At 35.4% G+C, this 72,089-nt stretch overlaps 3 protein-coding genes across 3 annotated transcripts in view; 2 read left to right on the top strand and 1 right to left on the bottom strand.

Moving 5' to 3' along the window:
- LOC123554035 (insoluble matrix shell protein 5-like) overlaps nt 1-7,918 on the top strand; it is a 9,234-nt gene extending 1,316 nt beyond the window's left edge. Inside the window, exons 2-5 of the mRNA XM_045343886.2 lie at nt 614-683; nt 2,867-3,012; nt 5,030-5,197; nt 7,481-7,918. Of these exons, the coding sequence (XP_045199821.1) occupies nt 628-683; nt 2,867-3,012; nt 5,030-5,197; nt 7,481-7,539 (429 nt within the window). The 5' untranslated portion in view covers nt 614-627 and the 3' untranslated portion in view covers nt 7,540-7,918. The remainder of the gene's footprint in view (nt 1-613; nt 684-2,866; nt 3,013-5,029; nt 5,198-7,480) is intronic.
- A 3,453-nt stretch (nt 7,919-11,371) lies between these two features.
- Nucleotides 11,372-17,311, top strand: LOC128548779 (gastrula zinc finger protein XlCGF7.1-like). The gene is made up of 3 exons (XM_053524232.1): nt 11,372-11,404; nt 16,301-16,493; nt 17,157-17,311. The coding sequence occupies exons 1-3, from the start codon at nt 11,372-11,374 to the stop codon at nt 17,309-17,311; spliced, it is 381 nt and encodes a 126-aa protein (XP_053380207.1).
- A 3,336-nt stretch (nt 17,312-20,647) lies between these two features.
- On the bottom strand, nt 20,648-52,441 carry LOC128549077 (uncharacterized). Its single transcript, XM_053525237.1, has 8 exons — nt 51,904-52,441; nt 51,614-51,745; nt 51,386-51,452; nt 42,587-42,640; nt 39,983-40,018; nt 38,448-38,498; nt 37,507-37,605; nt 20,648-23,450 (listed from the first exon to the last, which is right to left on the bottom strand). The coding sequence occupies exons 1-8, from the start codon at nt 51,982-51,984 to the stop codon at nt 21,211-21,213; spliced, it is 2,760 nt and encodes a 919-aa protein (XP_053381212.1). The 5' UTR covers nt 51,985-52,441; the 3' UTR covers nt 20,648-21,210.
- Between the last annotated feature and the right edge of the window lie 19,648 nt (nt 52,442-72,089).

Raw genomic sequence — 72,089 nt, 5'->3', positions numbered from 1 at the left:
TGAATATAAAGCAACATACCATAATGTATTCTCAAATTTGTTTTTGATGGATATGTTCGACAATGAACGAAATGTTGTTGAAATTGATGATCAAAATTGTGACAGCGACAAGTAAGCCATGTTCCGGGTATATTTTTGTTGCCTTTAGATAATTACACCACCCGATCGCACTGCTGTTTTATTATTTTCTTGTTTTCATGCGGTGGGTAGTGAGTGCGTTGCATTCCTGGTGTGTTTTTATATAGAGGGGTGGGGGTAAGTAAACTTTTGTTGGTTTATGGATAGAATTTAAGATTCCTGTGATTAAAATAATAGATCGGAAAAGCTAATGGCTGACTTGTCGTATATATCATAGAGGTTATAGCTTCCGTTTTCATTTATACTGACAAAGCAGAGTAAACTAATTATTTATTTGGTTTTCTTGTGCAGTATTTTTTTCGTAAAAAGATTGAATAATATGAACTTCTTGGTTTAGTTCTAATCATCCGTAAAAAGAAATGAGTCTTCCATGTGGCGGAAAAAGGCGACAGATTGCCGGACGGGTTGAAAACCCAAAGCTTAATCTATTCTGGCCTCACTGAATAACTGTCTTGTTTTGTTCCAATATATTCAGGCGACTGCATTGAAATGATGTGGAACACAATCTGCACTGTTACACTTTGCTTCGTAGGAGTTTGGCTGGGGTATGTCCAATTCTTTTTTTGTTACATAACTAACCCGCGGCGAATGTTCTTTTCCAATACTTACCTTTCCAGTTATTTTAATTATTTTCGTTAAATCATAACTACATGTTGAACTGTTTTTCTTAATTGTTTCCGGCCATATAAGAAATATATATCTATCATTTACACCGACATCAATATGCGTATATGCACACATTATTCAATTACAGAAGTTTTATAAAGTTTACAGGCCTTTGTGCATTTCATCATGATCTTCGTGAAATTAAAGCGGCATGGCTCCAGATCGTTCGACAACAAAAATATAATATTTTTTTTAGATATCTTGAAATAAATGCTATATTTCTTAAGACGGCTTTAAAACTTAATTACTGACAAACTTTATGTTACGGAAACACATGAGAATTTGCTGTTTTTACTACTTTTTACGATGAAAATCGAAAAGCGTTTGTCACGCTTGTACTCCAGGTAAACTGTCTTGATTATAAATATCTATATTTTAAAGTCATTATTCACTACATCAGCTGTATTGGTTACGACGACGGTAAAATGTCTTTATTGCCGCGGCGGTTCGGGGTTCGATTCCCGACGCGGTCATCTTTTTTCTTGATTTGGAACTTTTAAAATATTTTAGAAACAAAAATTCATATTCTAATGTTCATAATATGACCAAACTTCAATTTGAAAGAAAGATTATTTATAGCCAAATCTGGAGGCATGCTGCTTTAATTCACATACAGACAACTGATCCTCTGTTTACGTAATTAAAGACCTGCTCCAGTCCTTCCTTTTAACCTTAAATTGTCACTGAAAAAGCATGAAAATCCTGACTATGAACAGTGACGCCTGTGAAAATAGAGTCTATTTTATATAAAATTCTTATAAAATACCTGTGGCTTTGCGTGCTAAAGTGTGGCCGTTAAAGACCCAATACGACCTAGGGACTTCCTTTTTTCACCCACAAAAACTTCATGAAAATCATTCTTAAAATACAGGAAATATACAGCTATACTACAAGTTTTCAGGTGGATAATTTAGGCCTTTCCTGAATAAATGTGTTTTGACAACTTCATCTGTAAGTTAATTTAGTCAATCTCTTTTCAGTATAGAGTAAAAAATATAGATGAATAACTATCTTACACTGTAGAAAGAAAATGTGATTGAAATTTAACTAAATACACTGATTTCTGTACATATTGCTACAGTAATTCAATAAAATGTTATAACATTACACACATTGTCATGGCCTAATACGTCACTGTCAATTTGTAACTAGATACTTGATTTTTTGTCATTTTCTTCATGCAAAACATGTATAATTACCATCATGGAAATACAAAAAAATACAGTTATTTTGTGGTGCCTCTTTAACTGTTACCTATTGCAATCATGGGTTGCATACACAGTAGAATTTGAATAGCCGCGAAGCAGGGCTTTAAATCCAGTCAGCTAATCATAATGACTTTCTTCTAGATACTGACAAAAAATTAAAAATTGCGTCTTTTGTGTCGCGTTTGTTTTTAGTGCGCACATTGAGGTGAATGTCAATAAAGAAACAAGATAGGCATACTTCTTTCACCTACTTCCTCAGCCATCCCTCCTGATATCTTTGATTGATCATATATATATTTTGTATAATAAATTGTTTGTGAACTATTAAGAGTGGACGCAGTGGTCTGTGGTAACACTGGTTGACTACGAAACCAGTGGTCGTGAGTTCGAGTCCCCGCTCCTCCAACTAAAATTACTAACATTGGGATAAGAGTCCTTTATGTTCTTTACAGAGAAGCTTCTGGAATTGGAGCGTCTTTTGAATCTTGCACTATCCTTCCACTAAGATTACTAACAGTCTTCTGGATGAGTCGCTCATATGAGTTACCGGTGGCGACTATAATTATCCAAAACACTTGTACCGGGCTAAAACGATGCACTAAAGTATACAATAGAGCCCGCTAATTAAGGGAGCAAGGGACAGTTGTCGGATACTAATAAGTGCACACACATATACGCACAAATTCATCAGAAAAATGCAAGCTAATAATTATCGTAACTTCTGGTGTTTTGGCACTTTTCTCTAAAATTTTTCTAACTATTGGTAACTCATGCGGGTTCAGAAATTACAACATTTTTACTATTTCTTAAATTTCATAATAATATCATAACAACATATCTATTATACTATACAGAGCTCAGTGTCACCCGGGACGGCCAACCATACCTGATGACCCTATAGCAAGAGCGATTTTCATGGTTGCAGAAGGCAATAGAACTCCTGATGGATTCCTGACCGCAGATGAAATGTCGGACATCTTCCTGAAGTTTGACATAAATGGTGTGTTTATACAGTCCTTTTACATAAAAACTGTATCAATTTAGAACTGATTCTATGTTTTAGTGCTTTACTGGATTACGGAAGGTCGGTGGTTCTACCCAGGTGCCCGCTCGTGATGACATAATGAGGGGGCGCCTGGGGTCTTCCTCCACCATTAAAAAAGCTGGAAAGTCGCCATATGACCTATCATGTGTCGGTGCGACGTTAAATCCAACCAAAAAAAATTACTGAAACATAATGATAAATTATATTTCCCTGTTTCAAAAAGTGTCATAATAATTTTTCATCTGTACAGTATTTCATTTTAACGAGTAAAATTTATCAAAATATGAAATAGTTGAAAGGACCGATGCGAGTGCATAATCGCAAATATCATGCGGCGTTGTGAGCAATCAAGGGCGTTGACTGAGATTAAATATCTTTGTAGGAAAACCCGAGATTTCACCCAACGCCATGATATTTGCGGTAATGCACGAGTGCCTGTCCTTTAACTGTTTTATTGCATGGAAAATTACCTTTTTTATCGAAGATTATAAAGATTTTTCATAAACAAGAGTTCCCCACTGGTAGCTACCAAAAACAGTGCCGATACTTTTCCTGTTTACAGCTCAATGGGAAAAACATATATCATCATAGTTATTTCTATATTTTTATCATATAAATACAGTTTTTTGGCTTGAAGCTACGGCTCCATATTAATTTCCGTTATTTTGCCCTCCCCACGACTCCCACGTGTAGTCGTACTGGAAGCAGAAGATATCCAAGGAGTCAACGGATTGGTCACACCTACATGCTTCTGTCCAACGGGCGTTTGCGTTTTATAACAGTCTACTATTTCACGAACAATAATATGACAAGTTAAAGCTTAGCATAGTTCATTCTAGGGCACATCTATATGATATATATAATGATCATCTTGTAAAACTTTGGTTGCAATGTCTGTTTTAAACATTGGTCATCAGTGTGTGGAATCCTAGGATTGGACGCAAGGATAAGAACAAATTTGATACCGATTGGTTGGGGCACAAAAAGTAAAGTCCAGGATATACAGGATACAAAGTATGAAGACATATTAATGACTGCAATAGATATGTTTGTAAGGCAAAATAAGTTTTGCTCTGATTTCAAGATACTGTAGATAACAAGAGGGCCATGTGAGGTAGAGGTATAATACGGCACTCCTACTCACTTGCCTATTAGCTACTTTTATGGCGACATGGGATAGAGTGTCCCCTTACAGAACTCAAGGTCCAGGGTTCAAACCAGGTCGGGTCAAGGAAATGTTTATAATTTGTTTCTAACCATGCAAAAAAGAGTAGGCCTACAAATGGTCCAATTCCATTGCTGTATCTGCAAATACAGAAAATAGGTCAGGTCATGGTAAAGGCCAGACTCACTTGAAGAACCTTCCTATTAAGTTTGAGAGACCTAGACCCAAGCTGTGCAGTGTTATAATATTTTTGGTACTAAAGGCCACGATGACATTGACCTTTACAAGAGCAAACAAAGAAATAAAAAACACTATTTCACGATGAATAAAAAAACAACAAAAAAAAAATCCCCAAACATTTTCGATGTGATGACATGAGTCTCTCTGTCTGTCTGCAACTTTTGCGAGATGTTAAACGTTTATATAATTTATACAAGAGCACACGAGTCTGATTTTTTAGCCCCTATTCCATGAGCTAAATCTGATATACCGCCTCGCAAAACAGATCTGTGATGTGTGATTTTATGACTCGTATATTCATGACGTTGTTTATTTCATATTATATATGTTGGCTTCCTGTTGAAGACAAAATAAATTGTCGAAACGTCGAATAAAAATGGAGTTAGCTTTGTAATTCTCATGCTCTTTAAACATTGTAGAAATTCAAGTAGACCTAACCCCCACTTCTACGTTCTTACTTTGCAAAGTATGACGTAAGGTTATCATATTGTTTGTCTGTTAAAAGAAAATATATACATTATTTCAAGCATAAAGAATCCCCTCTACGAATAATTCTTGCATTTGTAGGTGACGGTGCCATTGATGAAACAGAGTTCATAGCTCACTGGTCAATTTTGAGGCTCGGAGATCTCGACCACGCAATCAAACTGTTTCACCATGCAGACACAAATAGGGATGGCCGTATATCACGTGATCCGGATTACACCAGACTATTTTATTACTTTGATCGTGATTGTAAGTACACGTATCATCAATGGCATTATTCCCGCTATGTGAGCGTATTTTATTATCTTGATCGCGACTGTAAGTACACGCATCAAGGAAAGTAACTCCAGTAGCGTCCATACACGCTATGAAGGCTTATTGTATTATTTTGATCGCGGCGTAAGCAGATCTACACGTAGTACCCGCTATAGAGGCGTATTTTATCATGGAGTCCATTCAATAGATGTGTAATAGTGTTTCACTTAAGCCGATGCTAGGGAGCGTGAGAGGTGTTGCACATTTCATTGCCTCTAATGAACAGACTCAATCAAACCGAGTCTGCAATTATTCTGCTTGGTTGAATTTTTTGCTTCCAAAGGATCTTTTTGTAGATTTTATTATTTATCGCGATTGCAAGTACAAGTACTGTCGAGGAAAGACTCCCGCTATAGAGGCGTACTTTATTATTTTGATCGCGACTGTAAGTACACGTACTATCCAGGGAAGACTTTAATAGAGTCATTCCGGCTATAGATGTTTGATCGCGACTGTAAGTACAAGCACTATCAAGGGAAGACTCGAGTAGCGTCATGCCGGCTATAGAGGCGTATTTTATTATTTTGATCGCGACTGTTAGTACACACACTATCAAGGAAGACTCCAATAGCGTCATGCCGGCTATGAAGGCGTATTTTATTATTTTGATTGCGACTTAAAGTACACGCACTATCAAGGAAAGACTCGAGTAGCATCATGCTCGCTATAGAGGCGTATTTTATTATTTTGACCGCGACTGTAAGTACACGTACTATCATGGGAAGACTACAGTAGCGTCATTCCCGCTATAGAGGCGTACTTTATTATTTTGATCGCGATTGTAAGTGCACGCACTATCAAGTAAAGACTGCAGTAGCCTCTTGCCGGCTATAGAGGCGTATTTTATTATTTTGATCGCGGCTGTAAGTACACGCGCTATCAAGGGAAGACTCGGAGTAGCGTCATGCCCGTTATAGAGAAGTACACGCACTATCAAGAGAAGACTTGAGTAGTCTCATTCCCGCTATAGAGGTGTATTTTATTATTTTGATCGTGATTGTAAATACATGTACTATCAAGGGAAGATTCGAGTAGCGTCATGCTCGCTATAGAGGTATATTTTATTATTTTGATCGCGACTATAAGTACACGTACTATCATGGGAAGACTACAGTAGCGTCATTCCCTCTAAAGAGGTGTATTTTATTATTTTGATCGTGATTGTAAATACATGTACTATCAAGGGAAGACTCGAGTAGCGTCATTTCCGCTATAGAGGCGTATTTTATTAGTTGATATTGACTGTAAGTACACGAACTATCCAGGGGAGACTCGAGTAACATCATGCCAGCTTTAGAGGCGTATTTTATTATTTTGAACGCGACTGTAAGTACACACACTATCGAGGGAAGACTCCAGTAGCGTCATGCCGGCTATGAAGGCGTATTTTATTATTTTGATCGCGACTTTAAGTACACGTACTATCAAGGAAATACTCCAGTAGCATCATGACGGTATAGGGGCGATTTTATTATTTTGATCGCGACTAAGTAAGTACACGCATTATTAAGGGAAGAATCGTGTAGCGTCATGCTCGTTATGAGTAGTGGACCGTAATTGAAAGTGCACGTACCATGTTTAGGGAAGTCCTTGTTATCGCTTATCCCGCTATGGGGCGTATTTTATTTCTTAGGTATTTCTTTTTATGCCCCCGAAGGGAGGCATATTAGTTTTCAACTGTCCGTCCGTTCGTTAGTTCGTTACAACGTTAACTTTTTGCATGAAGGCACTTTACTCGCGAACCACGATCCCTATTGACTTTGGGGTCACCAGGTCAAAGGTCAGGGCGCTGCGGGGGCATTTGTCACCATTAGTGACAGCCTTTGTTTGTGTGTTGTGCTATGGTCATTACTCAGCTACGATTAATACGTCGTTATTTGTGTCAGATGCTGATGCGACATTTCTGTGTATATTAAGCTATTTGTAATCGTCATCGGCATACAAAGGTCATTTCTTCTAGAAGACTAAAATAGTAATTTCAGCTTAAAGATGTTTCAAAATAAAGAGGACGCTCCAAATATGGAAGCTTCTCTCCCTGGTTCTTTCGCATGTCAAGTGTAAACAACACTCTTATCCGAATGTTAGAAAATTTAATTGGAGAAGAAAGGACTCAATCTCACATGCCCTGGTTTCGATGTCAGACCATGCTACCATTGGATCCATGCGTCCACTCTTGATTATATTTATTTCCTATTAAACAGATGTTTATTTTTCCAGTTGATGGGAAGATTTCTGAGGCAGAGTTCGTCAGTGTTTGGTTCAGCCTGTCGACGTGATTTACCATTAGAAATGTTGCTACTGTTCCTGTTCGACAAAATTGATATTAAAAGTTTTTCTTTAGATTAGTAAAAGAGAATAATAGAGACATGCTCATAATCATGTTGTTTTGATTCAATGCAACACATTTTTATGCAAAGGAATTATAAAAAAAAACACGTTGGGTAATGAGTTCACGACATTTTGAACGCTTGGCAAATGTTATGCTCTCAGCGTCATTGCGAAATAAATCAACTTAGTATGTTATGCGAGTTTGACCCTGTTGATGAAAATGAAGAAAGAAGTCAAGTTATCAGTCTAATCTTTGCATTTATGTCTTTTTAATAAGTAATTTACCGCGAAAACATATAAGAAGTTGTCCAATAAAACTTACCACTTTCTTGTCTTAGTTAATCGACAGTAAATATGCATATGTACAGAGGGTCATCATTACACTAGATAACTCATCTGCGTTTCACAAGTGAGAGTCATGCAAAAGAGTATTTCATCCAAATTACTTGAAACTTGCTTGCAGATTTAGAAGAATTCAATAAAACCAGCGAAAAAACTAACCCCGCTCAAAGCCACAATGTCAATTTAAAATTGCCTTAACAATATCAGAAGGCGGACATCAAGGGAACATTTCTGTGCAATTAGTTAGCTGAATCGGTGTTGACATTTCAATTTCAAGAATTCACGATTTCTGAGTATGAATTCGTGAAGTAGAAATCATGAAGTATTTAAATGAAATCGAGAATTGGTATTTGTGAAATCATGAAGTCGTGAATAATTGAATTCTTAAATTTTTGACATGAAATACGGAAATCGTGAATTCATGAAGTTGTGAAATATTGAATAATTGAAATCTTGAATTAGTGAAATGCTGAAATATTAAAATCTTGAATAATTGAAATCGAGATTTTTTTGAAATTGTGAATTACTGAAATCTTGAATTATTGAATAATAGAAATATTGAATTTTCGACATGGAATATGGAAATCGTGAATTCATGAAGTTGTGAAATATTGAATAATTGAAATTTTGAACTTGTGAAATTCTGAATTATTGAAATCTTGAATAATTGAAATCAAGAACTTTTTGAAATTGTGAATTACTGAATATTGAATTAATGAATAAGTGAAATTGAATTTTTGACATGAAATATGGAAATTGTGAATTTATGAAGTTGTGAATTTTTGAATAATTGAAATATTGAATTATTGAATAATTGAAATGTTGAATTTGTGAAATTCTGAATTATTAATATCTTGAATAATGGAAATCGAGAATTCTTGAAATTCTGAATTGTGAATTATTGAAGTATTGAATTATTGTAAAATTGAAATATTGAACTTGGAAATCGCGAATTTCGAACTTCAGGAATTCAAGAAGTCGCGAATTCATGAAATCAAGAATTCACGACTTCTGCATGAAACTTGGAAAAACGTGAATTATTGAATTCCAAGAATTCATGATTTCTGAGCGAAATTTAGAAATCGTGAATTTGTGAATTATTGAACTTCAAGAATTCTTGAATTCACTTTTTCAAGAATTCACGATTTTTTCGTGAAATTTGAGAATCGTGAATTTGGGAAATCGTAAATTATTGAACTTGTGAAAAGTCCTGATTTCAATTATTCAAGATTTCAATAATTCAGAATTTCACAAATTCAACATTTCATTTATTCAATAATTCAATATTTCAATTATTCAATCATTCAATATTCAGTAATTCACAATTTCAAAAAGTTCTTGATTTCAATTATTCAAGATTTCAATAATTCAGAATTTCACAAGTTCAAGATTTCAATTATTCAATATTTCACAACTTCATGAATTCACGAATTCCATATTTCATGTCGAAAATTCAATATTTCAATTATTCAATAATTCAAGATTTAAGTAATTCACAATTTAAAAAAATTCTCGATTTCAGTTATTCAAGATTTCAATATTTCAGAATTTTACTAATTTAAGATTTCAATTATTCAATATTTCAAAACTTCATGAATTCACGATTTCCGTATTTCATGCCAAAAATTCAAAAATTCAATTATTCACGATTTCATGATTTCACAAATACTACTTCAAGAATTCTCGATTTCATTTAAATACTTTATGATTTCTACTTCACGAATTCATACTCAGAAATCGTGAATTCTTGAAATTGAAATGTCACCACCGGTCTTTCGTACTGAACAGAATGTGGTGTTTGAATATGTATTGTATTTTTTAGCATTTTATGAATCAGAATAAAATTTTAACACTCTTTTTGCACAAGTCGCACAAGCAATTCCTGACACGAAGATGTTTGAATATAAATGTATTGAGAAGGGACCATTGCCTCTCTTGCCAAGGTCAAATGAACAATTTCAGAGGATATCATTTCGCAAGTGAATGAGCAGTTATGGATATAATGGTGCTCTGGGGGCAATATCTATTACTAAAAGAAATAATCTTAGGAATCAAAACTTAATAAAAAGTCCTAAAAGAAACATTTATGTAAAATAATTTTAAATTCGGGCCAGTAGTTTCTGACTAGAGGAGTTGTTAAAGGAAAAAGGCAATGTTGTTCTTATGTTAATTCCATCTGCTAGGATTTCATAAATCATTTAAAGAAGTGAAAGAATTTTTAAAATTGGCTTAAAAATGAGTAAGTTGTGAGCATTTAAATATTTGATAAAGATAGCGGCCATTTTGTTTCCATGGCAACAAAAAAACAAAATGACGGATTTATTAAATTTCCAGCTACATATTTAGACTGAATTTACTTATTTATGTCAAATATTTTTTCTACTTTTCCATCTATAATGAAAGAAATTACCATGTTTTACATCTTACACTCTGCCTCCATGACCAGCCACTTTCTTAAATTTCAAACTAACATATCTTTTTAGATAGTGGTCCGATTTTAAAAATTCTTTCAGCGTTGTGAAAGGCTTGAGGATGGCTTCCATATGAAATTAACTTATTTCAGGCATTCCTTGCCCTTTAATGTTTTTCACTATGCAGTAAAACTTGTGCCAAGGACAATCTCCGACCAAAGGCCTTCTTTTAAAAACTACTATTCTCTCTTCCTAGTTATTCACTTGATACAGTGCAAATTTACTTGTGGAGATAGACCATCTATAATCAAAGACCACTTTTCCATTTCTTAAGGATAGCCTATGTCTGACGTATGCATGTAAGTTGATCACAGGTTTTGGCGTCCATATTTTTGGGTAATCGGCATAATTTCAGCAATCTTGGTAGTGAAAAATAATAACATGTTGGAAAATGACATTATCCTATAGCGGCCACGAAGTTTTGACAGATTGGAATAACTTGAGCAGTCTTGTAGAGGGTCGACTAAAATCATTTCTGTGAAATTATTTTGAAATACGGACAATGGTTAATGACAAGATTTTCATTTCCGTTGCCACTACCAGCGTTCAACACGGAATGAATTTCTTTGAACAACTTGAAAAGAGGACCAACCAAAGAACATTTGTTCAAATTGACTGAGTAGTTTATATATATATATATATATATATATGTTTTGGGTTTATCGCCGTTTTTCAACAGTATTTCAGTCATATAACGACGGGCAGCTAACCTAACCAGTGTTCCTGGATTCTGTACCAGTACAAAACTGTTCTCCGCAAGTAACTGCCAACTTCCCCACATGAATAAGAGGTGAAGGACTAATGATTTCAGACACAATGTCGTTTATCAAAAAGTCACGGAGAACATACGCCCCGCCCGAGGGTCGAACTCACAACCCCCGCGATCCGTAGACCAACGCTCTACCTACTGAGTTAAGCGGGCGGTACGACTGAGTAGTTTAGGAAACAAGCGGCAGATAACGGCGAAATGAAATGCTCAGCTTCAGCATTTTGTGGTAAGGTAAGCTAAAAACAAAGAAAATAGTATGTGTATTATCAAGCACAATTTAAAAATTAAAAAAGCAAGAAATTAATAAACGCAAATAATACTTATTTTACATGTTCAAAGTATGTCCAAAGTACGCCTATCAATAAGATTTTACCTTGTTAGGGTTTAATTGCACCAACACATATTAGAGCCTGGATCTGTCCAATATGGCCTCTCCCTTGTAACAAAAGACAAAAAACATCGCGTGTTTTGCTGATTTTTACCATTCAGCATAATATTTTTACATGTGAACCTTTCATTCTAAGCTCCAAACTATGGGTTATAAAATGATCAATTTGAAGCATTCTGGTTTACATCTTTTAAGTGATAAAACGTGCAGATTATGGCAGTCAAGAAAAGAAAAACGAAACTTTCAAATGATGTTATAAAAATTCTTGCAATTATATCATCAGTAAAAATGGTTAAGAAGAAACAAGAAGCATTTCTGCTTATGTACTTATTGGTCTCTCAACTGAAAATTTAGTATTTTTGCGACGAAGTACAACCTGAATTTAACCACAAGCATCAAGTGTGTAACGGTCTGGATACCAGTCAACGGTTTGAAGTTAGTGTATGTAACGGTTTGGATAGCATCTAAATTCACATGATCGGAATCAAGGTTAATAAAACCAGATACAACTACAGTTATCTCCATCACTAATTCCTGGAATATCAAAGTGGCCTTGTATCTGGCTGGTATAAAATTTAGTGACTTTAATTTTATGGCGGATCGAAAACGTCAAATGTCATCAAGAATAACATCTTGGAAAAGAAGGAAACTGAAGGTTATATAACCAAATATTTATATAACCAAATATCTAAGCTAAAATGAAATCCTTTGTGTATGAGTTTTTATTACATACTCATTTCTATTCTCCGTTGAGTTACTATGGTAACCGGAAACGTCAATATTTTTCCATACACTGACGACTGACTTTCATATCGGGTGCGTGACGTAATTTTTTCATATCTGGTGCGTGACGTAATTTTATGTGTCGTTGCATTAATTCTTTTATTTAGTTCAGTATTGTCAATCTTATTCAGGCTATTGAACAAATTTACAATAGTTACATTACATTTATACGTGTACATGCGTATTTGATTAAAAGGTTAATATTATATTTGCATCGGTAAATATGCACTCGTTCTTAAGCGGACGAATATTCGCGCAATATTTCCGCTGCAGAAATCGTGCATATTTCTTGATACAAAGTGGATAACCTATAATTATCATGATATGAACTTGCGAACCTCCTATTTTTCGTCTGGCTCCGCCCCCTATTTCCAGAGTTATGGCCCCTGAAATAGTCAAAATGCACATTTTCGCCTTGTGAAGTGTCAAGCTAAAAAGTATTTGACATAAAGTGATGAATGCTTGCATGAGTCTTAATCATGATAAGAACTTTCGCACATCTTATTTTTCGCCTGGCTCCGCACCCTATTTCAAGAATTATGACCCCTGAAATAGTCAAAAATGCACATTTTCACCTTTCGACGCGCCTAGCTCAAAGAGTACTTCTTATAAATTGATGAAATCTTGCATGAGTTTTATCATGATATGAACTTACGCACCTTCTATGTTTTGTCTGACCCCGCCGCCTATTTACAGAGTTATGGCAACTGAAATAGTCAAAAATGCACATTTTCACAGCTCAAAAAGTATTTTATATCAATTGATGAAAACTTGATGAGTCTTAATCATGATATAAACTTGCGCATTCCAATTTTTCGTCTGGCTTCATCCCCTATTTCTAAAGTTATGGTCCATGAAATAGTCAAAAAAGCACATTTCACTTAAAGACTTACCTAGCTCAAATATTATTTGATGTAAAGTTATGAAACCTTGCATGAGTCTTTATCATGATGTAATTTTGCATTCTTCGTGAGATTTTAGCACTTCAGAGTTACGACCCTTGAAAAAACCAAAATAGTGGATTTTTAGTTTGTGATGCTCATGGCTCAACACTTATGGCCTAGAATAATGAATCCCTTATATGAAATTTTTGTTGATCTGCAAACATTTGAATTATTGCCCCTTCTTTTTGACAAATGTAAAGTGGGGGCACACCCTGTGTCCTACAGACACATTCTAGTTACTAAGTAGTGTTTGGGAAATAGAGTTTCGTTTTGCGTGCTTTGCTGGCAAATCAAACAGGGTTTTGAGTTCAGATGCATAGTCATGTAATCACGAAAACCGTAGGCCTGAGTGATTTATTACGAGGCATCTGAACGGAAAAAAGTGTTTTATTTGCCAACAAAGCACGCAAAACTAAAATCTATTTCCATTCTAACATGTGTATTACACTAGGAAGGAATAAAATAAAGTTTTAAATACAAGGGAGCAAACCTAAATAGCCAAAAATAGGTCATATTTTGCGAAATGTGTTCTTAATCGACAAGACAATACACAGTAAAATCTTTTTTTGTTTATATACAAGAAAATCTTAAAAGTGTTAGAATTTATGTAACTTGTGTAATTTTAAATTGTAGAAACTGCTTAAAAATGGCTTTACCTGCATATGGCCCCAGGGATGTTCTGTTGTGGATTATTACCTGGTGAGCCATGAATCTTTGCACCTCTACAGTAATATCATTAGAGAACTAGTACGAAAAAGCTGGTGTGCATGCATTGGTGGGAAAGTTTTAGATCATTGGATATGTACATTTAGTAATCACTTAAATAATGATTTGTATGCCAATAGTTGTAGTTCATGTAATAATGATATGACTGAGGACGTAATGAACAGCAACTGTAAAGACACATTGTTGAAATTGTCGATATTGTGCAAAATGATACTGTTAGCATGTAAATGACTCGCATTCTATTTGTTTGGCCGGTGACTGCTGAGTGTTCCATCTTTTGGTCGGTCATGGTTTATTTTTATACTTTGGGACTGTTGTCAGTTTTTGTAGGTCAGTTTGGCTGAGGATGGAATACTCAACATTTTCTAGTAAAAAATAAACGACTTATCCTCAACTGTGATAAAGATAAAAGCTCTTTAAAAATATTTTAAACTTGAACGCTTTATAAAGAATAGACTGCAAGCATGCATTAATTGTACACTTAATTGTTGTCACTGCAATTAGGTATGTACCTGTTTTCGGGAAAGATTATATGTTATATTATTATTTACATGTATTCAATTTTATTTTTGTGGTGTTTTCTTGGGAAACAGGTCTGATTGACGTAACTTCTTGCGCCAGTAAAGTGACTGTCATGCTAGAATTTTTGTTATCGTCATTACAGTCGGAGAACGGAAACGCAAGATTAGAACTGATGATAGGATACTTACATACAGACTTAAATTAAGCAGAAATAGTTTCATGATGTTGTGAAAATCTACAACTTGTAAATCTGACCACAAGATGTTTAGGTCTTTTGCAAATAAAACATGATAAATGTTCGTTATCTTCTAAACATCCTTGTCTATTAATCATTTACATTAGAATTTGCATATTTTCATTATCGGTGTGTACCAATTCTGAGCGCAAGTTTCCGACTGTTTCATGCAGTATTTGAAAAAAAAAATCACTGTTTAGTTCTATATAAAACATTTTTGGTTTTGACATACAGATTACAGGGAAAGTTATATCGCAAAACCGGCATTTAGTAAGGAACAGCTAGATTTGCCATAAAAGGCAAAGTGACTGCTACAAAATCTGTTATAACTGTCCGTCACAAAAATTGTCTGATAGCTCTGTTGAGTCAAATAAAGTGAGACATGCGCTTTCATGTCTAGAGAATCGGGATGAAGAAAGATATTCACATCAAGCAAGCGCGGCCACTTGAATAAGCCTCATGTCTGCACTTAAACAAATTACATGCGACAAACAGTAAGCTGTAATCTTTGCTTGACACTATTTTCTTACTTCAGCACTATACACTTTCAATCTAGAAAAAGGAAAGAACTCGCTGAAAAAAGCCAAGTGCTAGAATTGGTACAGGGCAAAGATGAAACTCGGCAACATTTGGGTTTGTTTGATAAAGGCTTATAAAAGACATATAAAAGACATTCAAAATTAATAGTGCTTTTGAAACGCAAAACCCATATACGCATTTGTTTATAGAAATATGCTTCCTAAACATGCACAATTTTTTCAGTATTGATAGGATTATAGATCACATCAGTCGTATCTGTGTAAAGTTTAACCATTGTCAGTGCTGAATTTACTTTGTTCGACCGAAAATCTCTTTGACGATATTAAGTCAATTGAAAATCGATTATTTGACCTTATAACATTTAAGTAGGAATTTGAAAAGTATTTTATACAATAGGAGGATACTACGTCATCGCGCACCTGCTAAAACGATCGTCCGCGGACACCAAAGGTAAACAAACCCGTCGCTCGGAAAGTAAAATTTGATCTTTATTTATCAACACTGACTTTTTGCAAAATCTCTTTCGGTGCATCGAAGAACTATATGTCCTATAGTGTCCCCGGTGTATATACTTTTCTAACAGTCCTTGTAGTTTTATAGATTACGATGTTTAAAAAAAAATTCTCAAAGATCCACTGCGTAGACGGACCCATAGATTTGCATGTCTGGCTTAATAGCCGCTTATACAACCGTGCACGAGCTCGAACAATTGTTGTCGGGTCTTCCAAAATGCCCATACACTATCATCAACGTTCAAGTTTGTCCAATGGTTATGTATTTAGGATGTTTTGAGAGAAAATTTAAAAAGATCCATCATGTAAACGGCTGATGAAAAGATCCATCATGTAAACGGCTGATGAAAAGATCCACCATGTAAACGGGTGATAAAAAAATGATCCACCAGGATGTAAATTAACCTGAACTTCCTCCTTTTCTTTTTTTCTAGTTATGCTGATATTATTTTAATAAATATTAATTGTATATTTCAGAAAATGTTCGTCTGTGCTCTATGCACTAAAGAATATAAAAGCAAGTCTGGTTTAATTAAGCACGAGAAGAGGCATGCGGGCGTTGGCAAGCATAAATGTCTTCAATGTGGTATGCTTGCCTTCTCCAGAAAAGACTTCGAGACGCACATAGCCAGGCACAGCAATGACAAACTATATGTATGCACCAAATGTGGTATGTTAGTAAGCAATGGCGATTTCTTTTGTAAATTCTATTAGTTCATTACTGATTTAATAGCATCCGAAATATTATGACTGATCATCTTTATAAACATAGGTCATAGACGTATAAACATAGGTCAGTCACAATTCATTACGTCTCGTGACCGAAACCCGGTCTCGTTAGCTTTCAAAATAAAATCTCACTATTTTCACCTACAGTTTTGATTATTTATTTTATATACACATCTAGTGTACTTATCATATGAATGAAAAGAAATAAAATATTCCTTCAAAATCTTTCAAGTATGACAAGTTAAAATCACATAAGTTTCAACATACTCAAATTTTGCTTCTTCACTATGCTAGATCTATATGCTTATACAGTTAGTTAACGGAATGGCATATCTCAATTCCTAACAACAAAATTATTTTTAAAAAGTGTTTGGACATTATCATTAATTCCAGTTTCTGTGAAGACTTATCATTATTTAGACGCATTTGAAGTGATGATAAGATGCTAAAAATGTATTTTCAATGGTCCCCAAGTCGGACTGTTAAAATGATGCAATAATAATCACACCACACCTGTTCCCGTAGTTTGATTTAAGACTTAGTGTAATGATATTAGTAATGCTAGCGCAAAAGATACTTACATTATCTACTTTAACCTTTTCAGGCAAGACATTTAAAACGCAAAAAGACATGCAAGATCACTCAAGGCTAGAGGATTCTGGTGGGAAATATGAGTGTGACACCTGCGGGTCAAAGTACAAGAAGAAATCGGACCTAACGGAGCATCAGAACCCATCAGAATCCTCTAGCCTTGATTGAATGATATTAGTAATGCTAGCGCAAAAGATACTTACGTATCTACTTTAACCTTTTCAGGCAAGGCATTTAAAACTCAAAAAGACATGCAAGATCACTCAAGGCTAGAGGATTCTGATGGGTTCTGATGCTCCGTTAGGTCCGATTTCTTCTTGTACTTTGACCCGCAGGTGTCACACTCATATTTCCCACCAGAATCCTCTAGCCTATTTTATTTTTTTGGGAAAATTTTTTATCATCGCACTGACACATGATAGGTCATATGGTGACTTTCCAGCTTTTAATGGCGGAGGAAGACCCCCAGGTGCCCCACCGTACATTATTTCATCACGAGCGGGCACCTGGGTAGAACCACCGATCTTCCGTAAGCCAGCTGGATAGCTTCCTCACATAAAGAATTCAACGCCTCGAGTGAGGCTCGAACCTGAGTGAGACTCGAACCCACATCGATGAGGAGCAAGTGATTTGAAGTCAACGACCTTAACCACTCGGCCACGGAGGCCCCATATAATCAGTTTACGACTGCTAAAATGTCTCAAAAACAAATTATCTGTATTGTTATTAATTGGCATTTACATTCAATATTCAAAAATCACATTCTAAAATATGTGTCCAAATTAAAGGTTGATTTGAATAAAATTATGCGCAGTTTACGACAGCTGAAATGCATCAAACGACCATTATCTGTAAAATGTTTGAAATCAACATAATTTATGTCTTAACCAACACAGCTCTAAGGAAATACATGTATTTTGGTCAAAATCCAAATTGATAGAGTGTTTGTCAGAGCAAAAGCAATACGTTTCTATGAAAAGAATAACAAGTACTTTTCAGCCAAACAGAAAAGAAAACAATCTGAAAAACTAAAAGTCAACGACCAAGAAATAACTTTACAATGTGATTTTTTTGAAAATACAAGCAAATTTCTACCGTATTATCTGGTCTGTTTTAGTATTTTGCTACTGATATGGGCCTAGGATTCTGTTGGACTTTATTTATTTATAATACATAGCTTCTTTCTTTATGATTTTAATTTCCTTATTTCATTTAAAACATAATCAATAGTCTAAGAATGATAAAACGAATGCATTCATAAAAACAAATTGTGTGAGATCTAATATATCCGGTAAAATCTTAACTAATATAACTACTAAAACAAAACATTAAAGCGCCTGTTACTGAACACATTGAATTTCATTTACTTTTTAAGTACCATTCTTAGAACTGCATGCCATATGTTCATTTTAATCAAAACTCAGCAATACGCTAAAAAATAACCTCAATTATAACAGAAATTTCAATATAACTATTCATTCGAACATTACTTGAAATACCTCATATTAACGCCTATAACTATGGTGTAAAATATGTTGGGCCAAAGAAACGACCTCTTAAACCAATTTTCGAGAACATTTATATAATCAAAGCCTTGAGATGTCTGGTGGTTGCGGGGTTTTGTTATTTTTATTTTCATTTTAAATGCCAATCTATAAATATACATGTATAAGAAACAAATACTAATATGCCTTGATCTAAGATAAACTCTGCCTGACCTTACATGAACAGCTGGAAGTCAGTGATGTAACCATGGGCTGGAATACCTAATCATTGACAAATCTTATATAATCTAAATGGCCAGTGTGAATGGATAGAGGATGAATAAGAAATGCTCGATCATTGATTAATTATGCGATTTTTGGAGAATTGGGCAGATTTCCATTGTGAGTTTTATGTCAAGAAAGAGCCTTGAAGTTCTGGATTAAGATTAAGAAACAACACACATCACAATTATTCAACATTTATATTGATCAGTTAAATAATTCTAGAGGTAATTGCTGGGCTACTAATATTCATAACCTTATCAATAACTTAGGATATGCAGATGTTATAGAAAATCTCGACAATAATATTAACTACACAGCTCTATTTAAGCAACGTTTGCATGACCAGTTCGTACAGAATATATCTAAACTTGATTTATACAGAAAATACAAAGTTGCTTTTTGTTTTGAGAAATATTTAGATAATGTAGGAAACAATAAGTTACGTAAAGAGTTGTCTCGTTTTAGATTATGTTCGCATTCCTTAGAAATTGAAGTTGGTAGATATAGTGGATTAGATAGACAAGATAGACTTTGTAAATTATGTTCACAGAATTTTGTTGAAAATGAATTTCATTTCTTGTTATGTTGTCCAGTATATAGAGATTTAAGAATTCTTCATAAGATACCATCAGCTTTTCCACCTGTTGACAATTTTGTTCGAGTTATGTCAAACTCTAAGAAAAAGCAAGTATATAATCTATGTAAATTCTTGAAATTTGCTTTTAGCCGTAGAGCAGAGTTGTAACAAAACACTTGATATGTTAACTATATGATGTAACGTATGAAATTTCTTTGTTAACGCTTTAAAACTATTTTATATTGTACGAATTGTATGTTTGCCATATTCATAATTGTATATTGCCAAAGGCAGATAACTGCCGATTTGCACATAAACTTGACTTGATAATTCATCCGCATTGTTCATGAATGGGACTACTTTGTGTAGCACATGAACAAATTCCTTTAGTTGTGATTTGGAATCAAATAAAGATGCTACATGATTGTCAGAAATACACTTAACTTTTTTTGCGGGATAAACCCGCAACCAAAAATAATCATGATAATACATTTCTAAATTTCAACATTTCTTATATCATCACATTTTCGTACTAAAAATTCAAATTCACTAAAAGACGGATCTGTTCAAATTTTGGAGCAATATCGAACAATTTAAAAACTGAAGTTTGAAGGATAACGTCTATTATGACGGAAATGTTTGAAAATATTGTAGAATTGACATCTTCTCCCTCTATTTCCTAAGAAAACGAAAAATTTATTCTGATGTCGTTCAACAAAATGGTGAAACAAACAGGAATTTAGAAAATCGTATACTACTGCGTTTCCGTCGAATCTATTACAAGTACAAGCAAAATGTTTTTTCATAGACTTCTAGGGGCTTTTAATGTACACTGAAAATTTCAACACAATCAGTTTTTGTTATAACTAAGATAACTAAGTTAAAATAGTCGTTTAACAAACTACACTTGTATACACTGGTATTATTTTCTCGTAAGCATGAAGGAAGGAAGTAAAAAAGCAGGTCATAACGCTAGGTTTTTCTCTGAATATACCAACCAAGCAGCTTCTGCAAAATTTTAAAACTGTTTACGGTTAGTTTTCGCCGTCAAATGCCACTACTGCGTCTTCCTCTGATTGTGACAGAAGACTCGATATATACATTTTCTTAAATTGCTATATCAGTGGGAATTTCAGAAGATGAAAAACCAACAACTGATGTAGAGGAATTTCAATTTTCTGCTGGTCTTTAGACTAAAACATGTTTTAATATCTGTACAGAATATTTTATCAAATGCCACAGAAGTACCATCTGAACTTTGGCTCTATTGATTCTTCATTTCTTCATCTCCATACTAGTTTCAAATCATTCAGTTCCGTTAAGTATTCAGACACATGTTTAATTTCAATTGCCACTTGAAATTCGTAATATGGGTCGAAATAAAATCTGTCATAATGATGTGTTTTGTCTTCTTGTTTTCCTATATATAACTAGAATACCGTAGTGCATGCCACTTATCTAAACACAATTCAAAGCAAAATATGACGGCCAGATGGTCAGCACAAATGGATAGAGACAATATGCCAATTCAATTAAGACAGATAATTAACTTTTTTTCAGGAATGCTACCACAGCAGCTTAAGTACTGAAAGAAACGAAACTGTTTTCATTTACAAATTCATTGATGTTCATTTTAATCTCAGTCACTTTAACTAAAGGCCAACATATCTATAAACATTGAACTCTTGCTACATCCTCTTGCGCAATGGTAACACTGTGTTTCAGCAGAGTTTGTCAATGAGATTTTTCAATGTATCTGGATTGAAATATTTTCTAGGTAGTTCACTTACGAGAGCAACCAAAACATCTAGTGTCGCCTCTTCTGACTTTATTTTATCCCATTCCTTAAATACTTTGAACATTTTCATTGATACATCTTTACATTCCATATCTATCTGTTCTATTCTCTTTTCTGGAACACCTAGAGCTAAACCAAGTTGCTCCCAGCCATAACCAACCCCATAGGTAGAAATATAACTATATTCTTTATCAGTTAGTTTTCTCTTCGGAATGTCCTTCGCTGCTACCTTGTTGCCGAACCATAGCTTCAATATTTTGGTCGGAATCAAACTGTCATGACTAACATGATCAGGACAGCAAAGAGACTGATCTTTCGTATCTTGTACTAACTCAAGTTGATACGTGGCAACACTTCCTTTACAAGAATGCTCTTTATGAAAACATCTAAATTCCTGCTTAAATGGCAGATTTCTTGCACCTTCCAATTCTAAATGACGTAGCTTTTGAAATTCTGCGTCAATCAGCAAGTCTGTAAAACGCCGAAAATAATCTGCCGTCTCTTCAGATACATCAGCTTCAGTGCGTAGACTAATAATTAAAATTTCTATTTTGCTGTTTGCATGTAGTATCCAAGCAGCGTGACTTAGATTTATCTTGTAGACGCTTACGTCTTCGAAGAGAAGAGGTTTTCCTTTAAAGTTTAAGATAGGCCATGATCCTACAGCTGCAGCTGTAATTCTCTGAAAAATTGTTGGTACAATTGCTTCGTTCTGAAACTCGTAAACAAGTGAAACAGGTGTACATGACTTCCGGTCAATGAAATCTTTAACTGAACCGTCGTCGGTAGTTTTCAACAGGCTTGGAACAATGAAAAATCCTAACGGTTTTGAATTGAGCGCCCCGTCTTTCATTTCTATCTGCTGTGCTTCACCAATGATCCGGTGCTTTTTCAAGTAAGCAGTTAAAATATCCTGAAACCTTGTGAAGTCTTCAGGGTCATTTTTCCAGACAGAGTGTAGTAGTTCCGGATAAAGGATTGCCTTTTCTGTTAGCGTTTTCCACAGTGGTTGTAACTTTGGACTTCGTGTGCAAAATGTCTTTGACGTAATAATGCATCTAAATGCGCGTACCAAAATCTCAGGATTTACAATAACATGCTGACTCATTTCACCTTCATCAAAATAAAAGAATGTACCAGAGGTATGGTGAAATTCTAAAAAGGATTTCAATTCTTGCTGTTCTTGTATTGGATACTCGTTTGATTTATTGATTCCAGTTAATCTGTCTATTGTAATAATGTTTTCATCTCGGCAATCTTTCAATGCGTGTTCAAGGTGAATCCATTTAGCAGGTATTGCTTCTTCTTGATTTTGTTTTCTTCCAATTGAGATGACTGTTTTACGAATGTTCTCGATTTCAGTTCTAGATTGATTGATATTGGATAAAGCAAAATGCTCCCTTTGGATATGATGACTCAATTTTCGTTCACTGAACATGTCTCTTACTGATTCAATGTACTTTTCAGCATCTAGCCTATTTTCAAGTTTATCAGCGTGAGTTCCTACTAGAATGACAGCAGGTTCTGTGCTATCTTCATTTCCGACGTAAGAATGAACAGAGTTCATCCAAAACTCAATGTAATCTTTCATTGTCTTTCCACCTAACTCTGTCGTAAGGGTGTCATCTTCATCTTTAATTTTAGCACTGAGGTCTATACTTAAATCAAATACAAGTAAGTAGACGGCTTTTCTTGAAAGAAACAGCTGATGAGTGGCATAATATACAAACTGACCACCAAAATCCCATATTGTTATGCTTTCTATTTCCTCATTTGAGTTTTCCTTTTTCTCCAGATGTTTTGATAACTTATCAAGTACGTCATCGCCTTTCGCACTTGAAACGAAACTGATTGCCCCTGGGACAGTGCTTTTCACAACACTTGCTATTCTTTGTAAACTCTCATTTTCAGGACTTTCTTTCTGTTGCCTTTTCCAAGATGTACCTTCTGCTTTACATTTACATTTCACAATATCAATACCATTAGTGCTTTCGACAGCATCAGTAGACTCTCCTAATAAACTTCTTATAAGTGATGTTTTTCCCTGGCCATGACATCCTAATACCATCAATCGAATCGTTTTATCGGTCTCTTTGCCTTCTCTAAGTGCTTTTTCATAAACCATTTGACTCAACAGATCACATCCAAATGTCAAAACCGGGCCTGAAATTGACAATCCTTTAATTTATGTGTATGTACAAGGTATCTGCTTAAAATTGTTTACACTTTAAGCAAATGAATATGGAGCCAATAATCAGGGGGAAATCCCTTGAATTAGAGTGTCTACTAATCTCTGTTAATGGTCCTCCTTATTAAAAACATTTACTTGTTTGTTAATTTGTTGTCTTGACACAACAAGTAAATAATGTAAAACCCGCGATCATTAATTAAACATTGGAAGTTTTACTATTTTACCAAGTCTTATATTCATAATAGCAATCTGTAAGCCTGTGCTTTTGTGGCATATGTTTTTTCCTTGGTTGGTATGAAACATTCCTTTTGCAATATAAAAGGTGGCTATCTTGAATTAAAATGTTATTAAAAACAAAACACGACAGTCATAATAAGAAAAACATTAATCATATACAGCTGACCAGGCTAGAGCATTGCAGCAACAAAATGTTCCCTATAGCATATCATCCCCTCGAGCTTACCTTAAGATAGTACTTAGTATTAGCATTGATGCTCTTAAATAGCTGAAGGCAAATGTTTTAAAATGTTTGGTTTAAATGTACGTGATCTAATCATTTATTCATATGTGTCAAGACTAGACTGACGACGGAATATAGTGTTCATGAGTTAAAGATAATAGTGATATCTGGGTACACCAGAGGCCACTATTTACATACATATTAATATTCAAAACTGTCCAGTATGTACCTACGCCCGGCGCTATGCTCCTCAACGATCATACCTTTGCTGTCAATTTATTTCTCTAATATGAATAACTGAATGCAACGTTTCTTCTCAGTTCATGTGTTACAAAAGTTAAAAAAACAACAACATCAACATCAATTTACAAATTAATCCTGAGTAACGTCACGCTCAATCTCATTGCATCAGCGTATACCATAGAGTTCACAGTATGCATGCTTCATAGCATAACTTAGAATTTTCTTTTAAAACTTATTTTTTTTACAGAGAAAATAAACACCACAATTCATAGGAAACCAGTATGAAACTAGAGTAGCTTTTGAGAAAAGCGCATGTCTCTCACGACTGCTTAATCATCTCAATAGTAAGTCTGTCTTTATATAATATTTGTAGACTATTGGTATCTGTTGGAGCTGGAGTAGGAGTAACCGGTCTACATCTGTGTATCGGTAATTATGTTCAAGGGCCATAATTCTGAAGTGCCTAGGCCAATTTGGCTAGTTATCGAACGACTTATTGGCAAACACATATTTTGTTCAAGTCTGCTGAAGATCGGATGAGAAATGTCCGGACAAGCTTTGTGACACACAGACAAGAGTAAATCAATGTCTTCCACACCACTGTGTGATGGGAGACATAATTAGGTGCTATCTAAATGGCAGTTTTATTGATGAATCAACAGTGCCCCATAAAATTTTAAAATATTGTGTTACATAAATTAATTGCAATACCTGATAATACAAGTTCTTTTTATGGAGTTCAATGTTCTATTATCTCTACCACAGCTCAGAAATGAAGAAATTAAACTGATTATAATTAAAATATATCTACACAGTATTTACCCTAAGGGGTACCAAATGTTTAAAGACTCTATAGTTCTCACATAACATAAAATTGAAATAAGAATTTTTGTATTTCAAATGTTGTTATATTATGAGACGCCATGATGTAGAGTAATTCTCGGAATTTGTCATTTTGATAAAGGCCTTATGGCCGAAACGTTAATAAAACTGAGTGAGAACTATAGAGTCTTTAAAATATTTCTGTTATACGGTTAATCATATTAATTGTGACCATTGAAACCAATTAAATAGAAATCGGTCTTTTTTTTTCGGGTGAATATTTGAAAATATTGATTTGAATTTTTAATGTATATATTTCATGTTCTTCTTATAAATTGTGTAGTATAGATACCGGAACTAACACAATCCTGTTATTCCAAACACAAATTAATGCAATTCTTTTAAATGTCATTATTGTTAAAGACAAATTTTGTCCCACTAATTAGTTATGGTAAACCTCTTATACTATTTACATGTAAAATTCTTATTTCAAATTCATTCGAAGAAATTACTGACCAAAATTTTATCCGGAGCACAAACACGAAATTTAAGAAATCAAATTTAGTTTACCGAAGTCCTAACAGTCTAGGGCGTTTTTTAATGTGATTAAATGAAATTTCTTAGCTCTGGATCTAACTTGGGTCCTCTCAAGTTTATAGCCAACATTTTTCCGAGTGTGAAGTTCTAGTCAATGTATTGATTTTTGAGAAAGTAGTTGCAATGTATGTGAAAGACTGTGAAAGGGAGGGAGATAGGCAACATATGCTTATTTGAACACCAAAACTTTTGTGCAAAATTTTCAGGCAGAACATGAGTCAGCTATAAACATTAATGATTTCTGCTTCAATATTGCAAAATTTGCGTTAAATATTGATAAAAAGATAAAACTGCCCTAAAAGAAAGAAAAAAAAAAGAAAACAGAAGCATCTATCGGGGTTCGATAACTGTATCATAATTATATTGTTTGTTTGTTTGTTTGCGTTGGGTTTAACGCCGTTTTTCAGTATTTCAGTCATGTAACGGCGGGCAGTTAACCTAACAAGTATTCCTGGATTCTGTACCAGTCTCTGCCAACTTTCCCACATGAATCAGAGGTGGAGGATGAATGACTTCAGACACAATGTCGTTTATCAAATCATCTCGGAGAACATACGCCCCGCTGGAGGATCCACCTTACGACCTCACGACCCCACGTCCGTAGACCAACGCTCTACCTATTGAGATTAGCGGGCGGGCTCCTGATAAAACTGTGTGTATAAATTAATATTGTTACCGCAGCGTGTCTGGAATCGTTTAACATATTTGGTTTATATTACTGGTTTTTCTACGGTGGTATGTTTAGGACATGCAATAATTATTTAGATTTAATTATCTCGTGTGCACGACATATTATCTCGAGTGCTCGACATCTTATCTCGAGCGCACGGCTTCTTATCTCGAGCGCCCGACATCTTATTAGGAACGCTCGACATCTTATCTCGTGCGCTCGATATCTTATCTCGAGGGCTCAATATCCTATTTCGTGCAAATGACATGTTATCTTGAGATATCAACATCTTATCTCGTGCATACGACATCTTATCTTGAGCGATCAACATCTTATCTCCTGCGAACTTCATCTTATCTCGAGCGATCACCATCTTATCTGGAACGCTCGACATCTTATCTCAAGCGATCGACATTTTATCTTGAGCGCACGAAGTCTTATCTATATATATCAAGGCCCTTTGTATATTTAGGTCATTAGTAAAACATACGGATAAGTTGATAATTAGGGTCCTGCTTATTCCTACGTTATTTAAAATTCCTGCAAGTACATGTACAACATATTTTGGAAGACCAGTGCCTATGATTGGTCATCCTATCGCTCAAGATAAGATGTTGATCACTCAAGATATGATGTCGTGCGCTTGAGATAAGATGTCTATCGCTCGAGATAATATGCAGAGCGCTTGAGATATAATGACGATAACACGAGATAAGATGTTCTGCGCACGAGATAAGATGTTCTGCGCACGAGATAACATGTTGATCGCTCAAGATAAGATGTCGATCGCTCAAGATAAGATGTCGTGCGCACAAGATGGTATGTTGAACGCTCGAGATAAGAAGATGTGTGCATGAGATAAGATGTCGATCGATCGAGATAAAATGTCGTGCGCACGAGATACGATGTTGTGTTCACGGAATATGATATCGAGCGCACGAGATAAGATATTGAGCGCTCGAGATAAGATTTATTGCGCTCGAGATAATTTAATCTTGAAAATAAATGCATGTCCTAAACATACCACTGAATTTTTCTACATTACAAATATAAAATAAATAAACTGGCGATGATTTTATTATTCAAACACTACTTCATTGTACATTATCATTCAATTTTTGAAACAATCAGCTGAACGCTTGAATCATCCATAAACTGGTTACATGAAGAAACCCGAATAACACCGATTCCATTAATACCGCGAATTTTCAACTCGTTATAATACGATAGAATAAGAATAATCTTTTTATTTTTTCACATAAATATAACGGTAATACGGCGCCGTAAGCTTTGCTTATGATTGTTCATAAGCAATTATATTTTATCGAATGTCGTCCTGAAAATTATTTACTGCGAACTTCGAGGCAGAAGGCAGTTCCGGAATTATTGGCAGAAAACAACAAAAACAAAAACGGTGACGATACAGAAAATATTCCCAAGTCGAATGGTATATAGGTTTACTTTGACATATACACGTACACATTATCTATAGACAGAAAAACATTCATATTTATAGATCATCCAATAACAGTCGATTGACAAAAATCTTCCATCTTTTTAGTGGTTGTACACATATTACTGCGCTACACATTGAAAATAGAGAATATTTTGTAGTTTTGTCACCCAAAAATTATTTGTAAGGGTAGGTTTCTCAGAAGCACAGAGCACCACAACAGTCTCAGAGCCACGTATTTGCAAAGTAGGCCCGCAACAACAAGAAACTGTGACGGAAATATATTACAGACGGGTTGCTTTTTGTATAAGGTTTAAGGTAGTACACACTTAATAATGCGCAAACGCAATTTGTTTGTGTGGGGGCAAGACCAGCAGTTAGCATTTGAATGTTTTAAAGACATGCTTAGGAGTGCACATATTATGGTATTGTACGGTCCAATCTTGTTAGAGATCTACTATGCAATGCTAGATACCAAATATCGAAGACCTAGGCCTTGAACTTTGGGAAAAGAAGATCTCCAATTCTTTTCCATATAAGTCTATTTTAAACTTGGTACCCCCGGGACATGGCCTGTTTACACCCTAGGGACATAATTTGAACATTATTCTGGTAGGGAAACACTAGGAAAGGCAACATACCAAATATCAAAAGCCTAGGCCTAGCAGTTTCAGGCAAGAAAATCTTTAAAGCTGTTTTTTTTCCAATATAAGTTAATGTAAAACTTGAGACCCCCGGGGCAGGGCCTTTTTTCATCCCTGGGTCATAATTTGAACAGTTTTGGTAGAGGAATAAAGGCAATCCAAAATACCATATATCAGAAGCAAATGCCATGCATTTTCAGACAAGAAGAGTTTTAGATTTTTTTCCTATATAAGTCTATGTAAAAATTGTGACCACCGGGGCGTGGCCTCTTTTTATTCCAGGGGCACAATTTGAACAATCTTGATAGAGGACCATCAGATGATATCACTTGCCAAATATTAAAGCTTCACATCAACTAATCATTTATCCCAGTACCTTCATAAGGATGTTACTGCAACTAAACTGTCAGCGCGGATAAATTATTAAAAAGAAAAAGTTTGAAGTTCATAGACCGAAGAACAGTTGCAGAATTTCAACAACGTTTCGAGCTATAGGGCTAAGGAGTTTTACCTTAAAGGCCTAGATTCACTGCTATATAAGTGTCCCCCAATCCAATATACAACTCCCATCTTATCTGCTGCTTATCAGCAATTATGTAACAGTAACTGATTAGAGGGCAATTAGCACAGCAGGGACCCCAACTAGACCATGAAGATGTGTGCAGTGGAGTTGAAAGAAATTAATTTATGTGGAATGATAATAATAATAATTATCATTTTGATATTATATAGATAATATTGATAATATCTATTCCTTTAATGTTATAATAATGATAATAATAATAATAAAAATAATCATAATTATTATTATCATTATTATTATTATTATTATTATTATTATATTACATATAGGATGATAAAAATTACAGTAATAATATTGAAAATAATAATGATAATAAAACACAAGTATAGTGAAAACTTCATGTGTTCTTTGTGCTGACAAACAATATCTTTCGAATTGGAAATTGATTTTCTGGTATTCATTAATTTTAGACAAATGTCATTTACAGTATTCTGCAAGTTTTAGATGAGTGAAAGTCACATTTTTTCTGAAATATCACAATTCTCCAGTCAGAATTTGAAAAAAAATAACTTGCATATTTCTTTAAGTAAGTTTCTCATTATTATTTTGACCTTTGATATTTGGTTTGTAGCATTGTCTTATGGTTCCCAACCAAAATTGTTCAAATTGTACCCCTGGGGTGAAAAGTGGGCCTGCCCTGGGGGTCTCAAGTTTTATATAGACTTGTATAGGACTTGTATAGGAAAAATCTGTCTGTCTGAAACCATTCGACCTAGGCTTTTGATATTTGGTATGATGCATTGTCTAGTAGTCCTCTACCAAAATTGTTACTTAGTTATTATGTGAGTTATATAGGAAAAATACTTAAAAAGTCATTTTATCCAATTTCCAAGACTGTTTAATTATAATTACCTGATGACCCCAAGTAATATGATGTCTCTTGACTGTGACCTTGACCTACTGATCTACTTTCTTGTTTTTTAAGATACAGCCTTGAAATTTTGATGACATTCACGGTTCTGCACACCAATGGTAAAACTGAATTTCATTGACCATGAATGTGACCTACTGACCTTCTTAATAATTTATCATCAGTTTGGCATTTGAAACATGTAGCTCATATTACTCAGGTGAGCGATCCAGGGTCATCATGACCCTCTTGTTTTATTATTGTGTTTGATCAACAAATATTTTTCTTTTCATAGAAATGCCAAACAAAAACTAGTATAACTTTAAAAGTTATCAATTATTCATTAATTTAAAATAAATTACATTGTTTCCCCTTTTCACTAATTGATACACTTGTAAGGTAGACTGACTCTCCAATAAACAATGACCCTTGTTTATCGGAACCATACTGTGATGGTCATTATCCCCCAACTGTAATGGTGAAGACAGAAATCCCTTGGCCCACTGTCAAAATCTAGGCCTTTAACGCTACATGTAGTTGAATTCTATAGACGATAGCAAATATAGACTGAGCACCGGAAAGCTGAGACAGAGACCCAGAGTTTGGTAATCTTCTGAGATAGTAGAAGAGTTCCAGCTTATAGACGGTTCAGCATTATTGGCGAAGTACTGTCAAGGCATCGGGAATGTAACTATGATAGCATATATGCGCTGAGCTTTCCAGGAGTCAGGAAATTCATATAGAGTTGTAACTTCAATTAAAAGGACAGAGGCCGAGCATCTATGCGAAAGTACTCGTATGTTGTTGATTCAAAGACATTGTCTGACGGGAACCTCAACAGAAAGACTAGTCAAGTATAGAATCTGCAGCCTATAGGAGTTTGAGCTTATTATCATTAACTGAAGTTTGAAACATTGAGTGATTTGCCTAATCCCTGAAATTATTTTGCTCCTGTTAGAAATCATTTACGAATCATTTGTACACGAATCATTTAGGCAAGGTAGCCAGAGGAAAATTCTATATATGAGATATTTGGTCTCACCAGCTATACGTTTTAACAAAGGACATTCTACATCGTTTGTCAGCTAGTCTAAGACATAGTCACCTTAGCGATTCGACCCATTTCATTGTTCTTGATACTAAAGGCGTAGGCACTTCCCTGGGTCATATAACTCGTATCCTGACAATTTGGGGGCTCGTCAGGTATCTATATTCAAGGAGGTACAGAGACTAGTGGTTTTAACGTTTTGTTGGTGTACCAGAAGGCGCTGTGACTGAAGGTAGCCTGAGTCACAAATAGTTGAGTTTTAAAGATAGTTCCAGTTTAAGGTTTCAAGATGGACTACGATCATTAACTGAAGTTTGAAACATTGAAGGCATCGGGAATAATCCCTTCAGGTTGGCGATGGGAGAACGAATGGGCTTTTCAGGTTCTGAGCTTAGTGATTACGTGGATTGAAAAGAGAAGGAATATACTGAACGTGAGGAACGTATGTTGAGGCGGGAAGAAAAGAGACAGAAACGAGATGACGACAGATCGAGATTTGAAGCTTCCCTTCAGGTTGGCGATGGGAACATTCCCTTCAGGTTGGCGATGGGAGAACGAATGGGCTTTTCAGGTTCTGAGCTTAGTGATTACGTGGATTGAAAAGAGAAGGAATATACTGAACGTGAGGAACGTATGTTGAGGCGGGAAGAAAAGAGACAGAAACGAGATGACGACAGACGGAGATTTGAAGCTCAAGAAGCTGAGAAGAAACGACTGTTTAAGCTTGAACAGGCCGAAAAGTTACGGCATTATGAGGAGCAAAAGGCCGAGAAGTTATTGGATTATGAAGAACAACAGGCCGAGAAGAAAAGATTGTTCGAAATTAAACGTTTGAAGGAAGAACGAGCTTTGAAGGAACAGGAGTTGGAAATGCTTAAAATAAAGGCAGATGCTGGAACTTTGGGGAATGATAAAGGTGCTGAGCACCATAACAGTAAGACACTGCGACCGAGACTCCCGAAGTTCGAGTAATGTAAAGATGATATGGATGCATACCTAGAACGATTTGAGCGGTTTGCAAATAGCCAGCGATGGGAAGAAGAGACATGGGCTGTGAGCCTTAGCTCGTTACTCACATGAAAAGTCCTGGACGTATATATCAGCTGAGAGAGGAAGGTTTCAGATTGAAGTTCAGGGAATGCAAGAGGTGAAACTGTGTTTCAGTTTATGGCAAGGCTGAACAGGTATTTCGGTCGATGGACGGAGATGGCAGAAGTTGACAATACGTTTGAAACACAGAAAGACCTTATGATTAAAGAACAGTTTATCCAAACTTGTTCCACAGACATTGCTTTGTTCTTAAAGGAAAGAGTTGCAAAATCAAGAGCTGAGATTACGCAATTGGCAGAACAATACATTGAAGCAATGGTGGCACGATAACCTAAAACAGGGTTTTGAAAAATAATTCCTCATCCAATAGGCCACCATAACGTCCAAGTATGGCAACTTCATCTCAGTCACAGCAAAAAGAAAGGTCAGCTTTTAAAAAGCCTGTATATTACTTATGTAATAAGGAGGGTCATATAGCACGGGAGTGGCTAAGAGGAAGATAAGCGGGTCTGCTTTGGCCAGTAGGGGACCCTACGAGGAGAGACAGATGGATAAGCATGGCAGACAAGATTTTACACCCAAAGACTGGAGAAAGAAAGATTAGGAGACAAACAGTATGATAACAGGAAAGTGTCGGCTTCATGCATAGCTGTGTCATTAGATGACAAAAATGTAAAAGAAAACATAGAAGATGGACGGTTTTCTTAGCAAATGGACAATCCGTTTCGGTCATAGCAAGAACCTGTACTATTGGCAGCAAAACCAGTGAAAAGAACTTGGTATTGAAGAAAGGGAATATACATTTTTGTATGTGATAAAGAAGTTCAGGATTTGAGAAACACAGGTTGTGAATTGGCAGCTATTAAGAAAGATTTCGTATTGTTGCAATTGATGGACGTTCAAGGGTAGTTCCGTCAGCAAAGATACAGGTTGACACACAATATTGTACAGGAGAAGTTGAAGCTATGGTTTTGACAACGTTGATCTGCGATTTAGTTATTAGAAATATCGAAGGGGCTTCTGATAGACCAGACATTAAGTAGAATAGTAATGGCGGAAAGCAGTCTCCATCAAAAGAAAATATTGTTGCAGCTGTGGTAACAAGGGCACAGGCTGAGAAAGAAAAACAGTCAATAAAAACATTGAAGGTTGCAGAAACTAAACAGGATAAACTTGATGTCGAGCTTTAAAAATGAAGCTCAGAAGGAAGACAATACCTTAAGAAAGCTATGGGCATATGTCTCGGATCAGAAGAAAATGAAGACAAACAGTGGTTCACATGTTTCTGTATGAAGTCAAAAAGGATGTATTGTATAGAAGGAAAGGAAAGGCAGTATTATCAAAGAAATAAAGAAATTGTAGTTCCAGCTCAGCTCAGGAAGAGGGTTATGTCTTTAGCTCATGAATCAATAGTCGGAGGACACATGTCAATAAGAAAGACCGTTGATAGAATACAAACAAGTTTTTTACTGGTCTGGGTTAACTAGTGATGTCACAAAGTTTTGTAGGTTGTGTAATATATTGTCAGAAAATGATCCCAAAAGGATATATTTTCTAGAGTAGGATTTCCATCCGAAATTTTGATCGACAAAGGAAGTCAGTTTACCTCACAACTAATGGAAGAAATGTGTAAGCTGATCAGTCTGAAGCAAATGTTCACAACTCCATATTATCCTAAGTGCCATGGTTTTTGTGAACGTATGAATGGTATTTTAATGAGTATGTTGAAAAAGACGTGTCAAGAAAAACCGAACGACTGGGATAGATATTTGTCAGCAGTGTTGTTTGCATATCGGGAAGTGCCACAGGCCAGTACCGGATTCTCACTATTTGAACTACTCTATGGCAGGACAGTCAGAGGACCTAGGCAAGTACTTGAAGAACTTTGGACTAAAGCTGAAACACCAGAAACAAGAAACACCAATGAAAATGTATTAGACTTACGGAATCGACTAGAGGAAACAGATAAATAGCAAGAGAAAGTCTGCGTCGGCACAAGAAACATACTAACACCATTATGACAAGAGTGCTAGAAACAGAAGTTTAAAGGTCGGGGATAAAGTGCTTTTACTTTTGCCAACTAACCACAGAAGTTGATGCTTCAGTGGAAATGACCTTACAAAGTAGTTGATGCTGTCAATAAAATGGATTATAAAGTAAAGGTCGGTGACAAAATAAGGCTTTACCATATAAATCTACTCAAGAAGAACGAGGAAAGACAAGATATTTTTGCAGGAGGTGTCGCCATGATCGAGGCCGATGTTAGTACACAGACAGGGGTAGTTGATGACGAAAATCGCCTCGATCTTGTCAGAATAGGAAACAATATCAAGACATTTTCACAGAAATACCTGAAACTACAAATATCGCAGAACATAAGGTCGAGCTAACCACCAAAGAAACTGTAAGAGTCAGACAAAACCCCATGCCATATCCAAAACGAAATGAGGTTAACCAAGAGGATCAACAAATGTTAAAGGTATTATTGAGCCTGCCACCTCCGCATACAACTCCCCTATCGCTATGGTAAAAAGGAAGATAATACAAACAGATTTTATATCGATTTTAGACGTTTGAATGCTGTAACGACATTTGATACAGAGCCTATGGGAAATGATGAAGATATTCGGTCAAAACTTCATGGGGATAAGTTCTTCACAAAATTAGACCTCAGCAAAGGTTACTGTCAGATTCCTGTCGAAAAGTAATCAGGGCACTTGACAGCATTCACAACGTATGAGGGAAGTTTTCAGTTCCGGAAAATACCATTTGGTATGATCAATTCAGATGCTACATTTAATAAAATGATGCGAAAATTATTGACAGGATGCAAACATACTGACAATTACGTGGACGATATTTTAGGTCACACATGGGACACACATATGTCAATGTAACAAGATATTTTTAGGAGAGTTAGAGATGCAAAGCTTACATTAAGACCTCAAAATTTAGGATATAGGAATATTTCATTCACTGGACATAAAGTCGGAAACGATCAGCTGGAAATAGAAGATGATAAACTAGATCGCATAGGGAATGCTGACGAACCAGCCTTAGACTAAGAGACACGTACGGAGCTTCCTCGGTCTAACAGGATATTAGTGTAAATTCATAGCATCGTACTCGGAAGTTGCAGCACCCCGACTTAACAAGACAGGTAAACTTAATAACGTCGTATGGGGAGAACAACTTGCCAAAGCTTAATTCGTCATAAACCTTGCTTACACAATCATCTATTCTACGGTTACAAGATTTTTCATGACCTTTTATATTACAGTGTGATGCTTCCGATACCGGGGATGGAGCATCACTTCTTCAGAGGTATGAAGATGGAAAATTTCCTATAGCTTTTCCGAGTAAAAAATTGCTCCAAAGGGAGAGGAACTATTCGGTAATTAAAAGAGAATGTTGTCAATAGTTTTTGGAGTTAAGACATTTCAAAAGTATTTGTACGGCAGTGAATTTATCCTCCAGACTGATCATGCCCTACTGAGTTACATACAGAAATGTAAAGTAGAAAGCTCAAGAATTATGAGGTGGGCATTGTTTTTGCAGTATTTTAGATTCAAAATTGAATCCATTAAAGGTACAGAAAATGTACGCGCTGATTATTTACGAAGACAATAATTGATTATATGAAACAGAATACGATGTAACTGATTTTAACAAAAAAATCGTAATAGTAAAAAAAAAAAGAGATGCTTACATATTATTCTTCATGTTTATGAAGAAACATAGAGTATTTTTTGGAGAAGGGGCTAATCTTCAGTATAATTGTATATCTGATATATCGGATAACGTAACACAAGTCATATACAAGAGTTAAAAGGAACTAGATATTTTTAGAGCAAGTACTCGTTGTGAAATAGTATATATAATTTTGGACCAATCAAAAACAAGTTATATAAATAGCACGTGTGCTGAGGTATAAATGGGTAGATGGATGACAGACAGAGCTTTCTGTATCCAGCGATTGAAGAAGACACATCGGGGATTCAACTAATAATTTGTCCCAGTACCTTGATAAGGAATTTATTGCAACTACGCTGTTAGAGCGGATAAATTATTAAAAAGAAAACGTTTGAAGTTCATAGACCAAAGAAGAGTTTCAGAATTTCAATAGCGTTTCGAGCTATAGGGCCTTAAGGTAGTTGAATTCTATAGACGATACCAAATATTCTATATATGAGATATTTGGTTTCACCAGCTAACGTTTTAACAAAGGACATTCTACATCGTTTATGAGCTAGTCTAAGACATAGTCACCTTAGCGATTGGATCCATTTCATTGTTCAAGATATTAAAGCCATAGGCACCCTGGGTCATATAACTCGTATCCTGACAGGCGCCCTTAGTTTCGTTTATACTAATTTAGTACTCTTTGTTTCGTTAATACTAATTAAGCACCCTTAGTTTCGTTAATACTAATTTGGCACCCTTAATTTTGCTAATACTAATTTGGCACTCTTAGTTTCGTTAATACTAATTTGGCACCCTTTGTTTTGTTAATACTAATTTAGTACTTTTAGTTTCCTTAATACCTATTTAGCATCCTTAGTTTCGTTAATACTATGGCACCCTTAGTGTCGTTAATACTAATTTAGCACCCTTTGTTTCGTTAATACTAATTTAGCACCTTAGTTTCGATAATACTTATTTAGCACCCTTAGATTCGTAAAAACTAATTTAGCACCCTTAGTTTCATTAACACTAATTTGTTTAAGTCGATTGTGACGAAAGCTTTAAGCTTATTGGAACCATTCTGGAGTCCGCTTCCTGGAAAGTCATGAACGTGACCCCAGTGGGGTTCAAGCCCACGATCCCTGGATTGAGCTGCCGACAACTTATCCACTTGAACACCGTTCCCCTTCACGCCTGCTAACCCCGGCTTAAACGGAACGCAATAAGAAGATTTATTGAAAGCAAAAAAAACGCAACCAAAAAACCTCTTTATTTGTAAAACTGTTTATACAAATCAAGCCGGTTATCATTTTTGTGGAAAGAAAAGAATCTGGCTCGTAAATTTTAACCAAACCCAGGCCTTTGTTAGCTAGTACAATAACATCAATGTTTATGCTAATGTTAAATAGAGAATAATAGGCTGCTGTCGTGGATTGAGAAAGTTATCCGGTAAGGCGGAAGAATTTATCGGGTGTGAGCTGAAGCCGATTTACTACGAGTTACGCGTATACTACTGGCGCTTGCTTCGGGTCAAAATGTGTAACGAATGAGATTCTTATTGATTTACAAAAGAAAACAGAACAAAAATCAGATGCACATAATTTTCATTTCTTTTCTTTTTTACCGACAGTGGAATCTGTTATAAAATGCATTTTTAACATGATAATATTGTGTTTTGAACGCCGTAAAATCCGGACCTTTGCGATGCTTGACAAAAAAGTCCGGCTAGTCAAGTGATCACCTGCCGTAGATCAAGGTCATGTGATCAAGTGCTATAGATCGATACGGCACATTATTGGATCGAAATTCATACAAGTGACAGGATAAATAATACATATGATCATTAATACAACTGTTACAATAACTTTGTTTCTTTTGCTCTTAAGCACATTATTCCATATCTTATACAAATTTAATACAGTACCTTCGGATCTAAACTCCATCTTGTTAATCTTTGGTAGCTCTGGCCCTTTCTTTTTTCGAACACACAAACTCTGGTGGTGTTTGAGAAGTTTGCTATTTCCTGGATAAAAAAACATATAAAATCATTTGCAATAATTGTATTTTAGACTGAAAATCATTTGGCCATTACATGAACACGTATAGCGCATTTGGTAAATGTTCACATTGTCAGCCAAAAAGTTTTAAGCATGAATAATGTGCTTACTTGAAGTTATAATAAAGGTATGATTTCATAACAAGTCGCAAATATAAAGTAATTCAAAACGGGCATCTAGAACCCTCATAGATTATTTAAAACTGGGTAGACATGACGTAAGCGAAACTTTGAGGAAACATCTGTCTTTCTGGTGAATGTTCCTGATTAAACAAAATGATTGTGTTTTATTCAAAAAGCGCATACTTTTGCTGTGTCAAAATTTCGCGAATTTCAAATTCTGAATATGTCTGCGAGGTTTGATATTTGCGAAATTGTAAAAATGGTATCCTACTTGAATTTGAATTATAATAACGGCGAATATTCACGCGAAAATGAAACCCCAGCGAGAAAATCTGACTTTAAAGTATTAAATTGGAGATATATACTGAAGCGAGATCATTTAAATAAGTATTGTTCTTGCCCTTCTAGTATACACTTCCTTCTTTGTCACTTAATTCTCCCGAGTAGTGGTAGAAGTCATTTTTTGAAAATTTTAGTGAAAAAATGAGGGAGTAATAACTATGATTACTCTATTATAAAAATCATCAGTCGAGTCAATATACTAGCAATTGTGCAAATACTTAGAGTGAATTGAAATGCTAAGGAGTGATTTACACATTATTCTCGACAATTTGTACTAGTTAGTTGAATTTTCAAAAAACGTACGGTTACCTGGTCAAACAATTACGATTTCTCATCGTACCTACCTTTACCCGTGGTTTCTGACAGGTTTGGCATAACTGAAGGTCTTACTTTACCTGTAACGAAATAACGAAAAATGAGAAGCTACTAAGGTACTAAGTTGTTCCTTTAGTTTATTAGAAAAAATCCCTGCTTAATGTGAGTTTTTGTGAACAAACACCGCCCTGCGTCCTTCGTCTTCCGTCTGTTGACCATCATCATGTGCATAATTATGTCACTCTACTTAGTCTATTACATTATGATGACCCCGGAGTAATATGAGTTACAAGTTTCAAATGTCCAACTGATTATAAAATATTTAGAAAGTAGGTCAGTAGGGTTAATTCATAGTCACTGAAAGTCAGTTTTAAGATCGGTGTGCATAATTTTGAAAGGTGGGGGGAGGGGTGGGGGGGCGTTCAAGGAGGAGATTTTTAGAAAATGTTAATGGACACGCGACGGACGACGGACGACGCACGACACATACCGGACGACTGACGACTGGCATTGAGCGGTCACAGAAACTCTTCTTCTTTTTCAAAGACATAACCAGTAGGGGTTGTACCTTTACGTATAGGGTGAAAGCTTTCAGAAATCTTCTCATCCTAGGCTTCAGCACCGATTTTCAAATAACTTCATAGAAATTTCCTTTCGTATCCCATGTATAAAAAACTACCCGTTTTCAAAATAATTTAACACAAATACTAACTAACTATTAACTGTCCTCAAAATATTCCGATTCGTCAAAAAACAAATGGTTATTGTTAATAGTTGTTTTAGGGATCATTGTTCTCTATACATGTTTAGTATTGCTTTTTTTTTAAATAAATCTAATCGTCTGAAATAAACATTTAATTCGAAATGTAAATGACCTTAAGGCCGTATAATTACTTGAAATGCAAATTGAATTGCATACATTAAAACTATGGTTATTCAAAAAGAGTTAAAAAAGTTGTTTGCTAGAAACTCCTCATTAAGCTTATATAAGAGGATTTATATTTAATGGATTACACTAAATTCAGTTGGAATTCTGTGCGAAAAAATTGGAACTATTAAATACTGATTTGGTTTAAATTTGACCAGGACAGGACTTGGACAATTCTTATTTATTGGATTTTAGACTAGTAAGCATTTTTAAGGTATCTGAATTGTTAATTGTTATTTGTTTCAAAATAAATTTCGTTATTGTTAATAGTTGCTGGTTTCTTTTTCTGTTACCTTTAGTATATAAGCCACAAGCAGTTGTTACCCTTCGACGTAACAATGAATTTATAAAAGAATATCATTAAAAACATTGTCTTAAACTACAGGGTTCAGACGCAGATGTTTGGCATGACGATATGTGTAGTGCTCCTTTACCAAGTTTGTTCGAATCATGCCCCTTGAGTTAAAACTGATCTCGACCTAGGATTGTTTATATTAAAGTTATTTTCTTAATTCTTCTTGTTTAAAACTCTCTCTGAAGCTTAGATGTTCTGCTGATATCGAAGGGGTAAGTTAGCTACATTTACAGAAAATAAAAGTCATTTTCAATATATTTCGTTAAAACTAAAGAGATTACCTTCGTGAACGGAGAGAGATTCAGACCGTCCCATACCTGAAAATAGAGAATAATGGTCTGTGTTCTAAATAATTATGTTTATTTTTCATTTTGATTTTAAGTAATGAGTTTTAAACTTTTTTATATTATAAAAAATGATAATTTAAATATTACTTGAATGTGCTATTTTACTATTCAGTAACTGGTCAATGAGTCGTACCCTTAAAAGTTAAGCTCTTGTTGCTCTGACTTCAGACAAGTTGTTGAGTACATTGGTGTAATTACACCTTAGATTTACCTTAATTTTATGTTTCACTTTATCTGTTATTTTTGCACTAATGTTAGAGCCTTTCTCAGCGGGGATTTTATTTACATTGTGTTGTCTTACTTGTTGAAAATAGGGTGAGTGTGAGGATGGCATGACCTAAACGCGTTTAAACCTCCAGTTTCCTTTATATAGGTTACTGGCCGTTCCAAGGCGGTGTCCTTATTTTCAACTGTTTTTTTTGTCTGTCTTGTATTGTCTGTTGCGTATGTTTTCTTGTTTGTTGTAATCGTTTTCCCCTCCTCCTCACTCCCCCTATTGCCCCCTCCTTTCCCCTTGCAATTACGCTACTTTTTGCCTTCCCTCCCTTTTATGTAAGTTTTCGTGTCGTGGTTCCCCTTTGTTTTTGCTGCCGTAATCCTAAGATGGTATACGATCTGTTTTTTCCTACTTGTGTGGGTGCGTTTGCATGCTTGCGAGTCTTAAAGTGTGCTCTACTGTTTTCTTATGTGTTGCTTGTTCGTTTTTCTATGTTATTTAGTTGGGTGTGGTTGTGTGTTTATCTTTGGTATATGAGTGTTTGCGTTATTGTGGTTTACGTTGTAGTACGACTGTTATTAAGGAACGTGGCTTTCCTTTTGCTTATGCGTCCTTGTTCAGCTTTCACCTTCGGGTTCTTTTAACCCCCAGCCCCGGCCCCATTTTGCCCCTTACCATTTCCTTCCCCTCCTTCTATATTTAGCATAAATTCATATGTACTTGTTGGATGTTTGAAGCAACCCGTCTGAAATATTTTTCCATTACAGCTTCTTTTTGTTTTGGGCCTACTGCTTGGCTCTGGGGCTGTGTTTTTAGTGCTCTGTGCTTACGAGAAGTCTACCTTTACCTATTATCTTTTATAGAAATGGAATGTATAACGATAGATGTAACCTATGGGCTAATGCAATTAAATGCTGAACAATTTGATTGTGATAGGCTATAATCAAAGGAAGTCTCAGCATATTGACAATTAGAACATTGAAAGATATGACTCCCTCTCCTATCTTAATAAATTCTTTTGAACGCTTGTTTTGTAATTTAGTATGAAAAATAACATTCTTTACTCCCTTCCACGGGATTACGATCCGACCTTTCTTTGTAAATAACAATAAAACTGAAGTTTTCGAATGCAACGTAGTCTTCAGGCAATATAAAAACCAGTTAACTTATCGCAGTTACCTATTGCCAACTCCATATTATTTTCACGAGTAGGCTTAACAACAGTTAACTTAAAATATCTCTTGTCCCCTGTGTGTGTCTAATCTATTCGACTTCATCAATATCCATAAGAAACGTGATTTTCGCAAATCAATCAAGGTGCACATGAAATTATGGAATAGATATGGAATAGCAGAGAATGCGTAGGAAAGATCGACGCTAGTGATAAAATAACTCAAGAAGTCTTAAAAGAGAATATTCTATGTTAAGTTTAGTTTTCAAAATAAAATAGTTTTAAGGATGTGAAATACATAGATTAACAGATCTTCTGAATTTTATAAATTTCTTGTAACACAGTAAGTGAATGACTTTATAATTTTCTGCAGGTGAAAATTAACAAAATCGACAAATTTACATTCCTGTTATTGTTATCATACTTTAATATGAACCTGGGGAAAATAAATAGAGGATATTTATTTGTTTCAGTGCGAGACACCGAGTGAACACTATAATGCACTATTTTGCGCCACTCGTGAAAAATGTAAAATATGGCGTTCACGAGTGAAATATAATTTTTATCTTACACTGAAACAAAGAAATTTTCTATATCTTTTATTTGCTTTATAGTAGTTTTAACCAAATTTTTTCCAGTTTGTCCGCGCAACGTCACTTGCATGGCATCATGACGTCATGTCGTGACGTCAGGATATCCTTGTAGAAAAACTGTAAAATAGTTCTATTACGTTTCCTGATTTCTTTTACATTTAATCATGATAAAACGTGTATATTTAGAATCCTGCTAGTATTTTTATACAATTATATCTTTACTAAAATACATTTTGCAAGGAAGTGTCTATTATTTATGATTCATATTATTTCGCATTCAAGTGAAGTTCCGTACCAAAATAACCAAAATTCCGTGAAAAATAAAAACGATATTTTCACTGTTTGAAACAGTGAAAATATCAATTTTATTTTACTGACAAATTTGAGTTTTTCACTTAAGAGCATAACATAAAATTTTATTGCTCTCTATAAAGTATAATATGAGACATTTTCCTTGTCTACGAAGTGAATACTGCTACAATCAAAGATTTCAGTTAGTGTCTCAGTTGCATAAAAAGGCCGATGGCTAACTTTTACCGTATAAAAAGTAAACTTACGTTTCGATGTTTTGTACAGGGCTGGAGAACCCGCTTCCTCGGACGATACATACTCTGAAACAAACAAACGTTGTTAAATATAAACGTACACCGGTGAAAAATTATCCATTAACCAATTTAGTCTTTAAGTGATAACATACAAGTAAAATTTTAATGCAGAGCATCAAATCGCCAGAGAACTGAATTTACAATAAGGTAAAAAAATCATGGAATGTAATGATATACATATACTCCATATCAACAAAAGGACCTCGGACATTTTCCTATTCAGAGCGCCTATCAAATTAAGTAAAATTTGACCTAGGGCTAGACTTCTGAAATAGCCTAATAAAGATAGTTAAAGACCATTTCTTGATATATAAGAATGAATTTTACAAGTTTGTTAACAAAAAAAGATGATTATGTAGACATTTCTCATTTTCATTTCTATTGAAATATGAACATTAATCATTTTTATGTTTTAAACATGTTTCCCCTGGCACGGGGGAGGAAGTGTTACACGAAGGACGGAGTTCTTCTGATAACCTGTCATGTTTTCTTCTGATAACTGTTACGGAGTTCCTGGAAAACGTTACAGAGTTCTTCTGATATCTGTATGACAAAACAAGGAATCAGTTGGTAAAATGGTAATTATTTATCTTTAAAAAGAGAGAATGGGGTGTAAAACTAAAGTTTGATGATCAAGGTTGCCTAATGTTTTGTGCTATGCGTCAGAAAAAACTATTTAGTCTAATAATCAGCGCCACTTCTTTGAAATCAAGAAATTTTGAGTAAAATGTCGAAATCGTTTGCTTATTCATACATATAAATCTACTCATTCACGTTCTCCATCGTCACCACACGCAATAGCTTAATTTTAGTGCAAAGCTAATTTTATTATTGAGAAAGGGTGTTAACCATGTTCTAATGTAAGATATTTATCCACGGCACAGTATTGTGGTTATATAATGTATGATATGAGTCTTTTGTAAGGTTTAAAACTATGTGCAGTATAATGACATATAAACAATAAAATACGAATAGGTAACAAATGCGATAAAATGTATTGTTCATTCTATCAATGGATGGGCCTGTGTTCGTCGGTTTACGGCTTAGTGGATTCCGTTTGGATTGATCACTGAATTAAAATATAATTTTTATCTTTAATTTAGGGTACATCTGAATGCTGAATTGGCAGAAGCTGTTTTTTCTGAAGTGGTTTATTTGCATTACTATGTATGATTGCTGCTGTCATCTCATGCGATTCAATTGCTTGTCTAATTCTTCATATAGTAGAATTTTAAAAGTTGACGCTGAAAGAGTACAGTCACAATGCGACAGAGAGCGGGCTACCGCTCCATGTGTCACCTGCTGACATGAGTCATATGATGCTATAGCGTGTTTACCACAGTCTCGAGGTAGATGACCGACATGTTCGTATTTGGTGAATTTAAATGTGACTGGCGTAAGTACTGCGATAAAACTTAATTGGTATTGTCATAACATCTTAAAGAATGCATATAATTTTCAATGCGCTCAATACTGCGTATCAAAAAGGGGGTTGTCATCCTCATACATGTATATACTATTTGTCTTAAAGAATATCATAAAGCGTGATTATTGTGAATTTTAAAGTGCTATCTATATAAATCCTTCACCAGAAACGACCTTTGCATTTTGCCAAAATGCTATAAGATGAATAGAAGGGCATTTTGAGTTAGTTTAGTTTGAAATACTGTAAAGTAAGAGGATTCTGCACTTTCTTAAATAGAATACACAATGTAATTTCCAAGCTAATTAAATGAAAATAAGAATATATTTCTGTAACTGTTTGACACTGTACATCATTTACGTACAATTTGTATTTTAAACATTCAACATAGTTAGCTAATCATCATTATGAGCGTACAAAGTCCCTTTAAAAGTAACATCTAGTTAGAATAAGAAATGTAACACCAAAAAGTTATCATTGGATCTCAAAAACACACATACCATACATTATATAACCACAATACTGTGCCTTGGATAAATATCTTACGTTAGAACATGATTAACACCCTTTCTAAATAATACAATTAGCTAAAAAGTATCTTAACATACCTCAAGAAACATTCTGGCAGTAACAAAAGTTATCATAATAACTCTGTGATATTTTCATTATTTATCATCTGAACTCCTTAACATTTGAAAAATCGTGTATAACATTGTTAGATAGTGGTTTATGTTTGCAACTTTGCACTAAAATTAAGCTATTGCGTGTAGTGACGATGAAGAACGTAAATGAGTAGATTAATATATATGAATAAACAAACGATTTCGATATTTTACTCAAAATGTCTTTATTTCAAAGAAGTGGCGCTAATTATTTGACTAAACAGGTTTTTCTGACGCATAGCACAAAACAGTAGGCAACCTTGATCATCAAACGTTAGTTTTACACCCCATTCTCTCTTTCTAAAGATAAATAATTACCATTTTGTCGACCGATTCATTGTTTTGTCATACAGATATCAGAAGAATTCTGTAACGTTTTCCAGGAACTCCGTAACAGTTATCAGAAGAAAACATGACAAGTTATCAGAAGAACTCCGTCCTTCGTGTAACACTTCCTCCCCCGTGCCCAGTGATGCAACAAAATATTTCACATGCCTGTGTAAATGATTATAATGTACGTATGTTGCAAAAATGGTACTTTGTCACAGGGGGGAAATGTTAAAAATTAAAAAAATACATGCAGGGTGTCAGCAAATGAATTTTACATAAGATATTTTGACACTTATTGCATGCGTTTCCTAAATCTTACATATCTACATCCTTATTCGTTTTTGTAAATATTTTAAGCATAGAAAACACAGTAATAAGTAAAAAGGGGGCATAGAACTTCAAGCTTGAAAGCAGACTGATCCTGGTATGTACATCTTGTGAATTTTTCAATCAGGTCTGTTGCCTTTTGACAGTCGAAGTCCGTCGATTGAGTGTCATGAAAATGAGGCAACTGCGTCTGTCGCAAGTCATGAACCAAGCAAGTTTCTTAGACATATATAACTAGATGTATGTGTCTTCAACCTAAACATGACAAAGAGATATAGACGGACTAACTAGTATTATCTTGAATAAATAACAGACCAAAAATAATTAAGTTCCAATTGTTTAAATGAAAGTACACATTTTTATTTACCCAGCAACAACCCTCGCCCCCACCCCGAATAATTGAACTGATTTTAGTAATTTTCTTAGCTATATTTTGACAGCGAGTCAATTTTAGCTGTGACCTGCAGTTTTTTGATTGTTTTAGATGGGCAAAGCACGCATAGTGCTTAGTATGCAGCTTAGCACAGTAGTGCTTAGCCCATCTTAAACTAAAAAAGAAAAAGAAAAGAAAAAAGAAAAAAACGTTTCCTTGGTCTAGGTCTGTTATAAGTCGGCTGATTTTCAAAATGTTTGCCCCTTCCCCACGCCCCCACCCCCCCCCCCACACACACCCACACACACACCACCACCATCTGCCATCTGAAAGTACTTCCTACGTGCCTGAGCCATACAGTTGCATTGTCCTCATAGAATGTTTCTTTTAGACAATGATTATGGTAATTCATTTTTCCTCTAAGTTCGACAAGTTAAGGTTGCTTTTAGAAGGAATTCAATTTGTCCTTTTACAAAAAAATACAAATGTACACCGTGTACATACTTTCAATAAAAAATGTATCCTCTTTCAAATCTTTCAAAGACCCTGTTTTATTTTCTCTTTCTTTCATGGTATCAGCCGTATTTTAGAATTCCATTTAATTTTCACTCCAGTTTAAAGAACTACTAATAGCCATTTCTGAAATTATCTTTAAGATGTTGTAAAGACTGGAATTAAATTAGGATTCGTTGTAGGTAGATGGTTTAATTGTTTATTTATTAGCAAGTATTAATCTTACCTAGTTATAAACCCATTGTAAAGGCATTCTCGCCTTTCATTAACTGCCTTATTTTCCTTTTATTTACAATATCATTTTTTCATTGTAATATTTCAATAACTTCTCCTACCAGCTGAAGAACCTTCTCACTTATCTCTATGAATAATTAAAGTATCAAGACACTACCTAACAATGTATTCGGGTTATGCCCCGGAAAGGGTTAGAATAATTCAAAAATGGGCGAACCTGGACATATTTTCGTTTTCACTGCACTCCCTCTCAATGACCTCTATCAATATGTAAAATACGAAGTCAATACTTTACATAATATTCAAGTTATTCCCCCGCAAGGTTTTCAAGAAAAGGGAGATGATTAAAAAACGGCACCACCTGAGTAATTGTTCCTGGTCAATTGACTTCTATCAAGACAATACCTTACATAGTATTCGAGTTTTGTCCCAGACAAGGTTTTAAGAAAAGGTAGATTATTAAAATATGGAATCACCTAGAGGTTCTGCCCTTTCTCTCAATGAACTCTATCATTGTATTGGTACTTTTAATACTGTTTGAGTTTTCCTCCGGACAATAAGTGTGACGGACGGACAGACGGATATCCGGACGGACAGAATGACCGGAGGAATGACAAGGCAACAACTATATACCCCACTTCGAGCAGCAAAACAAACTTTAACTATTAGCGTCTTAGACTTTCAAAATTTGGGTCAAGTTTGAGAAAGTTATCTTTTACATGAAAACTACCTAACTTGCCGATTTGGTAGACGCCAGATAGTGCTTCACCTATATGGGAGACATAGTATTTAGAAACGACTGCTTTGAAATGTTTCTGTTTCTGTCGGGGTTTTTTTTTTTTTTTTTTTGGTTTGTTTTGTCGTTTTTTCCCCAGTTCTTGTACTATTCATTTCAAAATGTTTTTAGCAGTCACTATTATTTAAGACCATGTATGAGTGCCCTAGACAAAAAGTTGTTGATTCCAAAAAGCAATGACCGAATGTGTTCAAATTTTATGGATACATCACTGAAATATTATAAAACTATATTCACGATTTTGATGTGATTTTCTCTTGAAAAAATGTTATTTAATCTTATTTGCAGTTATAGATGCTTTTACATCTAAAACGTCAACTTGCTAGCACGTTGTTATGGTTATTAAATAACATCTAGTATAGCATCTATTTATAAGATCTTATAAAAAAGAAACGTGTTTGAATCTGAGAAAGTTTTTCACACTGGATCTTCCTCCACTTGTGATCTATAGTTTTATCAGTGTGATGTAAATCGCAAAAATATAAATACATTGATCATGGCATTAATTTTCATTAAACTCTTTTCATTGTCAATAGACTTGAAACAAAAAAATGTAAAAGTTAAAGCAGAAAGGTTAATAATTAGATATCATAGCAGCATGAACAGGAGAAAGAGGACACAAGCCCATCACCCCTAGCCCATAGCATGACTTAGGGAGTAGAATGGTGCAACATATTTTGCCTGAAAACTTAATTTTACAGGGGAAAAAATAAAACTAAGCTTACTTTATTAGCAAATAGAAATAACGGCAAGTAACTTTGATTGTAATAGTATAGTAAACATTAAATCGTTTCATGATACAAATTCCTACAAAGCTACCACACCCGGATTTTTTCCAATAAAAATTATTGCATATATTCAACCTGGATATTACTGTTACGTCAGAGGGTAACAACTTCTTCTTACAGTAAATAAAAATAGCAGAAAGACAAACCATCAACTACTAACAATAACAAAATTTTATTCATGAATTTAAGTAAAAATACAAATACCTATAAAATGACAAAGAGCCGTAAAATCCAATCATATATGTAAAAAATAGTCCAAATCCTGTCCAGGTCAAATTTAAATTCAGTCAGAATAAATTCCACAATGTTTAACTCAGTTCAAAAGTAATATCCAAAATTTATAATTCCTCTCTTTAAAGATAACTTTTTAAATCCAGAAAATTTTAATATAAAACCTTCAAATAATTCTTCAAAATATTAAATATCCAAAGTGGTAATAATTTGTTTTTAAGAAGTACAGGAAAGTTTCATCAATATCTACGGTCTAGCATCTTAGGCTCGTCTTTAATCTAAAATATCTGACTATATATATTGTATCATAGAAGACTGCAGAATTTTCATGTTACACAAAGAAGAAAAAGATCGTTCTGGAAAAATCAAAGAAATCTTTTCTAAAAATGACTGACATACACTGTTTATCAATAAATATTACAGAACACAAAAGTATATTCTGGAATAAAGTAGAATTTTATAGTAATGGTGGTAAAAAATGAACTCCTAAACACATTGATATTGCAAGTGCATTGCACCAGATGACTAGGTCAAAACACTTTTTCAGCGTATGTCATAGTGCAGGACATACAATGATATACAGAGACATACTAAGAGTTGACACATAATACAGTTATAACTGTAGATCAGGCTCCTTAGGAGTATGGATTTGAAATGGGCAGTGCCTGCATTCGGGGACAAGCTTATACCTAATATTGGTGCTTTGAATTATTTGAAATTTGGTGTAATACACGTCCTGCAAATAAAATTAACCTAGCAAGATTTTTATCAGAAAAGCTAATGATGCAAGCCTCCTACAAAAATGGTGTTGGTTACTAGCGCTGGCTTTCATGAAGAAGAAACTGTCGAAGGCAATGTCAGTAAACTTGGATGAGTTAAAGGCTAAACATGAGTGACACAAAAATCATTCTCTATGCTGTTCACTGCAGTAAACGATCAAATTGTAACACTGTTGTTGCTTCTGTCAGAGATAATGGATAATAACGTTTTTTTTTTGTTTTCTTTGGGGTTTTTTTTTGCTCTTAATATGCCACCCGCAGGAAATGAATGCAACAGTATAAATGTTAACTGGCACAGTGAAAAAAAAATGAAAATGCATTCAAGTCAACACTATGTTAGATAAATCATCAAAAGCTCAAGAGTTGCGTAGACATTTACTTGCTACTAGTCTTACATGCTTCCATGCATACACTGGCTGTGATACAACATCATTATTTCTATGAAATCTCTAAAACATCTGCATTTAAAGTGTTTGCAACCAATACAAAACTAATAGAAGGTCTTGGATATAGACAACTGTCTGATGAAATAATGCAAAACTGTGAATATTTTATTTGCAAAATGTATGGCTAAGATGCTGTAAGTACTGAAAGTGCTCGAAATGTTATGTTTGGCAGGTCTGCAGGTTCTGAACACACGTCCTCAACCAGTGATGCCTGCTCACTTGACATGAGAAGAGCTCATTAACAAGCTCTGGTATTGAATTTGCAACTGTTCCCAATCCAGACCTGCCTGCACCTAGTGACATGGGATGGAAGATGGCAGCTGAAACACCTAAGCCAGTTCATATTAGGATACCCGTGATCCAGTTCCTCAAGATTGTATTGAGTTTTTCACTTGCAAGTGCAAATCTGGTTGTAGGACCCTCACATGTAAATGTGAAAAGACTGGGCTCTTACGCACAGATATATGTAAATGCGATAAAAGCATTATCAGCTGTGTGAACTCGAGGCACGTTAACATATGAAATGGGACTGTAAAAGCATACCTTAAGGTTCAAATATTTCAATCTATATAAGTTTCCAATAATTATTTTATAAACAGTTTATGGATTTAGATTCTGTCCTGTAAACTGATTCCAAATATAATATAAGGTAAAGGTAAAGGTCTTGTTTATTATAGTGTCACCCCTATTGAAAGGGCCAGCCAATTTGGCTTATGAGATACCTTTATTGTGCGTACCAATTACCTCCCAACTCCTACCACTATGCCAGGCGCCAGGCGGATAGAAGCCGGTAACCATTCATTTAACTAGCTCGCGGCTCACGAACCGGCCTTTTCGGAACGAGTCCCATGACAAACATCCCCCGGACGAACGCTCCCCATGGGGCTCGAACCTTCGACCTCCCGATCCCGAGGCGGACGCCTTAACCACTGGGCCACGGTGACCGGTAAGTGTACTGTATTCAACAATAGCTCTGCAACTATAACCAACGTGAATTGTTTAATAATTATCTTTTTGGCAAAAAAGTCATGTTCGGGTGGTTTTTAAATGTTTTTTTTTCTCTCTCTGACTCTTAACGAAGCATACATTTTGATTATAACTTATTTATCTTTAAAAAAAATGTTGTTTATTTATTCTGTTACTATATTACCCATTACTTTGATAAAGAAATATTTTTGGATAATTTGGCCATTATAACTTGCGTGACCCCGATATTCCCCCTAGCTCATGTGGAATTCGAAAGAAGGGGGTATTGGAATTGTAGGATGTTGAAAACAGCCTATGCCAAAAATGTTTCAGACTTCCAATAGGTGGTTAAATGGAAAATTTTAGGGGTTCAATGATATTGGCAATGTGCCTGGTGGTGACGGTGTTGCCTTAGCCTGTATTGGAGAATGTATTGATTTAATGAACCGGCCGACTTATGTTGCTTTGATTTTGACTGTGATCATAGATTTATTTTAAACATTTTGACGTTAAGAAATATTTGTTACAATTTGTCAAGGATTATTTCTAGTGGCAATGTTCCAAAGACCAACTCCGTACGTACCTTGTATACAATTTACCAGGCAAGAAATCAATCGGACTAGCTGGCGGATAAATAACCTGCCACATCAGGAAAAGGTCGCCATATGACCTACATTGTGCAGGTGTAAATCGTAACATAGTGTATGCGTTTGGCTCATAATTAATTCTAAAAATAGTTGAGATGCTGAAAATTGGGCTTTCAAACTGATTTCCTACTTCTTGATTAAAAGTAGATCTATCGATTTTGCTGATTCGTTATATTCGAATGAAAACGCTGATCTAAAATTGATTGATTGATTATAAGAATGTAAATCTACTTTACCATTAGATTTTCTTAGTTTGTCCTGTTTCGTTAATTCCTTCTCACCATCCTCTTGTTTCTTAGTTTTCTAAAATAACATCATTGAATGTAAATGCAGATCAAATAACTGTGTTTAAAGCCTTAAGATGGTATGTAAATAATTTTCCACAAGTCTGGTAGATAAACGTTTACTTCCTGCATTTAAGAATAAGACACTCTGGCGAAGAGGGAAACACAAATGAAACTTACAGCTTCGCGCATCTCTCGATTTTTTCTTCTGTCGAACACTAGTTTTTTCCATTCCGGAATTTCGCCATTAGATTTTCTTAGTTTATCCTGTTTCGTTAATTCCTTCTCCTTATCCTCTTGTTTTTTAGCTTTCTAAAATAACATCGTTGAATGTAAATGCAGATCAAATTGTTTAAAACCTTAAAATGGTAAGTAAATATAATGTTCCACAAGTCAGGTAGATTAACGTTTAATTACTGCATTTAAGAATAAGACACTATGATGACAAAGGAAAAACAAAAATAACTTACAGCTTTGCGCATCTCTCGATTTTTTCTTCTTTCGAACACTAGTTTTTTCCATTCCGGAATTTCGCCGTTTCTAGTTTCCATCTCTATCAGGAAATGGCTTAAACACCAGCAACATAGATATGATACCAGCTAGCAGATGTATAGTTTCCTATCAAGTACTAAAGTCTTTAAAAAGTTTGTTTAAAACTAAGTTGGCAAGGTCAATACAAACAATCCATGCAATAGACTTGAAGGTCAAAAGTAAAGTAGTTGGTAGTAATAAATATGTGTAAAGAGACTCATTTTTATTATCAGTCATTTTTTAAACAATTTTTAAACAATTAATCATTTGTAAATTGATTATCATTAAACTTTCTGGATATGTTAGTTAGAATCCATATGAAAATTTAGTTAAATTAAAGAAAACCTATGACTTTGCCCAGTTTTATAAAGCGAAACAGGCGTGAAGAAACTAGAAATAGAGATCATCATATTTATTCTACCTCACTTTTGTCTACAATGATAAAATCCCATTACCCGAGAAAGAGATATTTTGACTATCAAAACCATTTTCAACTTTTATGACACGTGACCAAGCGAAAACGACTGTCAGGTCTTATGACAGCAGTGAAACTTTGAATGTCATATAAGTGCAAATAACTGCTTCAAGATTTTTAGTCAAATTATGACGTGATTGCCTCCCATATACACATACAGTAGTGACGTTAATGACGAGAGTAAACTGTCATCAAATTGAGACGACGATAAACTGTCAGCAAGTAAACAAAAATAATGTCAAGGTTTGCAAGTATTTTTTAAGATGATTTAGACTCTCTTGATGTACAGAAATACTAAAAACAAGAGGGCCAAGATGGCCCTAGGTCGCTCACCTGAGAAACATACCATAATAGTGTTAACATGTTTGACCTAGTGGTTTCATGAAAAAAAATATTCTGACCAATTATCATTAGAAATTGGAGCAAAAATCTTAAGTATAAACAATTGTTTTCCTTTGATCTGACCTAGTGACCTAGTTTTTGACCCCAGATGACCCATATTCGAACTTGACCTAGATTTAATCCAGGCTATCATTCTAACCAAATGTCATGAAGATCAATTAAAAATACAGCCTCTATTGCATACACATGGTTTTTCTTTGATTTGACCTAGTGACCTAATCCTTGCGTGCATCAGTGCTTTACACTAGGCACGTTAAAGAACCAGGCTGTCTATTCGCAACGAGCTAGGCTAAGTTAGCCGGACAATCCTGTATCTGATTTCTGATCTCTCTGTCGTGGGGGCTTTGTCTCACTCTGTCTCTCTGGTCAGATCGCTCTGTGTCTGTATTAGTAGAGGATGAATTATGCGCCCTGTGTGACTGCATTTGAACTACTAGTATGTAAAGCGTCTATGAACGTGAAATTGATCATGAAAAGGGCGCTATATAAATCTGGTATAATGATAATAATAATAATAATAATAGTGACTTAGTTTTTGACCCCAGACTACCCATACTCGAACTTGACCTAGATTTCATCAAGGCAGATATTCTGACCAAATTTTATGAAACTCCAGTGTAAAATGCAGCCCCTATTGCATACCCAAGGTTTTTCCTTTATTTGACCTAGTGACCTAGTTTTAAAACCCAGATGACTATTCTAATTTGACCTAGAATTTATCAAGGATATCATTCTAACCAAATTTCATGATGACCAGTTGAAAAATACAGCCTTTATCACATACATAAAGTTCTTCTTTGATTTGACCTAGTGACCTTCTTTTTGACTCAAGATGAGCCATATTCAAACTTGACCTAGATTTCATGAAGGCCATAATTCTGACTTAACTTCAGGAAGATCAATTGAAAAATATAGTCTCTATCGCATACACAAGTTTTTCTTTGATTTGACCTAGTGACCTATTTTGTGACCCCAGATAATCCATATTCAAACTTCCTCTAGATTTCATCAATGCAATCATTCTGACCAAATTTCATGAAGATCAATTGAAAAATACAACCTCTATCGCATACACAATGTTTTTCTTTGATTTGACCTAGTGACCTACTTTATAACCGCAGATAACCAATTTTCAAACGCAGCCTAGACTTCATTAAGGTTATCATTCTGACTTAATTTCAGAAAGATCAATTGAAAAATACAACCTCTATCGCATACACAATGTTTTTCTTTGATTTGACCTAGTGACCTAGTTTTTGATCCCAGATAATCTATTTTCAAACTTTGCCTAGATTTTATTAAGGCAATTATTCTGACCAAAATTCATGGAGATCAATTGAAAAATACAGCCTATATTGCATACACAAGGTTTTTCTTTGATTTGACCTAGTGACCTAGTCTTTGATCCCAAATGACCGGTTTTCAAACTTGGCCTAGATTTCATAAAGGTAATCATTCTGACAAAAATTCATGAGGATCAATTGAAAAGTACAGCCTCTATCGCATACACAAGGTTTTACTTTGATTTGACAAAGTGACCTAGTTTTTAATCCCAGATAACCCATTTTCAAACTTTACTTGGCCTAGATTTTATCAAGGTAATTATTCTGACAAAATTTCATGAAGATCAGTTGAAAAATACAGCCTCTTTCGCATACACAAGCTAAATGTTGACATACGACAGACGACAGACGACAGTCAGACGATTGGCCATATCAACATTAAGGATAAATCCCGTCTACCGGTATTTCCGTAAATAGGGTCAGTGGGGCTGGCGAGATTAAGCGATATAAAGATCGTGTACAATATTAGCGATTATTTTTGTCAGAAGATAAGGATTTAGGAAAGTTCTTACTTTCTCACAATGGAAATACTATTCTACGGCCTCGGCAACATCTTTTTTTGCAAAATAATCTGTTTACCTTGAAAAAATGCGAATAATTTCACACCTTCGGTATAGAGCCACGGAAGCGGCAGTATAGAATAAAAGCTAAAATTTCAAAAATAAAGTAAAATTTGAGGATATTTTTGCTACATCTTAATTACAACAATGTTTAATGATAATCTGCAATACTTTTTTATTCATTTTCTTTGTTTAAAACTTGAAAAAGGATAATCTAAACACTACCGCCATGTAGCGTAATGGCCGATACCCGCCTCACCGTAAAACCGGGAACGGGCGTTTATTGGTGGTTAATACCGGAAAACGGGATCCATAATGTCGATATCGAGAATAGACGGACGCCGGACATCAAGCGATAACAAAAACTCACCTGAATAGTGTAATAAAAAGAAGTGTGTCACTGTTTAGTGAATTTCTCGGCGAAAACTATGAATCTGAAGGATTTTTAAGCGAGGAATTAAACAAATCTCTTCGAGCGCATTCTTTGCAAGCATAAGAAAGACAGATGGTTCGGAATTAAAAGTTCATCACTGACATCAATTAGGAACGGAATTTGTAATTATCCGAAAGATCAGATAAAGAGTGTAAAATTGATGTGTACAATGACAATTCATTTTCGTTATGTCTTACTACATTTAAGAGCAAACTGATAGATCTGAGAAAGAAGGGTAAAGGATCTATTGAACATAAAGAAGAAATTCCCTATGAGGATCTTCAAAACCTTTTCAGTAGAGAACATATTGCGTTTGACATTGACACACCATGTGGGTTACAGAAAAAGGTCTGGTCTGAAATTATGTACTTTCTTTGCCAGAGAGATCATGGAAATTTGAGAAGAATGAAAAATGACACCTTTGCTGTTGCTGTCAATGCTGCAGGTAGGAGATATGTCTATCAGATGATGATGAAGCTGGTATAAATCATGAGTAAGAAACAATCTTAAAAAATTTGCTAAAACTTTACAAAGTTCTATTTAATCAAAGTTGCAACACTGCAGTGATATTTACAATTCAATTGACACGAGTAGTGAGAAAAGTAAGGTTGCGGAAGCTATTTGACCTACTTTTGACCCTTATCCTTGACCTAAACTGACCAATGCTGACCAATTAAAAAAACATAGGTTTTGACAAACTACTGTGAAAACCTTCGGTAAATTGTAATTAAACACTTCTGCCAAACTTCTGCCAGATGACAGCAATGTGGCCTAAGACCACAGTTATTTTTACTGTATGTTCTATATAGGCACTGGACACTATAGCAATTTTGCATGAATTCCAACCCCTATAAAAATACCTGAACTCAACAGAACTATCCAAGAGAAAAAATTCCAGCCACAGTAAACATTGGGTTGACCGGCTCTTTTTTCCACCATTTTGAACCAAATCACATGCGTATGAAGAATACTCTCTAGATGGCCGCAAACAGGCAAAACAGGCCCTATCAAAAAGTCATGTTATGCATATTCTGTCATTCTGTCAAATTGTACATGTACCTACTATTTCATATCTCCTCTATTAAATCATGCCATTTATTGCAGGTCTTTCAATCAAAAATTCACCAATATTCACCATCAAACAGAAGAACTATTTTCCGCGTAACCACTTCCGTATTGTGGTCAACCAAGGGCAAATAACTGTGGTCTTGTGCCATGTGGCAGTCTCTGCCACTTTAGCAAAACATTGGCAGGTTACTTTAAATTGACAAAACCTTACCAATTAACTAAAAAATGAGAAAAAAAATCTAAAGTAGCGTAGAAAATATTAAAAATAATAACTATAAAATGTATTACCTGTAATTTAACTTCCTCATTTACGTACTTACTATCATACCGTAGTTAAACAGACGATTTGTTATCGCATTCCTTTTATCATTTTTTGTTGAAAGCATATTCTTAAGTTGTAACTTGCAATAATCAATAACGCGCCACGGGTGTCGCAAAACGTTATATTCAACCATTATTTGTTTAAACTTGATGATCTTATTTGATAAACTTGAAAATGACACCGGTGTCTTTAAAATTTAAGATATTCGATCACTAATAGTAATGTTTACAAAATGACCTTTGCTCGGTATATTCTGAAAGGTGATCGTGTTTCGCACCATTTTGCAATTTTTAAACAACTTTTACCGTGCCATTTTTTATAAATTTTGTATAACTTGTGGTATCTCCTCAGTCTCAAGTAGAGACAAATTTCAAAAGTGATGGCCACTATCCAAAACGTTTGCAGAGAACTCATTTTACCATTAATTTTAATAAAAGAAACATCAAACTATTAGTTAACAATTATAAAGCACAAAATAAAGATGTCAATATCATTTTTCTATGACGGATTTAATGAGACAGAATTCATACTTCAACATTGAAAAAATAAGGTCGAATGCTGTGTTTCTGGTTTGAATTGTGCTTACTTCATTTAAAAATAACCTTAGGACAGACGTAAAACCTACCTAAATTTCATCCACATTATACAATCTAAGAGTGAAAGCAAAATAGAGAACTTTCACCGCATGTAACTCAATATTTTTAAAGATGTGTAACTCTACCTCTTCTGGTTAAGTAATAAATTCACTTTAAACATCAGGAAATCACTTATCAAATTCATCTTTTTCCATTTTTGTACCAGAAATCAATAATAAGTCTTGAAAAACTTACTTGAAAAAAGGAAAATAAAGAAGAAAAAAAGTTGGTCCCAGTAGGGCTTGAACCTACGCACCCCCACCCACCCCCTCCCAAAAATTGAAGTAAAAGTAGGTTTATGGTAGGAATTGAATACTCTTCAAAAAGGAAATTCTCTATTAGTAATCTAATACCTTAGGATTGTTACACAATCATACGCATTGTTTATAAGATCTTTAGCGTTGTTAGTTATGTGTAAAATAGGAAGTGAACATTTGTTATTATGTTTTACATTGTTAACTCTCAGTATTTTGTATAATAAATCATTTATCTTTATGTTATCTTGTGTCACCCTTCATGTAAAATGATACGGGCTAACGTGTGTTCTCTTATAGGATTTCTGTGGACTGAAAGACACACGCAGACAGCAAATGTAATATTTTACCAAGCGAGACAAAGATTCAAGTCTTCACTTCAAAATCTATCCTAGCTGTGTGCATTCATTCCATGTTAATTCAAAATTTACAACGAAATGAATCAAATGATAAATGAGAAAATGAGGAACGATCATATTTCAACACAACATGTAAATAGTTTACCTGAAAGACACACGCAGACAGCAAATGCAATATTTTACCAAGAAAGACAAAGATTCAAGTCTTCACTTCAAAATCTATTCTGGCTGTGCGCATGCGTGATGGAAATTGGCGTTGGTATCAATACATTCAAATTGAGGCACGTCACCGTGATTAAACTACATGTTAGTTAATGATATCAGAAAATGATATTTATGTGGATGTATAATGAATATAAAATGGAATTATAGGACTGAAATATAGGAAAAATGAGAAAAAGCTTGATAGAAATTCATATAGGATATATACAGACAAATGACCCTGCGACATCCTCCGCCTCTCAGTAAAATGTCGTCCCGACATTTCATAGTCCTCTACAACTACTAATCAACTAAACTACAACATACTCATAACTTAGGGTCATACAATCTACCAAATTCACGATGTAGTAACACGCAATTCACCAACAGCTATGCTGTAGAAGCGCAAAAACTACATTAACGTTTATTAACACGAAAATGAAGACAACCTTATACAAGATATCCACGTCATTGTAAAACGTGACAATGGGTATTCGTGATAGACTTCAGTTCTATCAAAACTACCAAAAATAAAATAGAATAGAATTCTAGTGTACTTAAACACAATGAAAACACACTAATTTTGGATCAGATATTTGTTAAAACAATCTGATAACTGAAGCACTATATTTATTAAGCCACAATTATCATTTCATGATAATAATGCAATACTGGCGCAATATTCACTGGATAAATAAATACACTGCACTTTCCTTACTGAATAAAGGATTGTTCACAATCACGTAGACAAGCCGTTTAAAAGAATAAAACCATGATCACATTTACAAGTAGAAAAACACTGTTCATTGTTCAAACGCACTGTAGTGTCAATAATAAAAGTACTGTAGTGTCATCAAAAGCACTGTACTGTCAAATATGAAATCACAACTGGTACTAAGTTAACCAGTCTTTAGACTGCAACCAGGCTGGTTTCTCTCTGAATCGTGTTCCTCTTCTAGGAATGAATTTCTGAGCTTGAGGGTTGAGTGCAGACGTCCTTCTTTGTGGAATGACATATCTCGGTACATCTGACCTAGACTTTGAACTGTGAGACGGAGAAGACACATTGCTGGAGGGAATGGAAGCGAGAACATCAGTGGAAGTAGACTGGTTCAATGGCTCTGTCTGCACAGATGGTCCAACGTCTAACTGAATTGTAGGTTCTGCATCTTCCGTACTTCTTCTAAGCTGTTCCTTTCTTAGAGGTAAGCCCATAAATGGAAGCAAAAGGTTTCTGTGAAGGGTCTTTAAACCACTTCGGCCATGTTCCCTTTTGACCTGAAAAACAGGAATAGAAGCATTTGGTTGATAAATAACGATATGAACCTCTTTATTCCACCTGTCCGCCAACTTATGCTTACCCTTAAGCCCAACATTCCTAATTAAAACTCTATCTCCTGGCTATATCTTGGCGTTCCTAACTCTCAAGTCATATCGACGTTTGTGACGCTTGGACTGCCGTCTAGCCTCTCTGTTGGCAACCTTGTAAGCTAAGTTGAGCCGCTTCTTGAGATTGGAAACATACTCTGAATGGCTTTTCTTGGACTCAGAAGAATTGGGCTCAATTCCAAGAAAGGCGTCCATAGAAAGCCTAGGGTGTCTCCCAAACATTAAGACATGAGGAGTAAGTCCTGTTGTCTCATGTCTAGTTGAGTTATAGGCATAGACTAAAGTGGGAATACGAGATTTCCAGTTCTTCTTCTGGTCTGCTTCCAAGGTCCCTAGCATATTCATAAGCATCTGGTTGAAACGTTCAGCCATACCATTTCCTTGTGGGTGATAAGGAGCTGTGCGAAACTTGTCAGTGTTGGCAATCTTACACAGCTCCTCAATCACTGCTCCTTCAAAATTCCGACCCTGGTCGCTATGCAAGCGTGCTGGAAAGCCATAATGGCAGATAAAATGCTCAAAAAGGCCTTTGGCTTTAGTACGGGCAGTCTGATTCCTTGTGGGTATATTTTCATACCCGCCCGCGGACATTTCTAAAGACAGAAAATCCATACAAACGAGTTCGAGTGGATAAGAAGAACCAGCAGAAACTTTACCTGGTGTCTTCCGACAAATACAACGAGGACAATTTCTAACACGTAATTCAACAAACTGTTCCAAACCTGGCCAAAAGAACCTAGATTTTAAAAGGCAACAAGTTCTCTCACGACCCTGATGACCAGCGTCATCATGTAGGCCTGTGAAAGCTACTTCACAGAAAACCTCTGGAAGTATAAATTGGTTAATTGAATGACCAGAAACAACACCTTTGCGATAAAGAATGTGATTCCTAACAAACAGATCTGGCCATTCTCTGAAAAACTGTCTGACAAGAGGATCGCCTAGAGAACAAAGACGTCTGGTGGGTTTGCGACCTATCTGAACCAGCTCAATCACACGTGCTAGGGTGGTGTCTTTACTCTGCTCTAAAGCCCAATCGATGTCGCTGAAATGTGTGTCAAACGGTTCATCTCCATCTGCATCAGCATGCTTAAGTACTTTCCGAGAAAAGGAATTACATTCAAAAAGAGGGAATTCCTGAGGGGAAACTAAAGTCCCGAGGCAAAGTGCCTTAACAACATCAGAAAATATGACAGTAGAGGATTCAGCAGAAGACGGTAACCGTGAAAGAGAGTATCAGCATCAACATTGGATTTACCACTCCTATAGCTAATTTCAAAATCAAAATTAGCTAAAGAAGCTAACCAACGGTGGGAAGTTGCATCTTGTTTAGCAGTAGACAGAACATAGGTCAATGGGTTATTATCCGTACGGAAATTGAAAGAATTGCCATAAAGATAATCCTTGAATTTATCTGTGACAGCCCATTTGAGTGCTAAAAACTCAAGCTTGTGGGCGGGATAATTCCGTTCATTCGGTCTTAACCCACGACTGGCAAATACTATAACTCTCTCCTTGCCTTCTTGAACTTGGTATAATACAGCACCTAAGCCAAAACCACTGGCATCAACATTGAGCAGATATGGCTTGCTAAAATCAGCATAAGCCAGGATGGGAGTAGTACTAAGGCGTTCAAGAAGAGAATCAAAGGCTGACTGCTTTTCAGGACCCTAACTCGAAGATGTTGGGTTCTTCTTGGAAGTACTGGCTTTATTTGTAGGATGGCCAACTAGCAAGTCATTCAAAGGCTTGGCTAGTTGAGGAAATCCCTCGATATACCTCCTGTAATATCCTGAAAATCCTTAACTCCTTGATGGACTTCGGAACAGGCCAATTCTTCAAAACAGCTATCTTCTCTGGGTCCGTCACTCCCCTTTCGCCAACAATATGGCCTAAATACTTGACACTGGTACGGAAAAATTCGCACTTGGATCCTTTGAGTTTGAGGCCAGCCTTTTCCAACCGCTGAAAAACTGATGTAAGACGCCGGAAGTGTTCCTCTTAGGACAATACAATCACATCGTCCAGATAAATGAGACATTCTATAAGGTTTAGATCTCCCATAGCACGCGCCATCAGACGCTGGAACATGGCGGGGGCTTTGGTTAGTCCGAATCCCATGCGATTGCACTCAAAGAATCCAAGAGGCCCGACCGAGAATGCTGTCTTGTACTTGTCAACTTCCTTCATGGCAACTTGCCAGTATCCTGATCTCAAGTCGAGTTTGAAGAAATACTTGGCACCAGCTAAGCTGTCAATGGTCTCCTCAATCCTGGGAAGGTCATAGGCGTCCTTAATCGTCAGAAAATTTAAGCGGTAATAATCTATGCAGAATCTCAAAGATCTGTCCTTTTTCCGTACAAGAACAACATTAGATAAAAACGGACTTTTAGATTCCCTGATAGCGCCAGCTTCTAGCATATCCTTAAAATGTTCTCGGACCTCTTCATACATTCCAGGAGGGATACGTCGATAATGTTCCTTGAAAGGAGTGGAGTCTGTGAGCTCAATACATACCATGTTCTACAATATTGGTGCATCCAAGATCTGTTGGACCTGATGAAAAAATATGCCTCCAACTAGAAAAAAATTCCTTGGCCCTACTATGTTCATCCACCGTAAGAACATCAGTGGGAACAGAAATACCAAAGTCTTCAAGTGACTTGTCTGCATTATGGGACTTTGCTGCAGAACCTTTAAAGCAAAGGGGTCAATTCCTCTAACAACATCAACATCTTGCAGACGACAAAGAAGAGAATTAGGTTTGATAACCACAGGGTGTACAGACATGTTACACATTCTGACAGGAATCCTGCAAAAAGAACTGGAAGGTTTCACACACCCTATTCCGGATCAAACAGTTGATCTCATACCTCCATAAATCAAAGGCACAATCATCTTTGCTCTCACCAGAAAATGGAGGAAATTTAGGTACCCTAGGGGAAGTGAAATGAATAGGTTGACAGAAACTATCAGCATATGAGAGGGAAGATTGTCTGGAAGAAGGTGGTGGTACAGGAAGTGGAATATTATCTTCCAGCACATCATCAGAATATCTTGGAGGAAGGGAGTATCTAACAGAAGGCCTGTCTGAAAAGTAAGATGTTCTCCTATCCTGACCATGTGTAGAGGATTTTTAGTCTTGGAGGAACCTGTTCAGGGTATAATATCTGCACCAGTACTGTGCCTCACAACAGACTCTCTTTCAGGAGTATTTAAACTCTCTCTTGTTAAGTTGGGCATGACAGGAGTGCTAGACACTGTATGATAAAGATGGTATTTTCCGGATCGACGCAAAATATCAGCGTACTGCTGTAGTTCCTCATCAGTAACAAAAGGTGTGTTTGACGCCATAATAACAAATGTTCAAATACTCTAAGAAACACAAAAAAAATATACAAAGAACTGTAACTTCAAAAATATGTCACTTATTCTACACCATACCATAAATGAAAATGATCAAGATCTCAAAGTTTCTTGAGAAATAAAGTTTCAAAATTGATAACATTGTACAATATTTGACAATCAATTGTCTCTTCTGTACTTTGTGATTTTATGATGGCACAGACAGTTCACCATACTATAGAAATAAATAAAAAAAATAAGTTTTGAAATTTACACAGACTGGCTGAGTTCTCTAAATCAATATCACTCCACTACAATCCTGATTTGTATATGAAATTCAGTTCCAAATCAATCACTTTTGGCCCACCTAGTACGCCGTACTTTTACTATGATTTTCAGAATATTTCTTCAATGAAGAAAACTATTTTCAACAAGGTCAACAACTAGATAACAACTATAGTTACCAGTTAAATAAACAACACACCTAAATTTTTATGTACATTTTTATTTTTTTCACAAATTCAAACACCACAGAATACCTTTCCTTTTACAATACTTCACCAGCAGCTTTCAGTAAAATTCTCTCTTCAGCAGCTTTACACTGGAAAAATACCTTTCGTAAAAGTACGCGAAAACTTTCTTGGAAGCAGCACTAATTTGACTAAGTATCAAACAAGATCTACCTTCAAGCTACCCACACCTGAATTGGCTTCAAGTTTAATGTTCCTTTCTGTATATCGTACTTTTAACTGTATTACTTGTCACAAAATGTCACTCAGATATCTTGTAAGCAGTATTTGCTTTATAACTTTCATATAACTTTCATGTTATACTTCAAAATAACCTGTTCTGGCTATTATTCAAAACTCTTTCTCAATATATTTTAAATTCAAACTGAAATATTTTCAGCTCAAATTTATTTTACACTCTACAGCACACCTGTTGGTGAAATCACCTGTAACTCAAAGTGAAATTTGCACTAATCACCACCAAACATGCAAAGCTTTACACTAACACTACACTTACAGAAATAGTAGCTGTTACTGACCATACCCAGATTCACAAGGCTGATCAAATACTGTATAAACCTAGTACTATTTTAAAGAAATTGACAGACCGCCTTTTTTTTCAAGTTACCCAGACATGATGGATACTAACAAACTGGGCTGATTTCAAGCTGGCTATATGAACTGAATACTGGGTAGTGATAATAATTAAGACTTCTGATGTTATATGGGTATGATATTGGAATATTTATGGTAATGAATGTTATGTTAGTCTCACCAACACCAAACTGTGAATCTAAATGCTGAGCTGTGATTCTGTTACTCAGTGACTGTGACAGCACAACCAGGTACTACAGAGGTACTGTATACACAAATCATTCTGAAAAAATAATAAATAGTGTATAATATGATGAAAAATATTCACATTACCAGAGCAAATAAACCGTACAACTTCTCTATCAATAGATAAGACCTAAGTGAATGAAACTGGTAAATGGAATGAATGCTGTAAGACACTTTCTTGAACACTGTTGGAAAAAATGTCAAAATCAGCTGTCACTTTTGACGTTTCCAAGCTTTATAATCCAACGACGATTTAATCATGTTATAATGAATGTCAACAAAATTTACTGAAGCGCGCATAAGAGAAGATGATATCCAAATGATTGTTACCGATATTTACTATATATTCCATGGATGAATGTATATTTCTAATAAATTAAAATTTTAAACAAACACACAGCCATGATACATGTACTTAAGGAATCCCGTTAAAGCGTGTAGTTATCCAGTGACGTATGCACTGTTGTGGTCCAATAATTACGGCGTATCCATTGGCTGATACTGGGGAGTCCCTCTGACGTCATGAGTTGGTACGAAAAAATGTCGACAATTCGTCCACAAAACTGTCGCAAAAAAGTCACACTGGCCACCAATTTGTCACCCTTCATGTAAAATGATACGGGCTAACATGTGTTCTCTTCTGGGATTTCTGTGGACTGAAAGACACATGCAGACAGCAAATGTAATATTTTACCAAGAGAGACAAAGATTCAAGTCTTCACTTCGAAATCTATTCTGGCTGTGCGCATGCGTGACGGAAATTGGTGGTGATATCAATACATTCAAACTGAGGCTCGTCACCGTGGTTAAACTACATGTTAGTTAATGATATCAGAAAATGATGTTTATGTGGATGAATAATGAATACGAAATGGAATTATAGGACTGAAATATAGGAAAACTGAGAAAAAGCTTGATAGCAATTCATATAGGATATATACAGACAAATGACCCTGCGACACTTGTAACATTTTAATGAAAAATAAACAATTGATTATCATTTTAAGTATGCCATTCCAGTCTATCTTTTCACAAACTGTCGGTATTTCAATGAAAGTTGAAACACGATTCAGTATTTGGCTTAATGCTTACATATAGCACGCCTGGTAAACTACAGAGCTACCTCTTTAAGAGGTATACGGTGAACTGCTCTGTCGCATCTTCCGAATGTATCCATGTCGCTAAGGAGATACCTCTGTGTTCATAATCAAAACGTTTTAATATTTACTTCCGGTTGTCCTCATTTGAAATAATATAAAGTTACCGTTCCATTTCATATACATGTGTATGAATTTTCCAAGTATTTTTAATTAAGGTTTTTCATGAGGTTTTAATTGTAAATTTTGAATAATTGTACATTCTGTTTACTTTTTCGCTCAGGTGAGTTATTGTGATTATTCGATGTTTTTGAATTGATCTTCATGAAATTTAATCAAAATTGTTTTATTTTTGAAATCTAGGTCAAGTAAAAAATATGTGTTTTCTGGGGTAAAAAACTAGGTCACTAGGTTAAATTAAAGAAATACTATATCTATGCAATAGGAACTGCATTTCACACTATATCACTCTACACTTATGAAAAATAATGAGAATGTTTGTCGTCTGGATAAAATCTAGGATAAAATTGGAATATGGGATAACTGGAAAAAAAATCTAGGTCACCTGATTAAATCAAAAGAAAACTTTGAATATGTGATAGAGGCTGCAGTTTTTTCAATTGATTTTGATGAAATTTGGTCAGAATGATTGCCTTGGTGAAATCTAGGTCAACTTTTAATATGGGTTATCTTGGATCAAAAACCAATAGGAAAAATCAGAAAAAAATGTGTTTGCACTTGGAACTGTATTTTATACCAGACAAAAGCGATGGTAGCGATTTTTGAAAAAAAAAGGAATTATAAAATGCGCGAATTAAAGCCCACGAAACTGCCTCTTTGCCGTTTGCGAGCAATTTCATGCTAGTGAATTGAAATGATTTCACGGTACATGAAAAAGGAAATGCGATTACAGGCTCGGGCATTTTTTTCATAATTTCGCAATTTAAAGACGTGATGCTTTTACGTCAGAATATGACAAAATTCAAATTCTAAAGAAAGTTAATTTTACTCAAAATCTGAAGTCATGACCCTTTCGACAAACGCGTCTGATAGGTTAAGGTAAAAGATAAATTGATAGAAATGAAAATAGCCAGGAATATTAGAATTTCAATTATAAAGAAAGTTCTTAAATTTAAAATTCGATCACTGCAGTAATTATGTCAGTAATTGTATGTTTAATTGTGGTTGCTAATTAAATGCGTACATTGTTAAAAGACTAAATGCATTATAATTAGCCTTCACGTAAAGTTGTCCTATAAAGTTTATCTACCTCGTAAATCAGCATGACTGTTTAAAACTTTCAGATTTTAGATTCTTTAGTGCATTTGAACTTGCCCATACAATGATTTAATCACAGCGACTCTGATATTTGTACAAAGTATATTTTATTTACCGGTACGTACAAACAAACTGGTCGTGTCCTCAACAAAAAGCAACTATGGTATCATTATATTCAGATATGATTTTACAAGCATTGTAAAATTTTATCTGAATGTAATATAGTGTAATAGTTAGTGTTCCTATAGTCCCCGAAACTGGTTTTCAACCAGTAGGGGACTAATAACAATATTTAGTTCCGGTTATGTTTATCAGTTGCAGCATAACGTTATAATTTTTTGAATTGAGAAATATAGTATCAGGAACAAAGAGGAACTGTCAAGGTTACTGGATTTGTATTCCGTTTTATGAAATAAAATATACTTTACTATATAAATCTTCTACAAATATATAGTTCGTAATACGTCGTTTACAACACGAGAGTCATCTTACACCCCGGGGTGTAAGATGGATTTTTCCAGCACCGGTCAAAAAACCGTAAATCCCCATCTGGTATGCAAGAACGTAATGTATCGTGCGTTAGCTTTTTCCTCTGAGATAGGAAGACAACATAGTTGGTTTATATTGTTTCTAGTACTGCATTCCACGACTATCATAGAACTCTCCTTACTCAGTGGCATGCATGCATTATATTTAAGCCACTCCTACTGATACATGATTGGCAATATTGACATTACACATATACTATGACAAAAATGATAATACTGTATTTGTTCCAGTTTCTAACTGTGTATGTCAAACATTTTTAGAAAACTATGACATTGACTGACTTGTAAGAAGTAAAAGGCAACTGACTTATCATTCTTATGTTATTAAATGAACGGGGACACTCCACCTGTATTGTAGCTTCCATTTCCTTCCATTCCTCTTAACCTTCAAGAGACTGCTCCAGTTCTTTCTCCAGGCGTTCTACCTTATCTCCGTTCTCTGCACATTTTTCTGAAATTTCAAAAAGCAGGACGTTTTGTTATAAAACAAAGTATTAAAAGGGGATCTCCTGCATCTAATTGGTTGGTTATGAGCAAAACATTTAAACTGACCAATAGAAAGATCATATTCTAAGAGCAATATTAAACCCTTTAAATAACAGGTCGTGAAGTTTTTTCATTCACCTTAAAAGCATTAAACGCACATAATTTGTTTCTATTCATAGCAAGTGCAATAATGTTTTATTACAAACGTGAAACGAGCATTAGAATAAATAGCCATTTCTTTTTAAGTATTTAATTCACTATTTACCTTCTTCTAAAAGTGGCAATACCCTTTAGCGGTGACATGTCTTAACCATTATCATGCTGGACATGATTGGTTCTGCCTTTGTGACCAGTGTAGATCATGATCAGCCTGCACATCCATGCAGTCTGATCATGATCATGTTCATTATAGAAATTTAGCAGTGTAAGGGTTTAAGAAGGTATATCATGATGCTAAATCAATGCCTGCTCTTTCAGACTTTCTGGCAATACCAACTGAAGATCCTCTGCATCTGGATTCTTCTTAAAAAGTACACCATCAATCAACAGAAATACTTCTTTATTAAGCCAATAGTATTTTGCTTCTGGACTGGATAGGAAGAATAGAATTCCTTCATCCGATTCTTTCTGTCTTTTCAACCAGTCGATAATGATATGTAGATTTTTGTCTTTTGCCTGTTCTGTTTGCAAATCTTCGAAAGTGAACCCCCAACAAGAAAGCTGAGTTGTACTTGAATCTATTGCTGCTTTTACTGGGCATGTGCAAAGGTACCCCTGTTCACCATCCCCTATTGTAACGATATCGAAATGTGATTCACTTCCGCCAAGACCCATGAGATCTACTGTAAGAATACTGTCTAGTTTCTTCACTGTTCATTCTACTGTCCAAAAGACTTGTTCTTTCCCTGTCAGATGTACCATCTAGAAGACCTTTTACACCGTTAAGGATCCCAGGGCTGTTTAAACTCTGGTTTACTGTTTAACTCTGCATTGTTATACTCCGAACGAACAGCATCTTTTACATTTGATACCTCTTCTGGCGTTGACTTGTTCATCTCTGCAGTTGTCCCTAAATGAACATTACTGTTCTTCCTTACAGCCGTCTGACCTTCCTGCATTAACAGTTTGACCGCATCATCTACTTGTTCTGTGAATTGGTTCCACTGGTTGTGAGCTCGTTTGCAGTAATGACAACCACCAAATGGCAAATCTGCAGACTTTATGCCAGTTATATATGCTGAACACGGTACCACGGTGTCCGGAATCCTTGAAAGTGCATCCGCATTTTCGTGTTTAACCTCAGGCCGATGTTTTACAACCATGTTGTATTGAGACAGTTCCTCAATCCATCGTGCCAGCTGACCCTGCGGTTCTTTGAACCTTAATAACCAAGTCAGGCTTGAATGATCTGTTCTCACTGTGAAGACTTTGCCTAGAAGGTAATGTCTTAACTGTCTAGTAAACCTAACAATGCTCAAAAGTTCTTTTCTGGTGGTGCAGTACGTAATTTTTCTGTTCCGGGGTTAATGCGAAACTGCTATAAGCAATTACTTTTTCCACTCCATCTTGCACTTGAAGAAGTTCTGCACCTATAGCCTTGTCCGAGGCATCACAGTCAAGAATAAATGGATGTTTGTTGTTTGGTAAAGCAAGCACTTGTGGTTCAGTTAAAGCTTTCCTCAACACCTCAAATGACGTTTTCTCCTTATCGTCCCACTTAAACTGATTTTCCCTGTTAAGTTGTAGAGTGGTTGTGCTTGTTCCGCAAAGTTCTTTACAAAGGAAAGATGATAGTTAACAAGTCCTAAATACGTCTTTCGATGATGTAGGTACTGGCCAATTAGCTACCGTTTCTGTGTCTTTTCTAGTCATAGTCAAATTATTTTTGCTAACAATTCTCCACAGGAATTCGACTTCAGTCTGGAAGAAAATACATTTTCGTGGCTTCAACTTGAGACCATACTTGCGGAACCGCTCAAGAGCGTCTGCTATATTCTTCAAGTGTTCCTCAAAACTTTTCCCAATCACCAGTATATAGTCCAAGAAGGCCAATACTTTTTTCCATGTCAAACTTCTTAGTATCAAATTTACTACACGGGAAAACGTTGCTGGTGCATTAGTGAGACCGAAACACATTCTTACATGTTTAAAGAGTCCAAATTTGGTTAGAAATGTTGTTTTCTTTCGATCTTCTTCTTTAAATTTTACTTGCCAATACGCTGAGTTAGCATCTAGTTTAGAAAACCAGAAACTACCTGACAATGTATCTAGGCAAACTTCCACCAATGGTAGAGGGAATGTTTCTTTAAAAGTGACGGCATTAAGGGATCTATAGTCTATACACCATCTAACAGTACCGTCACGTTTCCGGATCAGAACAGGTGAGGATGCCAATTCTGAAACTGATTCTTGAATGACACATCTTCTTCAAATGGGCTTCTTCCTCTCCAACAAAACAATCTGGTGTTCGTCTCATACGATGCTTTATTGGGAGGGCATCTCCAGTGTCAATCTTACGTTCGATTGCGGTGAAGTTCCCTAAATCAAAATCTTCTTTAGCAAATACATCTGCGTAATCGCCTAGACGTTTTGCTAATTTCTCACATTGCCCTTCATCTAATTGTTCTTTAGAAGCTTTGAAGACTTCTTGTAAATGATCTAGGATCTGTTCTATTCCCTCTTCATTCTGTTTTGGTGCTTGGTTCTTTACTTCTGCATTTATCTTTGACATAGGTTCTCTTTCGACTGTTTTAACAGAATAACTAGAAGTCACTTCTGTTCCCTCTTGTACACCATAGTGATACTTGCAAGTATCTGAGTGGCTAGAAGTCATCTCAGCTTCTACATGTAAACTCTTTCGTGAAATGATTGAGAACCTATTTGCATTCTTAAAGGTGTGGTAGTAAAACCTTTTAAGACGGCGTCTTTATCTGACATTTGCATAAATACATCTTTAACCTTTCCTGGCTTTTTCGATAGCTTCTCATACACTTGCAATGATAAAATGGTTATTTCTGCACCCGAATCTATTCTGGCCTTGACCTTGGTGTTGTCAACTGTTATATACACATAGGAAGACCGTGCACAAACTTGGTGTATGCTAACCACTTCATCTTCATTGGTTTCTTGTGTATGTCGTTGTCCCTCTTCTACTTTTGTATGTGTACTAGAAGTATCACAAACTGTACCAGATTCCTGAATGCCGTGTTGACTAGAAGTCTTACAGTTGTTTGCATTCTTGTTAACAGAAGATTTGTTCTCAGGAATATTATCAGACTTGCTCAAGATATTGACCGTTTCTTCTATGTTAGGACTAGAAGTCGCTGCAACATTTTCTTTATCTAGGCCACTTACTCCTTCGGGCTCGGATGAGAGGCCTGCACACCCGGCCCTTCCTTGTTTAAATCCCTGTTCATGCCTCTACCTCTACCTCTACCTTTGCCTTGTGCTACCCATGCTTATGCCACCAGAAACAAAAGAAGACTCACACAGTGGCTAAAAGAGGCAGCACACAGAATGTTGACCTTCCAAGTAGCAAACAGGGATTTGATCAGCAACAATGTTTGGAAGCTCCCAGATCTACCTAAACTTGTGGAACAAGTATATGATCCAACAAAAAGGAAAAGGGACATCCGATACTTTCCAACTTAAAAATCTGATAAAACGTTGGAAAAAGAAGTAGGAGACGATGTTGAAGTGTTGATGATGATGTATTGGATTTGGATCTAAATGAAGACGAACGTCTTGCGTCACCACGAGTCCAGTCTAATACAGAAACTGCAGCGGATCCAACACAACTCACGGAAGTGGATCAGCGGGCAGATTCACCATCAGCTACTGCCAAAGTCAGTCCCAGGAAGTCTCCCAGACTGGCTGAGAAATCCAGGATTTCACCGATGAAAGTACCTCCCCAGGAAGTCGCCAAGCCGAAGTCGCCATTATTGTAACATCATGGAATTAAACCACAGTCAGATATACCTTATTGGCCAGGGAGAGGACGGGGACTTACCCACAGAGATGTAAAATAGTAAGAAGAGATTAAATACGCCAGTTCTCTGTGATGACACTGTAAAGTCTGCCCTTCCAGTTAGAGAATCCCGCCCTCTATCGCCTTCCGGAAGTAGGTATCAAATCAATAATAATACCCACCTTTAGGGACACGGCCGCTAAATGTACCATCCGTCACAACACTGGGGACGAGCTGGGTACTGGGGCGAAATTACGCAATTATTTTGCCTAAATAGCTACATAAACAAGCTACAGTCTGTATAGACTAAATACACGTCTGCTGCACAGGTGCCCGGCGCGTGACCTGGACACTCCACCACAAATCCACACACTATAACCCCCCATGTTTAAAAAAATAAAAAATGATCATCCAAATCCTGTAAAACACTATCAAATATTCATATTACAATCAAATGAATAGTTCGAACAAAAATATAAAAGTATATGGGTACTTTCTGTAATGGTGATGTTTCGCCGTTTAAAAGGACGTTAAAAGTAACAAAGGGGAGTAACTTTAAGGATGCTGGTTCTCAAAGCATTTGTAGTGAATAGTGGCCTTTAATCAGCGATGGA

Source organism: Mercenaria mercenaria, chromosome 15, assembly GCF_021730395.1.
Source record: "Mercenaria mercenaria strain notata chromosome 15, MADL_Memer_1, whole genome shotgun sequence".
Taxonomy (NCBI): Eukaryota; Metazoa; Mollusca; class Bivalvia; order Venerida; family Veneridae; genus Mercenaria; species Mercenaria mercenaria.
The sequence above is the reverse complement of the archived record's forward strand: the minus strand, read 5'-3'. Positions and strand labels throughout refer to the sequence as shown.

Excerpts from the sequence above, each read along its gene's own strand:
- LOC128548779 (XM_053524232.1), top strand. The coding sequence starts at position 11,372 with ATGAAATGCTCAGCTTCAGCATTTTGTGGTAAG. Across the intron at positions 11,405-16,300 it reads CTTCAGCATTTTGTGGTAAG|AAAATGTTCGTCTGTGCTCT; the intron begins GTAAGCTAAAAA and ends TGTATATTTCAG. Across the intron at positions 16,494-17,156 it reads ATATGTATGCACCAAATGTG|GCAAGACATTTAAAACGCAA; the intron begins GTATGTTAGTAA and ends TAACCTTTTCAG.
- LOC128549077 (XM_053525237.1), bottom strand. The coding sequence starts at position 51,984 with ATGGAAACTAGAAACGGCGAAATTCCGGAATGGAAAAAACTAGTGTTC. Across the intron at positions 51,453-51,613 it reads ATCGAGAGATGCGCGAAGCT|AAAACTAAGAAACAAGAGGA; the intron begins GTAAGTTTCATT and ends ATGTTATTTTAG. Across the intron at positions 42,641-51,385 it reads CAAACTAAGAAAATCTAATG|AGTATGTATCGTCCGAGGAA; the intron begins GTAAAGTAGATT and ends TGTTTGTTTCAG.